General features: G+C 45.6%; 5 protein-coding genes across 5 annotated transcripts; 4 read left to right on the forward strand and 1 right to left on the reverse strand.

The window, feature by feature from the left end:
• Positions 1-21,141: 21,141 nt before the first annotated feature.
• PtA15_14A13 (uncharacterized protein) lies at positions 21,142-23,410 on the forward strand (the record flags this gene model as incomplete). The annotated part of the gene is made up of 10 exons (XM_053162825.1): positions 21,142-21,214; positions 21,284-21,342; positions 21,472-21,512; positions 21,586-21,660; positions 21,753-21,867; positions 21,943-22,561; positions 22,657-22,889; positions 22,979-23,059; positions 23,145-23,266; positions 23,359-23,410. The coding sequence occupies 10 exons, from the start codon at positions 21,142-21,144 to the stop codon at positions 23,408-23,410; spliced, it is 1,470 nt and encodes a 489-aa protein (XP_053026688.1).
• Positions 23,411-23,906: 496 nt separating this feature from the next.
• On the forward strand, positions 23,907-26,076 carry PtA15_14A14 (uncharacterized protein; the record flags this gene model as incomplete). The annotated part of the gene is made up of 5 exons (XM_053162836.1): positions 23,907-24,452; positions 24,554-24,987; positions 25,082-25,372; positions 25,484-25,783; positions 26,049-26,076. 5 exons carry the CDS (start codon positions 23,907-23,909, stop codon positions 26,074-26,076), a joined length of 1,599 nt encoding a protein of 532 aa, XP_053026689.1.
• Positions 26,077-27,120: 1,044 nt separating this feature from the next.
• PtA15_14A15 (uncharacterized protein) lies at positions 27,121-28,481 on the forward strand (the record flags this gene model as incomplete). Its single annotated transcript, XM_053162847.1, has 4 exons — positions 27,121-27,144; positions 27,264-27,892; positions 27,986-28,237; positions 28,355-28,481. 4 exons carry the CDS (start codon positions 27,121-27,123, stop codon positions 28,479-28,481), a joined length of 1,032 nt encoding a protein of 343 aa, XP_053026690.1.
• An 11,714-nt stretch (positions 28,482-40,195) lies between these two features.
• PtA15_14A16 (uncharacterized protein) lies at positions 40,196-43,124 on the reverse strand (the record flags this gene model as incomplete). The annotated part of the gene is made up of 4 exons (XM_053162858.1): positions 40,196-41,735; positions 41,817-42,411; positions 42,488-42,720; positions 42,811-43,124. The coding sequence occupies 4 exons, from the start codon at positions 43,122-43,124 to the stop codon at positions 40,196-40,198; spliced, it is 2,682 nt and encodes an 893-aa protein (XP_053026691.1).
• A 4,693-nt stretch (positions 43,125-47,817) lies between these two features.
• PtA15_14A17 (uncharacterized protein) lies at positions 47,818-48,412 on the forward strand (the record flags this gene model as incomplete). The annotated part of the gene is made up of 2 exons (XM_053162869.1): positions 47,818-47,900; positions 48,001-48,412. The coding sequence occupies 2 exons, from the start codon at positions 47,818-47,820 to the stop codon at positions 48,410-48,412; spliced, it is 495 nt and encodes a 164-aa protein (XP_053026692.1).
• Between the last annotated feature and the right edge of the window lie 7,858 nt (positions 48,413-56,270).

The raw sequence follows: 56,270 nt of genomic DNA on the forward strand, positions 1-56,270 counted from the left end.
CACCAAAGGAGAAGAAGTAGGTGAACAAAGCTGGAAGGCGTGGAAAGAGCTTATCAAAGAGGAATGGGGAACCAGAATCTGGAGAACTGAAAAGCGCCAAGCTTTTGAAACAGACTACTTTGACCCAACTAAAGAAGCTGCCACAGAATGGTGCTTGCGCCAGAAAAAGAGGATAGATTGCATGTACAACAACCCATCTAAAGAAGAAGTTAATGATAGACTCCTTAATCAATGTAGAGGACAAATTGAAAGCTTAATGAGATGCAGACTCAGTGATATGAATGTAGACCTAGCTAAATTTATAGGTATATTGCATGAAACTGTAGTACTGAATGGTCTTAACAAAAGGTACGTGAGAAATGGTGTTCCGGAAAAAAGAGATCTCCCCAAATCTGAAACACCCAAGCCTCCCACAGGAGATCCCCCTGTGAAGAGGACTGCAATCCCTGAATGCTACAATTGCGGGGAAAAGGGCCACAAAAAGCCTGAATGTCCTAATCCACGCAAAAGGATTAACAATGTGGAAGTAGAAGAGGACTGTGACAGTGAAGAAGATACTCAATCTCAATTTGAGGTTGTTACCACTGAACCTGCAGACGGAGACCAGCCTAGGATACACGTAATCCAAGCTGATATTGGTGATGAATTGTCCATTAATTCCATTCATGGAGACTCCAATTTACCTCAAAAATGGGACTCTTCTATGAAAGTTGGCCATGTTTCTGACGCCAAATTACTCACCAACAAACCTGAAGCAGGGATGAGTTATACTATGGGTAAAACCAGCTACACCACGGTCTTGTTCCGTGACTCAGAGTTGAGAGCTCTGCTAGATATAGGCGCCTTCTGCTCCTGTGTCAGTAGTACCTTCTTGGATGATTGTTATCCAGAATGGGGAAATCACTTGCTCCCCATGCCAAAAGCCAAGTTCAGTAGCTGCAATTCTGCTATGAAACCAGTAGGAGTAGTAGTTATGCCACTAATCTTCCCGCACTCCAAGGGCTCCCTTAGACTAAATGTGGAGTTTGTTGTTTTACAAGATGCTGTGTGTAATTACTTGATCTTGGGTAATGATACGTTCTGCATGTATGGAATAGACATATTTCAAAGTAAAGACAGATTCTACACCATAGGTGGAGACTGGAAAAGAAAGTTCCAGATTTGCAATATTAATATTAAGCTCCCGGACCAGCTTAATACTAATAACGTGAAGTATCAAGAGGAACTACACTCTTTTAAAGAAGAGTACTTGTCCCAAGCTGCTGTTAGTGAAATCCTGACGGAAGATCAGAAACTTGATGTTCTGAAATCTTGTTTCAAGCACAAAGAAGCCTTTTGTACTACTGAAGAACCCATTGGTAATATTAAAGGTCATGACATGAAACTAGAACTCACGGTGAGCAAACCTTATCCGCCTCAGCTACGGAGACCCCCCTATCCTTCAAGCCCCAAGTCCAGGGAAGCTCTTGAAACTCACATCAAAGAGCTCCAGGAATTAGGTGTCTTAAGGAAAGTAGGACATAATGAGCAAGTTGAAGTTACAACACCTGTAATAATTGCGTGGCATAATGAGAAATCTAGAATGGTTGGAGACTTCCGTGCTCTTAACAATTACACTAGACCTGACTACTATCCCATTCCCCGCATAGACCACTCCTTGCACAACCTGTCCAAAGCTAAGTACATCACCACTATGGATGTGCTTAAAGGTTTCCACCAGATCCCTATAGACCCAGAAAGCAGAAAATACCTCAGAATTATCTGCCACCTAGGAATCTTTGAATACCTAAGAATGCCCTTTGGTATCAAAAATGCGCCCTCACATTTCCAGAGGATGATGGACTCTGTATTTGGATCCTTCATCAGACAAAGTTGGATGATGGTGTACATAGATGACATTATAATTTACTCTGATGATTGGGAAACTCATTTGGAGAAAATTAACCTAGTTCTGTCCACGGCCATAGAAGCAGGTTTAAAGATGTCCATTAAAAAGTGTAATTTTGGATATGGAGAACTTAAAGCCTTAGGACGTGTAGTTTCTGGACTATCCTTAGCCATTGATCAGAACAGAGTAGCTTCTGTTTTACTTAACTCTATGCCACAGAATAAATTAGAAATGATGTCATTTCTAGGTTTCTGCAGCTATTACCGCCAACATGTACCAAGCTTTGCCCACGTAAGTAAAAGTCTTTATGCACTATGTAATAATGACACCATCTTTGAAATGACATATGACAGAGTGCAAGATTATGAAGAGCTTAAAAGGCTTGTTACATCCGCCCCCGTACTGTCCCAACCAGACTACAATAAACCCTTTATATTGTATATTGATGCTTGCTTGGATGGTCTGGGCGCCGCATTACACCAAGAATTTGTCATAGATGATAAACCTGTTGAGAAACCTGTTCTGTTTATATCAAGACAAATAAAAAACTCAGAAAAGAGATATGGCGCTAGTCAAATGGAATGCCTAGCTCTGGTATGGGCCTTAGAAAAACTTCATTACTACTTGGAGGGCTCTAACTTCGTAGTGGTCACTGATTGTACCGCTGTAAGGACCCTCATGAATATGAAAACTCCTAATAGACATATGCTTAGATGGCAAATTGCAATACAACAGTACAGAGGACATATGACTATCATCCATAAAGCAGGAGCCAAACATAAGAATGCGGACGGTCTAAGTAGATGGGCTTTGCCAAATAACCCAGATAATCCAGCGTATGACCCTGAAGATGAAGACATTTTTCCAATCTTAGGGATACATGCCTGTGACTTAGATAATGCTTTCTATGACTTGGTTCAGAAAAGCTATGACGAGAACAGTGAACTCCTTAAATTGGTTGAAATCTTGAGAAATGACAGTAGCCCACCAGAACTGATTGCTAGCTTACCAGAAAATTTAGCCCAACACTATAAACTGGGAAAATTCACGCTGCTAGATGGACTTCTTTACTTCAGACATAAACACTCTAGCGTTTTGGTACTGAGTAATAAAGATCAGATCAAAGATATCCTCAAGGAATGCCATGATAATGTCAATTCTGGTCACTTCTCTGAAGAGAGAACATTGGAAAGAATCAAACAAACTGCGTGGTGGATTGACTGGAAAGAACAAGTACATGATTACATCCAATCTTGTGATGCGTGCCAAAAAGGGAACAAACAGACTGGTAAAAGATTTGGACTACTCCAGAAAATTGCAGAACCCACGGAGAAATGGGAAATAGTAAACATGGATTTTGTTACAGGACTACCCCCGGGAGGACCCTATTCTTACAATTCAGTCCTTGTTATTGTAGACAGGTTTTCCAAGAGGGCCAGATTCATCCCTAATCATAAGGATGACACAGCTATGGAAGTAGCCATGCTATTTTGGAACAGAATCATGGCTGACGTAGGAATTCCAAAGATTATCATTAGTGACAGAGATCCTAAATTCACTTCAGAATTTTGGAGGAACCTTCACGACATGCTAGGCACTAAATTGGCATTCTCCACCGCTTATCACCCCCAGACGGATGGATTAGCAGAGAGAATGATCCAGACTCTAGAGGATATGTTGCGCAGATTCTGCTCCTTTGGATTTGAATTTAAAAATCACGATGGATATACTCACGATTGGGTAAGCCTATTGCCAGCCCTTGAAATTGCATATAATAGTAGCAAACATTCCTCTACTAAAGTAGCTCCATATGTACTAGAAAGAGGATGGATCCCCCGTATGCCGAAAGACAATCTTAATGACAAATTACCTCATCTACACCCTACCGCTCTTGACTTCAAGAAGATGCTGGACTCAACTCATCAACATGCCAGGAAATGTGTAGATGATGCGGTTGAATATAACAAAGGGAGATGGGATAAAAGTCATAAAGAACCAGAGTTCAAGATTGGACAAAAAGTTCTATTATCCACGGTGAATTTTAATAATCTAGGTGGTAGCAGAAAACTTAAACCTCCATTCATAGGACCATTCACCATTAAGCAATTACATGGTAAAAACGCAGTGGAAGTTATTCTTAGTGAAGAACTATCCAGGAAACATCCTGTCTTCCCTGTTAGCCTGATCAAACCTTACAAAGTTAGGCCAGAAGAAGAATTACCCCCCCCGCAACCTGTCCCCATAGAAGAAACTCCACCCTCAGGACAGTTGAGAGTACATAAAATCTTGAAAGACAAGAAAGAAAGAATACAAGGGAAAGACACCAGACTCTACTTGGTCAGATATAAAAACTTATCTGCAGATAGAGATGAATGGCTACCAGAAAGTAATATACCAGATGGACCCATTCACCTAAGAAACTACAGAGCAAGTAAGAGATCAACCTGAGATGCCCAAATTTTTTTTCAGACCTTTCTTTGTTTTTCTGAGCAGAGACTCATCTTAGGGGTAGGGAATGTCAGCTGGCTACTATGGCAGAGCCACCGTGACATAGAAATAATACAAATAAAAACATAAAAAGTAGTATTACATATGAAAGAGACATTATTACTCTTACATATGTAAAACTACGCAAAAAAAACATTAAATACATATAAATAATTAATTACTCAGCTTTATGTAATTAATATGGGAAATATTATAGAAGATTCTTATTCTACGGGTAAAATAACCTAGGGTACCTCACTTACAAGTACCCTTAATTATTAGCCCTTCCTTGTGTAAACTAACTTCAAAGTTTGCGCAAGTGCATCGCGCCCTGAGCAGATGCACTTGTATGCACATATATATATAAGTACATATATTTACAACCATTTTTAGTGACGTAACTGAGGTGTTGTGTACAGTTCAAAAGATAGCTTTATTTGTTGCGTGGCGCACCCAAGCCCGCGTGCCCTGTTGCCTAGAGCTCAAGCCCGCGCCCATAGTGTACATATATGCATAAGGCATAAACAAGCCCGCAACCAAAGCGCTCAGGCTACCAATAAGTAAGAATGGGCCAGAATACGCCCCAATAACAATATTACATGTGTTATAGGACTTGTACACATGTAATTAATCACCAAATATGTTGTAATTACCACGTCATTCAATATAAAACATTCTAGATGGAAAAAGAGCTCTTGCAGCGTGCACAGGAGACACTAGAAAGCGCCCCAGCTTCTCCCAAGCCTCACTACACGTATATTACAACTGTAGTAAATATGTAGAAGGTGCCAAATGAACTGGAGCAATCAATGAGCGCCTCCAGAACATGTATAAAGCACTGCTTACACGTGTACAAGTACACAGAAGCCAGTTCTAGTACCTTCTGTGGCACATTTCCACGGAAATGAGCGTCACAGAACCCCCAAACCAGCCCCCATGACGTGTAGAGCATGTGTAAAAACACGCAGAACCTCTGTAAATGGTCCTTGGCAACCCTTGTATCCAAGCCCCAAGGTTCCACGACCCACAGCGCCTTCTAGCGCAACCAAATTGCCTCAGAATGCGCCCACAAGTGTCCCCATGTCCCCTGGGCGCCCCTGGAGGCCTGCCTAGGCTATATAAAGGGCCCTTTCTCCGCCCAAAAGGAGATTCCCCAGCTTTACATTACCTATTAGAATTTTACCCGCCTTCAACAGCCTTCTTAGCCTGTGATTTGCCAGGTAAAATACCTACTTTCGTGATTTTTAGCCCCAATTTCCGCCCTGAAGCTGTCCAGTAACCACCCTGCCCTCAAGATTACCTCCTCTGAGCGCTTCCAACTGCCCAACTTCACGCCTGAAGAACCTCAAGTGCCCCTAGGGTCTTATACTAGTAAGTTTAAGCCCCTTCTCTTGAGATTCTCCGCTATTTCTTTCTGGGATTTGAAACACCCCTGTTTACAGGCCCCAGTTCTTCATTCTAGAGGGATTAAACACCCCTGATTTATCAGGCCCCTCTTAAAATTAATTATATTCCTTTTATTGCGCCAAATTGGCCCAAATTGGCCCAAATTGCCTTATTCTTACGCCTTAATTCCCAACAATTACGTTGGAATTAACCCTTATATCTTTGTCTTAGAGTTTTATAACTCTAATATTTTGCTTTGCACCACGTGTAGCTAGAAGGATAATATCCTTGGCATCACGTAGGCTGACATGCAAGGTGTGGGTGGAGCAAGATGTGACATAACAGGAGTAGTGGAAAACTGTTCAATACAAATTGGTCGATTCTCCGGGCCAGCACATCTTTTCATATCGCCAAAGGCTCAAGATTGCATTCTAGGACGACCTTTCCTCTTTGACCATGGATGTACCTTGGAATACCATGAAACAGGAGAAACACTCACTTTCCAGGGAAGCAAAGGAAGACGAATTTCAGTACCATTGGCACGAACTGGGCAAGGAAGAGGCTGGGATAATCGAAAGAACCTTAGTACAAATGTCATCAGGCCTGCTCCTCCATCGGATCCGCTCCAAGAGGAAGGCGAAGAACATCGCATGTTCAAAAAGAAATCAACTCAGCATTTTTTAGAACTTCCGGTGGCCATCTAGGGAGTAGCTCGCTTCAGCTAGTCAAGCGTGTTATGTCTCGGACACCGGTTTTCTTAGACTGGCTCAGATCTGTTTTTGTAAAATACTTTCAAAAGACATCAAGACAAACAGCCGTTTTACTGTTTAAACTCTTTTCAGTCAAAAAGAACATCCTTATTATGTTTTTTAAACTGTTAAAATTCTGCAGTGCCATGAAGAAAGGCTTACCGTTAAAATCCATTCCCAAAGGCACATCTGATTCTAAACCAGGTCTTTCCATCAACACCACAAGGATAAACCAACCGGATAAGGACCGGCAGCAAATAGGAAAGTTACTCTCCAACGGGCTGGGATCACTGTTTCAGGAGAAATTATGTCGAAGCTGGAAGGAGGGGAGTTTATGGTGCATGACAAAGTACAAACCTGTGGCCAAGAAAGTTCGACCTATCAATCAACCTATTCCGCAGGCTTTGAATCCCCCACTGCAAAGACCTCCACTTACTCGAGACCCCTACAAAACACCACTTACTCCAAATCCACCTGATTTCGAGCCTACAGCCAGGATTACTGAAGAGCGCCTGAAGGTAGTTAACTTTGGACCAGAAGGATGGCTTTGGGAGGAAGAACTAAAACTCTTCAAGCACGTGATTGTAATGCGAGAAAAAGCGGTGGCGTTCACTCCAGAGGAAAGAGGACTCCTGAAGCATTCGTACGGACTACCTTATGTCATACCCGTAGTTGACCACGTACCATGGCAAAAGAAGCCTATACCCATCCCAGCAGCAATCAAGGATGAATACGTGGAGCAAGTAAGGGAAAGGATAAGAAATAAACTTTACGAACAATCCACATCCAGTTACTCCAGTCCAGTTTTCTGCGTGCTAAAACATGATGGGAAGCTGAGGATAGTTCATGATCTACAAGAAATGAATAAGGTCACCATCAAGGACGCAGGATTGCCGCCAGCAACGGAAGAATTTGTGGAATCATTTGCTGGACGTGCTTGCTATGGACTAGGCGATATTATGGGGGGTTATGATGAAAGGGAATTAGCTCCAGAATCGAGACCTCTGACCACCTTTGATACTCCCCTGGGGAGATTCCAACTTACCAGACTTCCCCAAGGAGCCACCAATTCTGTAGCAGTATATCAGGCGCAAATGATGTGGATCCTCCAGGATGAAATACCTGATCATGTGGGTGTGTTCATTGACGACGGAGGGATCAAAGGGCCCAAGTCCACATACAACGAGGAGGTACTTGAAGAAAACCCAGGGATTCGACGTTTCATCTGGGAATACGCTCAGATACTGGAAAGGATTTTATTTCGAATTGAAGAAGCTGGACTCACAATATCGGGAAAGAAGTTTGCCTGCTGTGTGCCTGCCTTGGATATTGTTGGACATGTAGTCTGTAAAGAAGGGCGACGGGTTTCTATACAGAAAAAGAATAAGATAATCACTTGGCCAACTCCCAACAATGTCACAGAACTTCGAGGCTTCATGGGAATAGTAACTTACGTCAGGATATTTGTGAAAAATCTGTCAGAAATTGCAGCCCCTCTTCGAAAGCTCACACGGAAGGATGAGGAATGGATCTGGGACAACAATTGTGATTTGGCCTTCAACCAACTGAAGGAAATTATTGGAGAGGATATTACGCTGAAGAGACTGGACTATTCAAAAGAGGCGGGGCTCATTATTTTGGCCGTAGACTCTAGTTTTATTGCAGCAGGGGCGGTACTTTCACAACAGGAATTGGAAACAGGATTAAACCGACCAGTGTTATATGAATCAATTGTGTTTTCACCCGTCGAGTCAAAATACTCTCAACCAAAACTAGAACTTTGCGGGGTTGCAAGAATTCTGAAGAAGCTGCAGACACTTCTGTGGGGCCAACACTTCGAGCTACAGGTGGATGCGCAATCGTTGATACAGATGATTAACTCACCATCTCTCCCAAATGCACCAATGACAAGATGGGTAGCGTTCATTCAGCTGTTTTCATTTGACATGGTACATAAGCCTGGGAAAACCTTCACACTGCCGGATGCTCTGTCCAGGCGGCCCATAAGTGAAGAAGAAGAGGAGTTTTACGAGGACGCAGAGGATTTTGATGAGGAGGCACCATTAATTAAAGCCTGCCTACAATTTAAAATAATGTCAACTTCGACGGAACTACTGGAATGGGAAACACCAGGATTCTGGACAGACCTCAAATATTATCTGCAAACATTGAAGCAACCTTGTTCCATGGACTCGGATGAATTCCAAAAACTGAAAAGGAAGTCTGTCAATTATTTCATCCGAGACGGACGGCTTATGAGAAGGCACTCACCCATGCCACAACTAGTTATCTCCAAAATAGCTTACCAAAGTAAATTATTGCGAATGGTGCATGAAGAGCTTGGACACCGGGGGCTTGAGGAAACATATCAGCGACTAGTGTGCCGGTTCTGGTGGCCTAGTTTGAAGAAAAAGGTCAAATTATGGGTACAAAGCTGTGAGCCTTGTCAAAAGAGGGATCCACTAGTCCCACGAGAAATACGACACCCCACAGGGGAAAGCAGCTTATTTGGACGAGTGGCCCTGGACGTCTGTCATATTAAAGCAGGAAGATACAAATACTTGCTAGTGGCTCGTGACGACTTGTCTGGCTGGGTTGAAGCAGCTCCCTTGGTAAAACTGACAGCAGCAACCATTGGGAAATTTCTCTTGGAAGAATGGGTCTACCGCTACGGTGCAATTAAAACGGTAACTGCAGACAATGGGCCTGAATTCAAGAATGAATTTATCAAAGCAGTGGAAAAAGTGGGAGCAGTATTCAAGCCACCTACCCCTTATTATCCGGAAGCAAATGGAATGATTGAGCGAGGTCACAGACCCATTAAAGACACCTTAATCAAAATGTGCGGCGAATCTGGGGGAAAGTGGAGAGAATATCTACCTTTAGTCCTCTTTGCGGACAGAATTTCAACCAAGCGCACAACTGGATACTCACCTTACGAGCTGGTGTTCGGCCAGAAAGCGGTTCTCCCTGTGGACCTAGAAATGGACACTTATCTGGGAATTGACTGGACGGAAATACACACTACAGAAGAACTTCTGGAAGCTAGGACCATGCAATTGGAGCGCAGAGAGGAAATTCTGGGGATAGCTCATGAGAAATTAATGAAAGCCAGGAATTCTTCGGTCAGATACTGGGACAGAAAAATGGCAGCAAGACTTCGAAACCCTTTGGACCCAGGCGAATTGGTGTTAGTTTATAATAAAAGCTTGGAAGATCAGTGGGGAAAGCTTTTCGCAAATCGTTGGAACGGACCTTTTAGGATTAGGAAGCAGCTACCCAAGGGATCTTACATTCTGGAAGAACTGGATGGGGTTGAATTGAAAAGAGCCTACGCAGCTTCCCATATTAAGCGGTTCTACCCTCGAGGACGCAACCTGACGGATATACAGCTTGAGGAGGATCCTTCCCAACCAGAAAACTCAGAGGAGGTGGAAATATCAAGCAATTCTTCAGAAGACAGCTCATCTAACTGGACTGACTAAATCAACCTCCTGGGCATGAGGTTAAACTGTTCAAAACTTTAAGAGCATAATTTTTTTTAAGTTGGGGGAGGAAAGAACTCACTCCTTTAAACTCTTTCTGAAGCTCACAATTCTGGAAACATCAGACTCTCTGTTGGGAAGACACTCTTTGAAGGATCACACTCTTTTCAACAAGATTCAGTTTCTTGTTTAAACTGGACATAATTTTTACAAAGGCAAAAATGACCACAAAAAGAAAAAATTTCTTTAATAGATTAAATACTTACTTTTTCTCTCACATATATAATTTTTTAATTGGCTCTTCTGTTCTCTCACTATAGGTTGGGGACAACCTCTATAAGTTGGGGGAGGGGGTCTGGGGGGTTTAATTTCACGAAGAAGAGAAGAAAACATTTTTTTGGTTTTTTTTACAAATTATGTCGATTTTTTTTGGTTTTTATGTTTTTACCCCAAACGGACTGTGACAACAGACTCTACAACAAAGAAAGACAAGAAACTTTAGTATAAATAAGTACATAAGAAGAAAAAGAACGAAAGAAGGAATTAGCTTACTGTAGTAGTTTACGCATCCCGAACAACCTGGCGTATGGAAGAGCGGTACTCCTCCGAGACTGCTTGGAACACGTGGATTCGCTGAATACGACCTCCCTCGTTCTCGGTCGGGGTGCGTTGACAGTAGGAAATGAAAACTCGGGCAAAAGTCTGATACAACCGAGTATAAGCTTCCGGGTCGAGGCCGGGAAGCGGAGCAGTTTGAGTCGGAACCGGTTGCTGGCGTGGCTCCAGGAGAACCTGAACCTGGGTGTCACTCAAGAATGGGAGATCGCCATGGGGAAAGAAAGGAGTATGGGCGGGACCGGAAGCCTGAGAGGCGTTTTCGGAATCCGTTATGCCTTCCGCATCGGCATCGGAACCGAGCATGGGCGGGCGATATAAAGCCTCGACCTCTGGCAACGTGGGTCGGAACATCCACCCGGGAAGAGTCGACCAAGTAGAATCCCACTCGGGAGTTGGAGGGACCTGACCATAAGCTTTATTAGCAACAAGAAGAACCTTAATACAAAACAAAGGAAAAGAGACTTACCCCACCCGACCACTCGAAGAGTTGGTCCAACTCGTCTTCGGTCTCACCAACCTGGGATTGATCGGCGTCTGAGCCACCAGAACGATCGGAGCGTCTTTCTGACGCAACAGACCCAACAGATGAGCTACGGCAGCTCGTAGCCGGGGTCGTAAGCGGGGAAGGACGGGGGGCAGGAGGGACAAGCCAGTCGTCACCAATAAGGACCCGATTGGACTGTAACATCTATAGACATTGACTTAGTACAGACCAAAAAGCACAACAACACGATAACAGAAGAAAACTTACCGGGTCCTCGCGAGGCTCAGTACCTGGGGAATAAACCGGGGAGTCGGTTCCAGGTCTCCAGCCCGGGCTGCGACCGCGGTAGGTGGGCGAAGGGAATAGGGCACGCGAACCCGCAGCCGGGGACTGAAGGCGCGGGTGGAGTCCCACCAAACCAGGTGGAACCCGCGACGGGTCAGGCGACGGGGTGCGAGGCACGTCCGGGGTGTTTGGACGACCACCCGGGGAAAGAAGCTAGACAAGATTGGATCGTTAGTAATAGGCACGATACGATACCGATAAATGTTTGTTGTATTGGTTGAAGAACGGTACATACCTCTGCTACTTGAGCGACAGCACGTTCATCAAGAATGAACGGTCGATCGTCTTGGGCCACCCGATCCTCTGCGGCTTGATCAAGGCGGGGTTGAGGTCGGTTGGATCGGCGGTATGCGTCCATCCTTTGTCGGGACCACTGAAACCAGCCCGGTGTTAACGCTTCAGCTCGGTATAACGGCCCATCCATGATCAGGATGGGATTATGTATGGAAGAGCCCGGCTAAGTAACAACAAAAAAGGGAACGTTCGGGTTAGTGGTATCAGGAACAACGAGTGACAGACAGGAAAGAAGACTTACACGAGCTGGAGCCTCTGCGGAAGCTCCTCGGTTCCGTAAAGGATAAGGAGAGGAGGAGAAGTAGGTTCGATAATGAGCACGACGAGGCATAGTCTTTCGTGGTCTAAGTAAAGCAAGCCTTGAAACAAGTCAAAAAAAAAGGGGGAAGCAAAGATAAGTGTACTGGACGAGTAAGAGTGAGGAAGTGGTTGAGGACAGGAAAACCAGGAGAGGGGGAGCTCTTTTATACTCGACCGGGGGGGTTCAGCGGGCACTCACCGGCTTATATGTACTACCCTCTGAGCAACTCCCTGACCTGCCAACAGAACCGGTCTACTAACCATTTCGAGTCGACAGCGTCGTTCGATGCAAACCGTCACGAAGCCAGATAGAACCGAAGCCGAGAAATGGGGCCCACGGCTGGACTCGGCATCAAACACGTACACATACGGGCCCACGAAGAGATGACGACAAAGAAGAGAGAAAATGAGCGGTTCGTCAGTTTCGCCGTCTTAGTACCGGTCAAAGGAAAGAAGAAAGAAACAGGTACGCACCGGTGGGAGGTATGGACTACTGAGTTCGGCGAGTGAGGCTGCTGGCGGCAGTGGTACGAGGAGAGCTGTCAAATAAGATCTGGCTGTCAGCTGTCGGATTTTGGATCCACAAATGAAGCTTTCGGTTTTTTTTTCCTTCTTCTTGACGGAAACCAAGAAGAACGGTCAGAATAAGAAAAGAGAAACACCCACCTCATATGACGAAAGTGGTCCGAGGTCAAGAGAACCAACTTGAGGAAACTGAGTCGGCCAGCGGCGCCGGTGACGTAGTCGAAGGAGCCGGAAGATCGGCGAAGTTGAATCGAGGCTGGTTGCTGGTAGAGGCCGAGATGTAGAGGATATATCGATACCCCCTAAGGGGTAGGGCCGATATACATACACATACCCCGTGGCGGGGTGAGAGTAAACACTCGAGACCCGAACGCGAGGTTGGACGTTCGCAGCACCGCAGTCCTCTTGTCGGATTACGCGTAATCCGACAAGACAACTGCGGCGCATTGGATGAACTCCCGCGGGACCCTAATAACTTCGGGCGGGTACGATCAGCACTGTGTACCCGGGCCCCAAGCCCGACCAACCAATCATCAGGAGGCGGGGTCGAGTCCCCGATCACTACTCGTACACCGAGGCGCGCGGCTTCAATAGCGCGCACCCTAAGGCGCTAGAGCAATAGCTGCGGCCGTCACCACAGCACAAGCATCACCCCTGCGCAGCTGCGCAACTGCGCAACTGCGGACTGCGGACTGCGGACTGCGCGCAGCACTTCGACTCCCAGAACCAACAAAAACTTCGTGTTAAGAAAAACCCCAAAATTGACAAAAATCAAAATTGTGGCCAGTTTTCACCCTGCGCAGCCTCTCAAGCCACGTGGCCCAGAAGACGTAAAAATGGCCAACTCTCCAAGGATCCTGCACATCACCACCTAAATTTACCATGTCACAGGTTCAAAAGTTGACAGAAAGCACTTTTCACGGCAAAATTGTCTGGGGACAGACAATAAGTTGGGGGAGGATGTGGTAGACGGAAAAGTGGAAAAATAAAAAGTTTTTTCTATACCACATAATTACTCATACTAGGCCTCAAGATACCCCCAAATGGACCCCAGAAATGGATTCTACGGCCAATTTCACCCCTAGTCACCACTGGAAGCACCCCTGGACCCCTTCTAGTGTGGAAGTTACACCTCATGGACACATATCACACGGCCAGCCCCAGTAACTCAGCTGTCACCTGCCTCAACCCAAGTTTCACAGTAGTACACTTATAAATATCACAGGATACAAACATACATCTCCCTGTCAGGCTACACTCATTACATATTAACTACATACACTCCTTTATATACATAGTATGACATCATTTACACTGTTTCTGCAGCCTCAGACTTGTGTATACACTAATTCCCCCTGTATGACAGCTCATGCAGTCTACTGTCACCTCAGGCATGCGTTAGAATGTTCTGTTGTATATTCTGACATCATTCATGCGCCCCTGAGGGGTTATGACATCATTTGTATCTACTCCCACCAGCTAAAATCCCTCACCCTGTTGTCTAGTTTAGCTGAAACCCTAACCCACAAGCCCCTTTGGGGCTCCACTTTTGTCTATAAAAGGAGCTCTCTCCACCCCCAGTGGTCTGCTCTCCAGTTTCTCACCCAGAACTCACAAGTCACCCAACACTCATCCACACTCAAATCCTAAAACCCTTATAACAATAAATTAACCCTTATAACAACAATTCAACCCTTATAACAAAGTAATTAAAACACTTACACGTTGCCAGTCAAACAGATTTCATCTGGAACAGACCAGACCTATCACTTAATAAAACTTGCCAAGCTGAGCTTGGTGGGTCTTGTTGACTGATAACAGAAGGGCAGAGCTTGCAACTCCACCATACCCTTCACCATTCAGCAAAAGGGTTTCATTACCACTTTTGAGTCTTACAACGGTGCGGGGGAAGAAGGAAAGAAGGAGCAAGATGGGAGGAGATGCCTTGACCCCCAACGTTGGGGATGGAACAGGTTAGACAGTGGATGCAGAGTGTGTGGAAGAGGATGGAATGTGGCTTGGTTGCATAGCAACACATGACATCATGCAGTGCAGTACATGCATGAAAGTGCTGTGTAGCTTAAGCGCCTCATGCAGCATATATCCCTCATTGTTTGTATGTATAGTACAGCATATGCAGGTAGATAAGCTGTACAGGAAGTGTCTCCTGCAGCATAAATCCCCCATTGTTTGTACATGTAGCACAGCATATGCAGGTAGATAAGCTGTACAGGAAGTGTCTCCTGCAGCATAAATCCCTCATTGTTTGTAAATGTAGCACAGCATATGCAGGTAGATAAGCTGTACAGGAAGTGTCTCCTGCGGCATAAATCCCTCATTGTTTGTACATGTAGCACAGCATATGCAGGTAGATAAGATGTACAGGAGGTGTATCCTGCAGCATAAATCCCTCATTGTTTGTAAGGCAGTGCAGAACATGCATGCAGATGCTGTGTAGCTGAGTGTCTCCTGCAGCATAAACCCCAACCCCTTGTTGTTTGTACATGCAGCATAAACCCCTTGTTGTTTGTACATGCAGCGCAGTACATGCATGAGAGTGCTGTGTAGTTGAGATCCCCTGCAGCAATAATCTCTTGTGAGGAGCTTCCCTGGAGCAAAAATCCCTCACCCTTCAATATGTAAGGAGGCCCTTTCCCCCCTCATCAGACTTTTCCCCCATCAGCCTACAGAGGTTTGGTCACATATGGTACTTTAGTCAGCAGTCCGGTTATTAGCGGTATTAGTGGTTAGTACAAGTAGCGTATAAGAAGTTTAGTAGCAGTATTAGTGTTTTGGCAGTAGTAGAACCAAGCATAACACAACAACAAATTTGAGTTAAACAGCATATTAGTGACGTGTAGTACGAGTATAACAAAGTAAGTATATTGCCTGCATGCAAAGAAGTTATAACAGATTTGCTAGCCTGTTGAATAATGTGATCTAGGTTTGATAGAGATTACTATATGAAAGCAACAGTGGGCCGCTACGCTACACTACGCTACAGGGCCACTTAGCGTTAGCGTAGCGGCAAAAAGCGACCACCCATTTTGAGTAGCGTTAGCGCGCTGTTAGCGCCGCTACGCTGCGCTACGTTTCAGCGGCGCTCACAGCGCGCCAATTGTTTGTTAGTGTTAGCGCGCCGCTACAGCACTTTTAGCGGAAAAAAAGGCCTTTTTTTCAGCTAAAAGCACTGTGGCGCACCGTAGCGCGCGCTCTTTTGCGCCCTGCGTGTGTAGCGTTAGCGCAATTGCGCGCATCTGCTCTAACGCTACGCTAACAGCTAAATTAGCTGCGCACCATTTGCGCGTAGCGTTAGCGCAGAGAAGGCGCAATTCCGCTAACGCTACGCTAAAATTTAGTGGAATTCTGCTACGCTACGCCACGCTAACGCGACAGTTAGCGTAGCTGGCCCACCGTTGATGAAAGTAAGATCTATCTTGGAATCAGCCATATCTTTATAAATATTGATTAAAAGACTTTTAGGTATTTGCATAGTATTATTAGAGGGGCAGGTCTTTCAAACCACCCGTAAGTTGTAATAGCCTTTCAACCTATTAAGCAATTTATTTCCCCCTCAGCGGATATTTCACCAAATTATATTTAGTGTCCCACATGAGTCCTACACCAGTCATCAAGTGCTTGATGGCCCAGTCACCCATTCTTTGGGTTGATACAGACTCCACTCAATGACCGGTGTGGTGAGATCAATCAACCATCAACAGCATTAAAATAGTATAGTTTTAAACATTATAGTACATTACAAATTGCATATTAAATATCTTTAGTACAAATCCTTTACATCAAATCTTTTCTCTCAGATGTCACATCTTTTTTATCACCCAGAAAACCTGTGAAAGTCCATTCAGCAGGAATCAATCACGCCACAAAATAGCATAGTTAATCATTAGTTTCACACGTAGATTCATGCTCATACTAGGCGCACAGCCACTTCAGGCTGTTTTGTTTTCACACATATTTCCCCTCAAAGATTTGCATTCACATGTTATTAAATCTCATCTTAGACGTGATCATCTTTCCCAAAGTAGCCATTTTATTTCACAGTATATTAATTTCTTTTCACACTACATTAATTTCTTTTCACACTATATTAATTTCTTTTTCACACACTGATTTCTTATTTCACACTACATACATTATTGTACATCACCAAAACCACTCTCAGACGAGTTTTCATCTATAAAAGGAGGCCTTCCTTGCCCCTTCCTGTTTCCTTTTTCCCCATGCTTGCACTAAATAGTAATATTAAGAGATTACTTCCGCATTCATCACACCACTATAGTATAGTAACGCCTGCATAAATAGTAATATTAAGAAATTACTTCTGCATCCATTACAATATTATAGTATTATAAAATTAGATCTTAAATTTAGAACTTGATAATTATAAATATAACTTACTTTTGATAACAAACTTGATCATATCAAATTTATAACACCTCTCATCCCAAGCACAAGATTCCTGGTTCTTAGGGTCTGAAGCAGTCTAAATTAAGAATTACTCATCTGATTTAGCCACACTATAAATTTTAGTGTACAATCTTCCAGAGTTTATTTAGGAAGGCAGCCCTTCAAGCACCTGTAGCCTAAACTTACCTAGTTTTTGCTATTTCCCTTCCAAGCTCAGATCACGCGTTGCGCAGAAGTTCCACACCGGTGTGGTAAGCCAATCCTGAATATGGCACCAAAATCAAAGTCTTTTCCCCTCAATATAACCCTCTCTGGAATACTCAAGCACCCACCTCCCTTAAGGATCAAGGCCAGGACAACTCATACCCATCAACAGGCCCCCCATTCTCTCTTCACCCTTTTTCCCCGCCTTCTGGATACCCACCTACACCAACTCAATATTTCTCAGGCACCCAGCTAGGCACAAGTGGGAGAAAGTCACCCATCAGACAGAGCCAGACTATTAGGAAAGACCCTGGATATTCATCATCTTTTTCTCTCTTCCCAATCCAGCATAACAACCCCATCTTGGCATTAGCCACACATGTAATAACCATAGAGATTTCATCTTGGTTAACCCTTTTCCCCTTTGGTTTCAGCCCTTCCCTTTTCAGCCACTCATATGACATGTAATCCCTTTCTTCTGATGTTTCATTGTCTCTCCACGTTTCAGCCTCTTCTCAGAACTTCCCATCTCCATAGTAGTTTCAGCCCCAGCCCCTTGATTGAGAATTTTCACTGTTTCATCTTTTCTTCCAACCACAACTCAGCCCCATAATATTTTGTATATAGTCTGCCCTCTTTGGCCCTACCTTTTGTTCCCTATCAGATCCTGTCCCAGCAATCCAGATCACTGGTCACCATTCACTAGCCTAGCTTATGCCATTAAATCAGAGTGGACAAGCTTGATAAGTCTATGCCAAATATATCAGGTTGGACAGACTTTACATTATAACCTTTAACTTGCTATTAGATTAGTAGAAAGTAAACCCTTACACATACCTCAAGAATCTCCGTAGCCACACCTTTCCTTAAGAGTCCATACTCTTATATTCTTTTTCTTGTTCCCCTGAGAGGCAGCCCTTCAAGCACCAAATCCCTCTCAAGCTCTATTCTTCCCTCAGAGTAGTTCCACACCTGGTTGATCATTGAGTAGAGTGTGTACCATCCACTGGATGGCCCGGTCACCCGGTCATCAAGCAGATACACACCCAACTCAATGGCCCGGTCACCCGGTCATCAAGTGGGTGTGTATCCACTCAATGGCCCGGTCATCCGGTCATTGAGTGGAGTGTGTACCCACTCGATGACCAGACTGGGTCATCAAGTAGATACACACCCACTTGATGATTGACACGGTCATCAAGTGGATACCCACTTCACTTGATGGCCAAGCCTATTGTTGAGTGGAGAGGGTTTCCACTCAATGACCCGACTGTGTCTGGTCATTGAGTGGAGAGTGTATCCACTCGCCAACTGGTTCTGGCCATCAAGTGGAGAGTTTATCCACTCGCTGACCGGGTCTGGCAATTGAGTGGAGAGTAGCAACTCGATGACCCGGTTGGGTCATTGGGTCATTGAGTGGTGGGTATTGGTTAAAGTGAGCTGTGTATCCACTCAATGACCCAACCTGGTCATTGAGTTGGGTGTACATGGGAGTATTCTGTGGACTGCATCCGTTATTGACTTGATGACCAGTCTTGATTGGACATTGGTTGAGGGGTGCAGATGCCATGGATGGCCTGTCTGGACTTTGGACCAGCCATTGGGCCACAATTTGATCTGATGAGGTGTGTCCAAAAGAGGTCTTTCTCTATTGGAGGCCATGGATTCAGGAATTTGGGGTGTTTCCTGATTCAGGAAGGCCCTTTCTGCATCCCCTCCTTGTGAAGGATATTGGGTTTGCAGGAAGGAATTCAGGTCCATTTTTTCCCTGACCTGAAACAGTGCAGGAGTCAACTTTGAACCCCCCCCCCCCCCAGTGCAGGTAAGTGCAACGGTGGGTCACTACTTTACTCTACGATAACCGGGGCTGTAGAGTAAAGTAGCAAGCTGCACCTAACATTTTTACAGTTATTGTTAGCGCTAGCGCGCGGACAGTCGCGTCACGTTGATTGTAACTAGCCTTTTTTTGTACAGCCATTACTAGTAAAGTAACGTGTTATCAAGAAAATTAACATGTTATTAAGCAATTAAGGGTCAAATTGGCCCTTATCAAGTAGATCAACGCTTTCTTGAGCAGTGAAAAGCCAAATCAGCCCTGAAATGGCCTTTTCTTGCTCAATATATTGATAAATACCTCCTGCTCTGCCCATAGATATTGTAGCGGCCTTGAAAAGAAAAACACCCGGTGTGGTGCTCCATTCCAAACCATAAGTAGTATTTTATTGCTTTCCTTTACATATATTCATCATTACATTACCCATTTCCCCATAACCCTTCACAAATACCTCATTATTATTGCATATTCAGATTCTACGCCAAATTTCACCTATAGTCACTCATACATAGTGCCCCCTTATCTTCAATGGTTCAGTAGTTATAGAGGATATAAGACTTACAGAAAACCTACAGTCTTCATTAGTTACAATACTCATTTCATTAGTAACTTACTTGAATCATTACATTACATCCCTTTTACATATATATTCTCACATACTAAATCCTTTACATAATTTTACTCATTATGTACTATGCCTATTGTACACATTACATCATTGGATCTATGCTTACCCTTTTCAGTAGTGCTCATCATAACAAGCTGTTACTATGTTCACATCACTTTCCCCATTTGTACAATCTTTTATTCCCATAGCCAGAACCTTCCCCATTTGTACAACCTTCCTTCCCATAGCCAGAACTTCTCATTGTCTGTGCTCATTCTCCTTTCATATAAGAACTGTCCTTCCCCCCCTCACTTGTACCTCATGCAGAGAACTATATACAGAATTTATACTGAATTTTAGATACAGAAATTATAGTGCCCATTCTCATCAACCCATTGATATCAGTGCAGTTGCTCCTGAACCCATTGCTATTGAACCTTTGCCATTGCATTCCCCTCTCTCTTCACTGCTCCAACCCTCTCACCCTCAGTAGTCAGTAGTCAGCTCATAGTACTAGCTCCTAAGATCAAGTAGAAATCAGCCACACCTTTTCTTCTTTTTCTTAGTGTTACTCTCATCCCCTCAGCATTAGTCAGGAAGGCAGTCTCATCAGCACCCTTGCATAGCTTACATTAGTACTAGTGTTGCTATCCATTTCCCTTCTAAGCTCTATTCTCCCCTTTGAGTAGTTCCACACCGGCCGGTGCAATATTGATATCACACCACATTTCCCCATTGCTACCGGTCCGGTTATTGTAGAGGGACCAAAAATTGCTACAATAACATTATGATATTGATAACCGTAAAGTAGCAACCCACCGTTGGTAAGTGCCATTGAGTCAGTTCAATCTGACATTGCTTCAGAGCATCTCCACCGCGGGTGCTAAACTGCGTTGCCAAATCTTTGAGTTCGGCAACTGGGGTGCAGTTTTAGCAACCTGCAGCAAGGCAGCTTTGCACCGCGAGTTGCCATGATGGGCAGCTTGCGGTTGTGAAATGTGTGGTTTTGTGTTGCTGTCGGGGGAGAAGGTGAGAGTATCACATGAGAGATGCGTGATATTCGCAAGGGTGGCGCGAGGTTGGGGTGCTATCCTGTTTCCAAATTTGCGAACAGGATAGCTCACAAGAGGCGAGTTGGCAGATTTGATGTGTGTTTGGCACCCGCGGTGGCGTTGCTAAAGTGGGTTTGGGGTGCTGTATCTGGTTTAGCAACCCGGTTTAGCACCCGCGGTGGAGATGCTCTCAGCCCCCTGGGACGACGTGAGGGGGCTCGGCGCTGCGGCCAGGGAAGCTACATACACAAAACGGGTTGATGCGCTCACCTGAAGTTAAATATGTACATAAAACAGTATTAGTTGTATGTGTATGTAAACACTTTTGGCAGGCTGTGCTTGACTTAATGTTTGCGTAGACAGATACTTGCCACCAACCACGAAGCGAAGTTAACGAATACCTCAATCGAAGTACATAGTCGTTTGTCCATCCCAACCCTCACTGAAATATCAACATGTCTGTCGACTCGCCCGCAAATGCCAACGACAAACCAAACGATATTGGACCAGATGGCGAAAAGATTAAAGGCTTGCGAACCTCACTTCTGCGGTCGTTTCATCCTGAAGCTAACCTTCTCCTCATTTCGGATTTCAAAGATATGACTTATTACGAACTTCTAGGCGTCAGAGGCGATGCGACCGACATAGATCTCAAGGTTCCTCTTCCTCCTGCTTTTCATAGTAGTCACTGACTATCATGTCTATTCTTTGGCTTTCTGTGACAACTCACTAATATACCCAAGAGTCGCTGGTTTATTTCATCTATCCGTTCTCATCGTTCATAGAAAGCTTACCGGAAAGCTGCTATTCGATGGCACCCAGACAAGTTGAGTTTCATGTTCCAGTCGAATCAATTCTACAGCTGGCACTTATCATAATTTCGGTTTGCCTACTGTTAGGAACCCTGGAGACGAAGAGGCTCAGAAGAAATTTGTCTCGATCGGTGAAGCTTATCAAATCCTTTCGGACCCTCAGTCAGTCGCCGCCCATTCCACACAACCCTTTTTATCAAAAAAAATATTGACCGCTATTATCGGCCCTACTTACAACCCAATCATTGATACAGGGAAAGAGCTTTCTACAACAAGAACGGCAAGCGTGAGCATGGTCAAGCAGGTCAAATGCCCATGGAGGATCCAGGAAAATTGTTCGAGACTATGTTTGGTGGTGAAAAGTTCCGGGTTCGCCAATTTGCATGTATCCCCAACAGATTCCAGATAAGTGGACAATTCGAGCTAAATTTCATTATTTATTAGGATTGGATCGGTGAAATATCCTTAGGTAAAGATATAGGCAAGGCATTTGAAACCCATACTACTGAAGAAGAGCGAGAAACAATGAAAGCCGAATGGGCTGCTAAGCAACAAGCCAATGGCTCGGCTAATCAGCAACAGACAATCAAACATGATTTGGACACATCGGTCGCACCTTCTAGTCCTAAAAACACTACACCGGACCTGCGACGTAGCCCATCTCTAGCACCGGGGTCAGGCATTCAACCCAGTCCAGCTAACGCCACCACTTCTACTACCCTCGCGTCATCCTCAAGTCAACCGCCCGGATCTGCCGCCCCTTCAACTTCGAATGCGACTCCGGCAGCGAAGCCCTCGCTAAAACAAACTCCTGAACAACGAGCTGAAGCTGAGAAATACGAAAAACAGCGAAAAGAAGATACGGTCAATCGAGTAAACGACTTGACCAAAAAATTGTTGGAAAGGATCCGGCCGCTAGTCGAAGCTGCCAAACCAGGAGAACCAGGTGACCCGGAGACTGAGCGGTTCAGGAATGGAATCAAAATGGAAGCCGAAGATTTGAAATTGGAAAGCTTTGGTGTTGAATTATTGCGGTTGATTGGTACCGTCTACTATACCAAGGGTAGGTGATACACTAGCTACAATCAACCGGCCGCGCTCCAATTGCCTGACTGTGATATGTCATATTTTATTTCTATGGCGAATGGTCAAATGCAGCTTCGACGTATATCAAACTCCATCGATCGAAATCTCCCTTCACCAACTTTCTTGGGCTCCCTGGGTTCTATGAGAACACGAAGCAAAAGGGAAAGATGATCAAAGAGGCATGGGGAATGTTGAGCTCAACGTTAGATGTGCAAACGGCGATGATGGACCTCGAAAAGCGACAAGAAAAGGGTGAACTGCCTGAGGAAGAGATGGAGAAATTGAACAAGGACCTGGTTGGAAAGGTTTGTTGGTAGTTTTTTTGTTTTGTTTTGGAAGTAGGCTGAGTGACTATGTACATTTCCAATTGACGCATCACGATTTTCCTGCTCAGCTACTGTTGATTTCTTGGAAGGGAACACGCTTCGAATCGGGTGCGATACTTCGTCAAGTTGCTGACAATGTCCTGTCAAAGGTATGAATGACTCCTTTGATGCCCTGCTGGGGCCTTTTGAGTTTTGAATGACTGTTGATTGAGCTTGGTTGCCGCTCATACTAAGGACTCTCCGAATGTTACCGATGAGACGATCATGAATCGGGCGAGGGCACTGGTACTGATTGGAGAGATTTTCAAGGGTGTCGAACCTGACGAAACAGATGAAGAACGCAGGGAACTCGAGCGGTCAGTGTTTTGTTTTGTTTTGTTTTTTTGGATGTGTGTCTGATTTTTGGGGTTGAGGCTGATTGTGATGGATCGGTTGTTCTGCTGGATAGCCTGGTCGCCGAGGCAGCAGCCAAGAAGAAGGACAAGAAAGTCAAAAAATGAGGCAGCTATCCTTCTTCGGTAGAGAAACTCGTAGCAATGAGCGGAGGCCACCCCTGAGCATCCTCTATTTTACTTTCTGAAATGATGCCATAGGATCGTTCTTTGTTTTCCATGTTCTGCTTGCATCTGTCTCCAGTTTCTCTTTTTCTTTCCTGCAATCTCATGCTTCGCACCAGCCATACCGGATCTGATCTTCATGGTCACCTCACACATCTCGACACATTTAAATACATCAATACATGCTGATAACGATGTGTTGTACTTAGTCTATCTTTCCATCCATCCATCTTTCCCTCTTCCCTCTGCTCACCCTCCGCACCTTTCCCTCCATCGCGGCGGATCGAGACCTGCGTAATGATACCCTTCTTGAGCTGAAACAGCGTTCGAGGGCCTGCCGAACCCTTCGCGCCGATTGCAGAGACCCATGTGATGAGATCGTTGCACAAAATCCTCACTCACACATCCATCCATCCATCCACCCAGATCCCCCCAGCCCATGTCCATCTTCAGCATCGGCAGATTCGGGCTAGGACCCTCGCCGAGGCGCTCCATATGGGTCGGCTCCCATTCGGATACGATCTACGGGCCAGCCACCCCAGTCGGAGTCAAATCGGCATTGGCCATCATCCGTATCGATGGTCCTCAGGCTGTCGACGTCTATCACTCAATCACTCGAGCTCTCAAACCAACCAACGCACCACCAAAGCCTCCTCCTCCCGGCAAGGTCATCCTCCGCAAGGTAATCTGTCCCGTGACCCATCATATCATCGATCCCGAGGCTGCCATCCTGCGATTCGATCATCCGCAACACGCCGCATCGACGGTCGAATTCCACCTGCACGGCTCACCTGCCATCACCAAGGCCCTTCTCGGCACTCTATCCAAGCTCCGCCATCTCCGACTCGCGCAACCTGGTGAATTCACCCGCAGGCGGTTCGTCCGCGCAAATGGCAAAATGGACATCAATAAAATCTTGGGCCTCAAACACTTAATTGAAGCAGAAACTGAAGAACAAAGGAGATGGGCTGTCTCCGAATTCGATGTCAGTTCTTTTTCAATCCAACCCCTTATTATACTGATGATAACGATGCTGATTCTTGAGAATGTTTTTTTTCTTCTTCTTCTTCCTTTCCATGCATGTAGTCACGATTTGACCAAACATACCGCCAGATGCGAGAAAAATTGAAGCAATCGATGGCACTTTGTGAAGCGATTATCGATTTCAGTGAGGATGGATCGATGGATGATGGAGAGATTTGGAATCAGGTTATTGATCATCTCCTTGATCTCAAGTCGACTGTCAATATCCAATTATCTCAATCTCAGCGACGCGAGAAAATCTCGATGGGCATCAAGGTCTCTCTCTACGGCTCCCCGAACGTTGGGAAAAGCACTCTTCTTAACTACCTGATCAATCGAGAGGCTGCTATCGTATCCCCCTATCCTGGAACCACGCGCGACATAATCGAGGTGTCCATTGATTATCATGGATTTCCAGTCATCTTGTCAGATACCGCTGGGCTTCGGTCCAGCAATGACCCAGTCGAAGAAATCGGGATCAACAGAGCTAAGGAAAAGTTGAGCACATCGAAACGTTCTTCAATGCAACTTTGCCTTTTTGCTGTCCAGACCAATTAAACATCAATATCCTCGCATAATTTGTCTTATTAGCATCAGCAAGGCGGACGTTCGGCTATTACTAGTTTCGGCAATTGATGTGGATTCATTCGATGACCAAGATTCCATTCTGGGGCAAGAAGCCCAAGATAATCGACCAACTATGATCTTGGTTACTAAGACTGACCTGCTCACAGATTTGCCTGGCCATATTGATCTAATAGTCAAGAAACTCAACCATCACTTTCCTGGCGTCCCGATCCATCCGATCAGCGTGTCCAATCAAACTCCTCAACGTGGAATGCCCCAGTTCATCAAATCGTTGGAGGATTACTTGAGATCCTTGTCAGTCCTGACTGGCTTTTTTCAGTTGATAGCTTGATGTAAAAAGAACAGAAACCTGAACGTTTTTTCTTCCTGCCAATTTTATTTTTGTTTTTATTGCCCACTGTCTAGGTATGGATCAGAGGGATCCGAAAAACAAAACTCATTTTATTTGACAAATTATCAAAAGATACACCTCGAGAAAATTTTATTACACATAAAAGCATTCATTGATCGTTTGCGGGTTCATCTCTCTGGCCGAAGAGATGATAATCAGCCTCGGGAAGACCTAGATTTAGTGATTCTGATCGAAGAATTGCGACTGGTGTCCGGTCTGCTAGCTAAATTATCCTTCACTAATCTTCCGCCCTCTCAACTTGATCATCATCACCATCCGGACGAAATTTCCACGGATGAAATACTTGGTGAAATGTCGGTGTGAATTTCCTCCTCTCGTGAACTTTGAATCACTTCTTCTCGGGGCCCCCCTCAGAATCGAAGTAGGTCCTCCAAAGCTAGATTTTCCCGCGAAAAATCTAGACTTTGAGGGTCTAATTCAACATCTGCAAGGGCCTCAGATTTAGCGAGAAGTCCTGCAAGGGCCTCAGATTTGACGAGAAGTCTTCTATATCACCTTAGTTTTACGTCCTTCCACTGACAACAACCATTTCCTTCTTTCTTTCACTATTTGGCGTAGTTTTAGTAGCTTTTGCATTGGGAAATGAATCTTTACACCGGCGCGTTCATTCATCGCATTCAACTTCACTTCTGTTTGGCGTGGAGGTGAAGGCATGTACTAAGGATGGCTAATGGGTGGGCTTTCCAATGGGCCACCTGCGGGCTCCAATTGCGCCAATCATTTTTTTTGCTCATGAACCAGACAAGACAGCCTCTGGGGTTCTAGACCATTTACTTAGATTTACTTAGATGAGAGGCCTGTTCACTCAAACCCCTTGTTTGGATGTTGCCGGGCTGCCCATTAGCCATCCTTAGCATGTACCAATGTATCATCCTTCATTCGGTTGGGAATTGATTGAGTAAATTATGAAAAATCTGGATACAATGCAATTATGCATCTGGTTCACCGTGGGCCATGAGGAAGTATGTTTTGTGTTTGATAAATACATAAATTTCAAGAAGGCGAGCTTCCATGAACATCAACCTCCTCCCGACCAACCAACCCTTTTTGTTCAGGCTCCAGAGAGCTGAATCCTGTCAGGATGTTGCTTTCGTGCTGCGCTCCAGAGCGCCAAAAATGGGCATTGCTTGCGTGCTGCTCTTCGGCGAGTCAAAATAGCAATGCCCAGCTGCATCACTTTACTTCCGCTCTCCACAGGGCTAACAAACCGATCCTGGCTAGGTGTTGCTTCCAAGGTAGTTCTGTCAGCTTCTGAGGTATTAAAAACCTTGAGTTGTGAGTTATTCCAAGGCTTTTGGGGGAGCAGTTACTCAGCAGCAGTCATCTGAGCGGGCAGGCCTTAGCCCAATAGGGGGTTTCACAGTTGGGAAACCTGGGAAGGAGTTCAAGCGCTCGCGAGAGCCACGGTAGAGAGAATACATATAGTAGTCCGGTTGTCTGGGGTTATCTACCGAGCTAGGCGGGAACAAGACTGTGGAGTATGTAAGTATATGGGGCCTGTGACAGCCTTGTGAAGTCCGCGGTAAGCGCGGGCTTTCCAAGTACAGGCGCTTGACAAGGAAGAACTGAGGAAAGCAACGCCGAACGGATAGAAAACGAGAACATCCTCAAAGAAGTCATCGTGGGAGAGATGGCTGAAGAAAACTCCGGAACGGTGCGTTGTCAAAATTCTTGTTCCCATCCAGCAGGTTCGCAAGTAGAGTCCTTCGTACATAGACGCGAGAAACAAACTGCTCGAATTCTGATTCTGTTGCACAACTTCGAACGGATTAGCAAGATCAACAGGTCGAAGACGAAGAAGAGGATTCCGTCGCCTTAGGTCCAACGCCTATCAGTGCACTCTCAGAGCATGGTATTAGTGCATCGGATATCAAGAAACTCACCGAAGCCGGAAACGATACCATCGAAGCCATCGCGTACCAGCCCCGTAAAGCGTTATTATCGATCAAAGGCATTTCAGAAGCCAAAGCAGACAAGCTCTTATCGATTTGCCATCAACTCGTCCCACTCGGCTTTACCACAGCAGCCGAAATCCATAATCGTAGATCGGTGATGATCCATATCACAACAGGTTCTAAGAACTTAGATACTATGCTTGGCGGCGGAATAGATACCCAGTCCATCACTGAATTTTATGGCGAATTTCGTACTGGTAAAAGTCAACTTTGCCATCATCTAGCCGTCAGCTGTCAATTACCTGCAAATATGGGTGGGGGTGAAGGAAAATGTATGTTTATTGATACTGAGGGCACTTTTCGTCCCGAGAGGATCCTTGCAATCGCCGAACGATACGGCATGGATGGTGAAGAGGTACTCAATAATATTGCTGTCGCCAGGGCTTACAATTCCGATCATCAGTCTCAACTCTTACGTGAGGCCTCAAGACTGATGACCCTCTCTCGGTAGGAGAAATTCATCAATTTTGTGGAATCTCGTTTCTGGTGTGATGTGCACCTGCATTAAGATTTAACTCATTTTGACCCTCAAAAATGCAGATTTGCCATTCTTATCGTTGACTCCGCCACAGCCCTCTATAGAACTGATTACAGTGGTAGAGGAGAACTAGCGGACCGACAGGCTCATTTGGCGAAGTTCCTACGAGGTTGTCTTGGCTTGGCGGAGCAGTTTGGGGTCGCAGTCGTCGTTACCAACCAAGTCATGTCCAGTCCCGATTCAGGACCTGGTGGTGGTGGATTGGGCAAAGCTCCTATCGGTGGTAACATTATGGCACATAGCTCTACAACCCGGTAATTTCTCAGTCTTATTATCCGAACGAGATCACTCCTCTGGCCAAATTGGTTATAACTCGGCTAATTTTTACAATTTCTGTTTCTCATCATTGTTTTCGCGTGTGTACTTAAAAGCCTGCAATTTAGGAAAGGCAGGGAAACTACGAGAATAGTGAAATTGATCGACTCGCCTTGCCTGCCTGAGGGCGAAACAAAAATGGCCATCTATCAAAATGGAATCGGGGACCCAGAAGAAGAATAAAATGAGCACAACCCTCTAGTATTCGTCCTTCGGAAATTTCCTTCGCATCTTCTCCCTCATTTTTTCCTCCTATTTGGTGCTCGATTTTTGCATTTATCATTGCATTTAGCGGTGTATGTTTGTATGTTTATCCACATGTATTTTGATCCCTCTCGGAGAAAAAAATACAATCCTTATCTAGTCGTTTGAAGTTATGAATTGCCTTTTTTTGCAGTGATACATGTGAAGGAGACACAAGAATAGTGGAGTGTACGTTGTCCATCGTTTTTAAGGGGCAACATGGCCCTGCAGGAAAGGGGATCACAATAAAAACAGTTCAAATCAAGTGGTGTCAATAAGTTACAACTGCGGTCACTCTCTCCAGGACTGCAACCATCTAAAAATGCCAGTTCATGTGGTCCTGTTAATAAGAGAGATGGAAACAGTGTGGCATACCGAATCAGGAGGTCAGTTTTGACTTTCTTCATTCCAACATCAGAGCAATCTGTGCTCAAACTTGAAGTTGTGCCATTATACTTCCCACGTAACTCTTCAATGTCATCAGAGGCATAAACCTTTTGGGATATTTTGCCGATCGATCCCCCCCGGCGTTTGGATCCCTGGAATGATAACCTTGTGCCACGACTGTGTAGATGGGTCTCAATGAATCAACAACCCACTTCAGGTTCTTAACTACCTCCTCCTCTTCCTTTTCAACCAAAGTGGCCAGTTCATCCCAACTAGTTTTTTGGCAGGCGGGCTGCCTGGTTGTACGGGTACTTGTTTCTGAATTGATATTATTAGTTAGACCCTAACTTAACTAAGTCTCTCTTGATGTGGAGGGGTCGTGTTGGAATTTGGTCTCCACTTATCCCTAAAATCCATTCCATTTCTCAATTCACCATCTCCACCTACTTTATCCTCCTCTATAGACTAGTCTTCAGATCAAAGATATCCAACACTTATGTGGCCCCCTTTCTATGTGGTCTGTGGTTATCCATGGTCATGTTGCTTTCTTACTATCTTGTAGACATTGTTCCCTGATTAGAATAGATTTTTAGCTTTCCAGTTTACTGCTTATCCTCTACATTGTAAAGATGGCAATTGGTACCCGGTACCACCTGGTTTATGGACTCAGATGAACAGCAGGTACCACACCTGGTGTGGTAGACGGAAAAGTGAAAAATCAAAAGTTTTTTCTCATACATATATTTACTAACCCTAGGCCTCAAGATACCACCAAATGGACCTCAGAAATGGGTTCTACGGCCAATGTTACCCCTAGTCACCACTGGAAGTGTCACTGGAACCCCGCTGTAAAGCTCAAAAGTGTTCCTGAGAACCTTTTGCTGAGTGCGGAAAGGGATGTATGAGGAAACCTCTGCCTTTCCTGGTTCACTAGACACTAAAACAAGCCCACCAATCTCAGATTGGCAGGTTTAATGTAGTGATAGTGGAGTGTTATCAAAAGATAACTGTTGTTATAAAGTGGGTGCAATGAAGTTGCTAAAATGTGTTATGAGTGAGGAGTCTGGACTTCAACCAGGTGATAGTTGGTCAAAGAGGACCCCTCAGAGGTTTGTGTTATGTAATGTAAGTGTTGTGTAGAGTTGTTATTTTGTGTGTAAGCGTTTTTAATGTGTGTAAAACCAAAATATAGGGTGACTGATATATTGTGGAGTGAGCAGTTGTGTACTTTGTTATAGGGGAAACTGAGTGCAGGTAGTCTGCTAGTAGTCAGCCGGGGGAAATTTACAACAGGGGAGGAGAGCCTCCTTTTATAGACAACAGTGAGGGATTTTAGCTCCAGAGGAGCTCCACATGAGATATTTTAGCTAGGTACATGAGGGTTTTTGGCTAGTACATATACGGAATGGGTGAATGTGATTGGTCAGGACTGTGCAGGTGATTATGGGTTATGACATGCAGGCTGAATCAGGAGGTGCGATTGGTCAGGACTGGATGTTAGTGTAGTCATCCTGTAACCAGGTCACCTGCTGTTGTTATGCAACAAAAATCCACTAGCGCATGCAGCTAGTGCATGCAGCTATCACATGCAGCTAGCACCTGCATGTGGGCCTGCATGTGTACACTGTATGTATGTAAGTGATGATGCAGCTATGTGTAAATATGTATGTAGCTATCTATGTAACCGTGTGTGTAACTAAGTGTTGTAAATGTGGATTGTGTAACTGTTTGTTATGGTTCGGCTTGGAGGGAGGGGACGGATGTCAGGTCTTCTAGCTCTTTAGGTTGATTGCTAGGTGGGGAAGAAGTGAGGATCTTCCCCCGGCTCCCATCTAAGGCAGAGAGCCGTGACATGTATGTACAGGTGTGACATGTCCCTGGCGCAGGCCATGGCGCGCACTGGAGCGGCTCATAACACTACTCCCCCCTTAACGCCCAAGCCCCCGGCTCTGCGCTCTCTCCCTCGGCGGCAATAAAAAACCCTGTGGGCAAAAAAGCCTACCCTCTCTATTCACCGAAACCTTTTTGTCCTTTTGTGCGTTGAAGCCGCGTTGGGGAATTTTCCGTCGAACTTGGCGTGTAGATCTTCACAATTTTTCAGGTTGTTGAGTGGTTCCCACGAGTTGTGTTCCGGCCCGTAACCCTTCCACTCAATGAGGTACTCCACGCGCTTCCCTCGCCTCCTGCAATCCAGAATTTCCCCTACTTCCCACTCGTCGGATCCCTCGACCTCCACTGGTCCCGGTTGCCCCACCGCGCGACCCGCGATAGTGTCCGTCGTATGTTTCCTGAGTACAGACACGTGAAAGACAGGGTGCACCCCTTTCATCGAAAGAGGTAAAGTCAGCTTGTATACCAAATCAGAAATCTTAGATAAGATTGGGAATGGCCCGAGCCATTGGTGGCTTAGTTTGGGACATGGCCGGGTTGAGGAGATTTTCTTGCTGTCAAGCCATACCGCGTCGCCAACATCCCATTTTGGGGTCTCCCTCACCCCCCGGTCAAACTGAGTCTTCATAGTTGATTGGGCTAGCTCCAGCCCTGCCGCCAGCTCCTGCTGCACCTCCGCTATCTGCCGGATCCGCGCCTCCACCGCGGGGATGCACTGTCCGCTTGACGGGATCCCCCCATACGTCGGGTCGAAGCCGTAATTGGCCTTGAACGGCGACATCCCGGTTGACTTGTGGTGGTTATTGTTATGTGCGAATTCGGCCATGGCAAGTAGCGGCTCCCAGTTGTTCTGATGATATCCCACGAAGTGCCTAAGATATTGCTCAACTGCTTTATTGGCGGTCTCCGATTGTCCGTCCGTCCTAGGGTGATAGGCTGTTGACGGCTGCAGGCGGATCCCCAGGCGTTGGCTGAGCTCCTTAGTGACTTGAGATATAAAAATGCTTCCCCTATCCAACACTATTGTCTTTGGGGTTCCGTGGAGTCGCCATACGTGTCGCAGCATCAACTCCGCTAATCCCTCCGCGTCCATGGTCTTCTTACAAGGGATGAAATGGGCCATCTTGGTGAGACGGTCCACCACTGTCAGAATGCTGTCGCTGTTGTTGGACTCCGGAAAATCTGTGATCAGATCATATGATATGTCCATCCACGGGCTGGCTGGGACCGGCAATGGCTCTAGCGTGCCAAACGGTTTCTGGGTTACCACTTTGGTTCGCTGGCAGGAGTCGCAGCCGTTGACGTAGCAGTTCACGAATCGCTTTTGCGAGGGCCAGTTGAAGCACCGTTGTACTAGCGCTAGCGTCTTTGCCCTACCCGGATGTCCGGCCAATTTGCAGTCGTGCCTGCTGCGAAGAATGGCCGCTTTGATCATGTCGTTGTTAGGCATCTCGATCACTCCTTGTCTGTACACCACTCCATCGTACACTGTGTACTCTGACGCGTCGCCACTCCGCGCTGAGCCCCCGTTAACCCGGCTGTCAGCTAAAATTTCCAGCAGACGACTGTCAGATTGCGTAGCAACTCGAATACGACTTATCAATTCCGCATCCGACGGGTTTTTGTCGTCCTGCGTGTCTTCCGGGGTTTGTCCCTCTTCATCGTCTATTCCCAGCACATCCACCTCAAACCAGTGTGCCGCGTCGTCAAGGTCAACCGACTCGTCCAAAAACCAGCTATTGACTTCCTCCAGCGCCGATATCTCCGCAAATGTACGCGCCGTGATGTTAGATGGCCATAGGATTTGACCAAACGTCAGTTTGGTCTCAGTCGTGGGGGCTAAGTCTGGTCGTTGCAATAGCGCATCTGGTTTGGCGGCCTGGCGGCCGGGTTGGAAAATAATTTTGAAGTCAAAACATCCAAGGGTCTCTGCCCAGCGGGCCTGTCTGCGGGGAGAGACTTCGTAGTCATGGAACTTTCTAGATTGCGGTGGTCGGTGTACACTATTGCTGTGAGCCTGTTGGGTTTTCCTTCCAAATAGTGCCACCATTCCTTAAACGCCGCTACAATAGCCAAGAGTTCCTTGTCGAAGATTTCATAATTACGTTTGGCTTGGATGAGTGACCGGGAGAGATACGCTACCGGGTGTAGCTCCCCGTCCTTAGCGCATATCTGAGACAGGACCGCTCCTAAAGCAAAGTCCGAACAGTCGCATTTGAGTATGAATGCCCTGTACGGATCCGCTATCTTGAGGACTGGCGCTGTAGTGAACGCTGTCTTGAGTGACTCAAACACGGCCTGACATCGATCGTCCCAGGCGAACCTAGCATGACCTTTAGTAAGGTTGTGTAGTGGTCGTGTCGTGCGGGAAAACTGGGGGATGAACCTCCGGTAGAAATTTGCAAAGCCAATAAACCTTTGCAGCTCCGTCAGATTTCTTGGAGCCAGCCAGTCAGTGACGGCCGTTACCTTGGCGGGGTCCATTCGCACTCGATTACAAGAGATTAGCAGGCCAAGGTATTCGACTTCTGACCGGGAGAATTCGCACTTTTCCGGCTTGAGCCATAACTGGTGTTTGCTGAGCGTTTCCAGGATGCTACTGACGGCCTCTTCGTGGTCGGATCCTTCTTGAGTGCAAACCATAATGTCGTCGAGGTAAGCGGCGGCGTCCTTCCCTATCCTCCCCAGAAGTATATCCTGCATGAAATACTGGAAAAAGCCGGGCGCCCCCGTTGGTCCGAACGGCATCGTCAACGGCGCAAACTGGGATAGGCTGGTTGTGGCACACCTTGATGAGCATGGGCTGGGCCCAACTGCTGGCTTTTCCGGAGAGGTACAACAGGGCGAACACGACCTTTGACTTGTTGTCTGGGAAGGCCGTCGGGTTGGCGACAATATACAGGCTGACCTGATTTGCGTAGACTTCGGCCTTTGACCCTTGGGCTCCGTTGTACTTGTCCGGCACCCCAATCTTGGGGCCTCTGCCGGGGGGTGGGGCTGCAGGTTGGGCTTGAGGGGCGTTCGGGTCGTTTGGTTGAGCCGCTGCTTGTTGGAGTGCGGCCTCTGCTTGCTGTCGACCGTCCTCGGCCGCCAAGCGCACCGCCTCCGCCTGTCTTCGTAATTCGCGCTCTTTGTTCACGACCGCCATGAGGTCGGCCAGTTGCTGTTGGAGGGCCGCGGCATCCATTGTGGTCGTCTATCTTTTGATTTGGTTTCTCAGTTCCCGAAGGTGCTTTTCCGGGTTCGTGTTCAGTTTTGTTCTGTTGGTTCTGTTTTCTTCTTTTGTTTGTTCTAGTGGTTTGGCTGTCCTTGTCCCCGTATATAGACCTAGCAATATGTTATGGTTTGGCTCGGAGGGAGGGGACGGATGTCAGGTCTTCTAGCTCTTTAGGTTGATTGCTAGGTGGGGAAGAAGTGAGGATCTTCCCCCGGCTCCCATCTAAGGCAGAGAGCCGTGACATGTATGTACAGGTGTGACATGTCCCTGGCGCAGGCCATGGTGCGCACTGGAGTGGCTCATAACACTGTTTGAGGTTGTAAGGGGTATTGTGAGTGTGTAAGAGTATGTAACTTCTGGGTGAGTGCCCTTATGAGTGTTCTGTAACTTTAAGGCAAGACTAGGGGTGAATTTGTCCCTAGAAGCTAAATCTTGAGGAATATTAAGTGATTGATAAGAGGAAAAGGGAGATTAAGAGTAAAACTAATAGAAATAAGAAAGAAAAGCAGAAAATTTTGATTTTGATATATGGGATACCATAAAGCATACCACACCGCTGGACTGGAAGTTACACCCTCTTGGACCCTCATGGACACGGTCAGCCCCAGTCATCAACCTATCAAACCCCTCAAGTCACCTTTCCCAGGTATACACATACTCAGCCCCATACAAACACATACTCTTTTTTATCCTCTTATCTCCACTGCATATGCAGGGGACTAAACCCATTTCTTCTGTATTTGACATGTCCCCGCTTCATTTATGCACCCCTTGCAGCTGCATGCAGTCTTCTGTTTCTGCACTTCTTGCATTAGTCTGACACCACTCATGCACCCCTTGCATGAGGTATCCCTGTATTTGACATTTTCCTGCTTGTTTTTGCACTCCTTGCATAGTATGACATCATCTTTCATTTTCTCACCCCACTTTTTGCCTGTATTTAGTATCTTCTGACACCACTTGTACGCAGCCCCCCAGCTAAAATCCCTCATCCAGGGTCCCCCTTGTAGCAAGGGTGGGCAGTTACGTTACGGTACGTTACGGAGGGCTGATTGGATACCGTAACTTTTTTTTAGTTATCCAAATTAGCCATTTGGGTAACGTGACATTTTTTTTGAGTAACGTAACGCAAAGTAACTTTTTTTATTTTTGAGTTTTGGAGGTTTTGGATAACGTAACTTTTTTGGGGTGGACATTTTTTGCTCAATATTTTCAAAAAATCGGTCTTTTGAATAATAAATTTAGCATAATGGTTAGTGCTTGCCTCTTGTATGTTTTGCACCATGCAGGTTGCGGGTTCAATCCTCACTGTGCACCTATTTTGACCTGACACCCTGGGCAGAAACTGGCATCAGTGGCTGTTTTACATCAACTTGAGCCCAATACGTACTCATATTGAACAAAAAAACCCACAAATAGTCATTTCTCTTGGGAAGTTACGGCAAAGTTACCCAAATTTGGGCAAACCTGTAACGTAACCCATTGTGTTGAAAGCTTCTGGGTAAGGTAACTAGAAAATAAACAGCCCTTTTTCTGCGGCAGATATCGTAACTAAAATCAAGGTATCTGTAACTACTGGGTAACGTAACTTTAAAAGTTAGGTTACAGTTACGTTCCCAATTACGGGTAACGTAACGGCCCACCCTTGCTTGTAGCTAAAATCCCTCACATTTTTCTATATAAGGAGCTCTCTCCCCCCCAGTTGTTTTTCCCTCAGTTCAGTACCCACCAGTTATACAGATATCACCCATTAGCCTTTATCATCACCCTTGCACTTTATAACATTACCATATCATCCCTCTCATCTGCAATAAACACTGAGCTCACTCTCATATCTCTTGGTTAACATATCACATACCTGTTACGAGTTACCCAGTTCCTGGTTCAACTCCCAACTGAGACATATACCCTTCTCAGCCTAGGCACTCTTCTCAACTCTATATATCACGGTCACCCTCTCAAGGACCTGTGTTCAATCCCCACGGGAAACATCAAGTCAATTTTCACCCTTTCCATCATCATAAACCCTCTCAAATCTCACATACCTTTCATCGAACAACTTCATCTGGAACTAGACCAGACCTATCACTTGATTAAAACTTGCCAAGCTTAGCTCGGTGGGTCTTGTTATCTGATAGTATAGAAGGGCAGAGTTTGCACCTCCATCATCCCCTTCACCCTTCAGCAAAAGGGTTTCACAACCGCTTTTGAGTCTTACAAGGGAGTCCCAAACGTGATAGGATAATCTTGTTTGATCAACAATGGATAATTGATTTCAACCATAATTTTCTACAGATATCAACTTCAAGTGGCAAAAGGAATTAAGTTCATCAACAAAACCTTACACTCAACGGCATATTCAGCTATTCTGTTGAACAACTAGTCAAGTTTTAGAACCATCCAACAAAACAATTATGAACCTCTGAAAAAGGAACAAACTTCCTACCATTCTGAGGCAAGACTCTTGAAGAAGCAGGCCAACTTATTTTCAAGAAGACGGGAACAAGGACCTAAGTAGCTGGATAAGTTAGGACACTGTTGAAAAGAACTTTGGAACTGCTCAAGGTACAGACAGATTTATTCTTGAGAAGACGGGAAAGAAACCCTAAGTAGCTGGATAAATCAGTGGACTGTTCTACAGTACTTCCCAGATTGATAAGTAATTTTATTTTAGAAAGAACCCCCCAATTTGCCCTGGTAAAGAAACCAGAGACCAGAAATTATTGTTTCTTTTTCAGAGCACAGTAACAGATAGCAGTGGATAGTCACATTATGAAACTACGAGATCAACAACAATCAACATGAATATGATGTTTGGCGTACCAGATTTTGAAGATGCAATCAATTCAAGAACCACTTGAAGGACAAGACCATTTACGAGAACTCCAGCTATGATTAGGAATACAAAAACTACAATGCTGACTCAAACAAGGAAAGACAAAGCAACAAGATTAGATAATCACTTCAGAGATCTGGCTGAAGAACGCTCACCCAATTCAGATGAAACTCAACCAAAACAAAACACTTCACAAGAAACAATGACACAACAACAACAACACTATCAGTCCACCTATCAACAATCAAATTACCCACCAGGATTTATTGATGATGATGAACTATTCTATGATGGAAATCAATTCTTCACTTTCTTACGGAAATATGAACAGGCAGCAGATTGGTTTGGTTCAACAAAATTTCAAAGAGCCCTTCAGATTGGACAATTCATACGGTCAGAAAAACTACATTGTGAATTTGAGGATATGGACGGATATGAATATGGTGTTCAAAATTGCATAAGTCAAAGAATTACATAAAATCATAACAACATAAACCCGCTTATGCAATAGTGAGAACCCACTTTAACAGCCCCCCAACCCATCTCCACTCACCGGCCAAGCAACTCCTCCAACCGGACCTCCTCCCAATGGACCTCCTTGCACCAGCCGACCGCCGACCAGCATGCCACGCCACTTGGAACGCAAAGCATTGATCCGAGACCTCCAGTTTCTCCTTGTCACCTGCTTTGCAAGACTCCAGATCAATGAACAGCAATACCAAACAATCATAACCGGCCGCCGCTTTCCCTTCTTCTGCATCATGATCCTGGCACTCCTTGAACACCAACAGATTGAAGATCCAAGGAGATCATTGGTTGCTTCCTTTGCTTGCGCATAGGATAATCCAGACTTCAAGAAGTCCTGCATCATCCGAGCTGGCTGAAATGCAGCTGCATTGCTTTTTATTGCGCCGACATGTGAAGTGTGATTGGGTGCTGGTTTATGTGCGGCTGCCGGCCGGTGTCTTAAGTGGCTGCCGGCCTGTCTTAAGATCTTATGCATCGATATGCTGGGGGAGTCGGGGGAATCATAAAAATTTGTTTGGGTATGCTGTTATGATTTTATGTAAAAAATTGCTTATGCAATTTTGAACACCATAGAACAATGCAACTGGGATACCCTGCAAACTGAAATGATTGAAACCTGGGGTGATGAAATGATGTACACCATTGATTATCTTTTTGAGCTGGCAGAACAAAAAGCTCGACAAAGAATTATAAACTATCAGCCTTACAGAAGATATCTTGAAAAATTCACCACAATCCTCAAGTATTTGGTCAAGAACAAACACATCAACAAAGAAGACAACCCCGGATTATTATTCTTAAGCGCCTTCTCAACTGGCATTCAACAAAGCATCAAGCGTACTCTAGTCAGCAAAGATCAGCTTCCAAAAGCTTGGGGGTGAAATTGATTGGTGGAGGTGTTGTCAATTGATATTGGATGTGGGATGAATGATGGGTGCCGGCTCCTGACCACACAGCTGCCTTCAGCCGGTCATCCAATCACAGCTGAGACTGACACCCACGGCGCTGTGTATGGCAGAAACCCCAAGATTAAACAGGTGCTGTGCCCCTGCAAAGTCCATAACCTTAAAAATTCTTGGAAAGTCTATTACAGCCATTCTCAAAAAGCTTGCGGGCTCGAGGCCCAATTTTTTTTTTTTTTATTGCAGTCAAAATCCCTGGGGGCGGCTGCTTGGCTCAATGAGGGTACCGCGCTGGCCACAGGGCAGGGGACGATGGGCCTATCAGTGTAAAATTGCTCCATGACTCCGATGGGGCAACCCTCGAGGTCCCAAAGTTAAAAACAAAGAAAGTAGTGATTTTCTTACAATCACATTACTGTATGCAGCCTGAAAATAGCAGTCCAAAATTTGGGCCTACCCAACCGCAAGCTTTTCGAGAATGGCTGTATAAAACACAATTTGAGCTGTGTTCTATTTTCATCGCCGCGACTCGGCCAGATTCCAATCGGTCAAACACGTTGGAGTCGTGTTCTTGGCTGGCTCGAGTTACCCTTGGGGCCTTGGCCGTTGGCAAGCACTCGAGCTGGTTGCCCAACGCTTGGTTTCATCGGATCTGATTGTCTACAGAAAAATATCATATGTACAACAAGGGCGTATGTACAGAGCCAGGAGGAGCCAGGCATGCTTGGAAGTACCAAGAACCGCTGACCCCCCCACGGGGGCAGTGCATACATACTGAGCACGTCATCCGGATCGTCAGCTGACTCGCCCCGGCCACGTCATTCTCATTCTTGCGCACTCCGATCGCCATCGGGCATAAATACTCAGCCCCATCTCCCCTAGCAACCATCCGAACCCACGCGGCAACCCATTGGGCCTCCCTCACCGTCCTTGTTTGTGTCTTCATTCACAAATAGATAACACCCCAATAGCCCATCATCCGGACAAACCAGACTCTGGCAACGAACGAGCCGGAATACAGCAAACAAGCATGGTAAGAGTCTCCTAATTCTGTCCAGTCGCAAGCCTCGTTAGCAATCATGCTCCTCAGAGAGAGAGAGAGTCTTCAGACGGCTGATCCCAACTTCCTCGACAGTCTCAATCAAACTCTTTCAAATCACCCGCATCCTCCGCATCGTCGTCGTCCTCATCGTCGTCGTCAGCTAAGGGTTCCTCAGAGGGCATGTGTGAAGACAGGTGAGGGCAATTCCTCCAAGCACCAGCCAAGGTTGCTAATCGGCCGTGTGCGCTGTCTTGTACCAAGCTCACTCGAGCAGCAGCCGCAGGCGCACTTCTTCTACACCCGCGAGGCCCTCCTTCAGCTACGGCCCAGCCACAGTTTCATCGAGGGCCAGCACCCGTTTGGCGGGAATCTCCACTCAAGCATCCCTGCCGGCCTTATCGTCCGTCACACCTAATCGGAAGGCTTCGCCGGTACCCCTGGGAAGCATTAACACCACTTCCATACTTTGCCTACAAATCGGATCTCATTCCCATAGCATACACTTGTACTATCTTCTCTTTTCCTTATGTATACATCACTGCTCAATAAGTATTAGCCCTCCTCCGTTCCAAAAATCATTGTTGCTACCCTTGAGGGTGTATTTGTAAACTTGTCCATGCCCTAAGGAAAATGTCAATGTCAATTGTGAATGTTTTCCTTTGGAGGCTCATGAAGCTCATGGATGAATTTTCTGCAATAAACACATTAATAAAATGTATGAAAAACGCAAAGTGACCATGATCTATGTATGTTGTATTCCCACTTTGTGCAATGAAGTCCAAGAAGAGAAAAAACATAAAAGAAAACAATTGTTATATTTGTGACAGGTGTTGCACGAAGAAGATATCAGCCTTATGATTGGATTAAATTGCGAACCGAAATTTGGACCCGATGGTCCCAATGATTTCGGAGCAGGAAGAGTTCCCAGCCGAGCTGGTCGATGGAAGATTCAAGCTCTTCCTCCTCGAGAGGGTCACGCCGGGCGTGGTCGGTGGCAGGGCAGATCTTGAAGAGGTTCTTGATCACTGGCTGACGGGTTGTGAGTTTGGAGAGGAACTTAAGCAACTTGAGAGTCAGCTGGGGATCCGAGCAGGTCAGGCTAATCGTCAGCAGTCGCTTCGTGAAGAGGATCGCTCGGTTTGGCGTCGGCGGGTCCGAGCGGTTGAAGAAGATCAAGTCGAGAACCTTAATCACCATCTCACTCGTCGAACTCCTCAGGTTTCGATCGCTCGACTTGGCTTCGTGATTTGTGTCCTTTGTCTTTCTTTCTCTGTTTTCTTTTCGATCCCTCCCTTCATCGTCTTCCTCGAGCTTGATGAGAGTGCTGATATCCAGGAGTAAACCGTAGAAACTGTTGATGATGTCGGTTAGATCTAGATTAAGCGCCTCTCCCTGACCAGAGAGCAATTCGAAAGCCGTGACAATACATAGCAGTTTATCCCTGTATTCGTTTCGATTGTATTTCTTCTGATGGACGGGCTGCTCATCGTTTTTTAGATCGGCCGGATCTGGCTCCGATTCGTCAAAAGCGGTCCCATTAATGTGCTTCCGCAAGACTTCAAGCAGATCTCTAAAGAAATCGATATTGACAAGATGAGCAAAACGGGAAAAACCCTCCAACGCAACAGGTAGAAGAGCGGATCGGTAGGGTAGTTTGATGATTCTGAAGTAGCATCCAAACATCATCTTGAGAGTCTCGGTTTGGTTTCTTTCTTTCTCTTCAACCTTCACCGTCTCTTCGGCCTCAGCGATCTCTTCCTCGATCCCTGCTCGAGCTTTCATAATCTTCCTCGCTTTTTTGGATATGATTGCTGGTTGTTGAGTCCCGGATGATTTGGATTTCTGATGAGCCGCCCTATCTTTCCAAGGTAACTTGCCACTTCGTTGGTTTGTCGATAACTGGTCTTTCGTAGAGTAAACACGGTCATTACTCGCCCGTATGTGCGACGACAATTCGTTCTTAAGTCTCAAGGAAAGTATGACTTGTAATAATTCGGGGTGGACCGAATAATTCCGCGACTTGATTGTCCTAACAATTAGTTTTACGAGCTGCAAACTGTCATCACCCTTGACGTCCTTCTTGAAAACCGCGGTGATAGTCTCAGCACATTCCAGCGAGAGCTCATCCCACTCCCTCTGTCCAAGCTTGCGCACGATGATATGCATGATGTTGTGGCTGAAGTTGAAATGAGTCTTGGATTGTAGAAGGGTGCAGAGTGATTTGAGGCAGCAAGCTGACAAGGGTGTATTCTTGGTGACTTCCTTTTCACAGATTTCCAGGTAGCGTCGATAGATACTGACCAGTCCTTCTTCCCATTCTCGTTGTCGGGCGACCATTTGACTGACCTTGGCCTGTTTCTCGGCTTCAGTGATTGGCCGTATTCGATAACCTCTGGATTGATTTGAAGTGGCAACGTCAGCGATCAACCCACTTTTACTAACGGTAAAAAAAGATGGCCTTGGGGAGACCTACGGAATAATGTCTAGGAAAATCGCGAGGAGGCTTAAAATAGACATCATTCGTATCGGACTGTCGATCTTCAAATTTCGATTTTCAGGATTTTCGTGGGGCTGGTTAAGCGTAGGGCAAGACATGGCCAAGATACGCTTAAGGGATCCCAAGCTCATCTCGGGATCCGATATTGCCTCTTGAGCAAGTCCAGCGATCTCAAGCTTGGCGCATTGGATTCGATTTTGGAAACTTAGATCAGATGACAAGATCTCTGACAATGGTTTGCGGCCGAAGCGAGCGCCGAGAGACGGATCCGAAGGTTTTGTTCGTTTCGACTTGGTAGGCTGTTCTTCTGATTGTTGATCCGCTTGCGAATGGCCTGATGACTTGCTTTTGACCACCCGGCTACTGTCTGCTGGTAGAGGTTTGGGGAACCGTTGGATTTTACCATCGGGATGTAGAATCGGAAGTTTTGATTCAGTTGGTTCAAGGACGGAGGATCCCTCTGATGATGCTCGCTTATTACGTTTGGCATAGTAAGCTTCTTCAAGTAGTGAGTTATCTGTTGAGTAGTATCCATCCTCACTATCGAAGTCTGTCGAATCATCATCAAAATCTAAAAAGAGAAAACAGGCACATTAGACTTAGCCCAGCTGAGGCTGAAATGTGACCAAAACCGAGTGAAACCTGACCAGAAAAAGATTTCCCGGAACCAGAGCTTGGCATATCACTCAACAAATCGATATCATCGTCGTCCCCGCTACCGAGCGCAAGATCATCATCATCTAAATCGTCCAAATTCTCATCTTCCTCGTCTAGGTTTTGGTTTGAGATCTTTGGTAGAAGCTTGTATGATTTCGAGGTGGAAGATGATGGATCTTTGGGTCGATTTTTCCGATTCTCAAGCTTTTGCTCTTTACTTGATCTTTGAACAGTCGAATCGGATCAAATCAATGTGTTTGCATCTTCGGTATGATGGATATTTATGGCAAGGCGTTGAGAGCGAAGCACTAACCGAGTTATACCCTTTTGATCCAATCCTTTCAAGAAGATCATCGCTTCTTCGCCCAGATCGACTTCTTCGTCCATCAAGTCCTGGTCATCGGATGAGCTTTCAATATCTAAGGCTGAGATTGCCCTGGTATCATCACCAGTCTCTTCGCAATCTGTCGATCGACTGGAGCTTAAGCCTGGGATCTCAATGAATTGTTTCGTTTTCCCTTTCGTCTTTTTCGGTTTAGCTTGGCTAGCATCGGCTGATTTGGGTTTTTTGTTCTTTGAGCTTGGTTTGACTTGGTTCGTCTTCGTCTTTCTCTTTCCTAGCACCATTCTTGATGTCTTTCTTGCTTTGTAGTCGACCACTTCCCTTCGTTCGGCTGGTGATTCTCCGAACTGGGGCTATGCATAATGCCCATCTTGCATATCCACCCCTCGCGCAACTGCGGCCCATCTGGACGCTCCAAAAGCCCGAGCTTAACTAAGTCTCTCCGAGCTCCTGAAGGAGAGGCTTACCTCTAAAGTCACACCATTGGCCCTACAGACTCGAGAATTTCTGGCAAAAAAACACCTATTTTCTTTTCAAAATGTTTTTAAAAATGTAGTTTTTAGTTTAAAAAAAATCTGAGTAGACAGTAGCCTGCAATCTCAGCTTCCATTTCACCATTTTTTACCCAACTGGCCCCCATGATTACTTGCCCACTCCTCCTGCCCTGAAGTGGTTCTGGAGTGGTGATCCAGCCGTTTTTGGGCTCAAAATTTGAAATTCCCTGAGCCCACGTGGTCTCAAAGGGGGGGATTGGTCACATAAATCTGCCATGTAAAAAAATTTACAGGACATTTCTTGCCAGGGGGGATGGATATGGGGGAGTTTGAAGTGGCAAAAATAAGCTAAGAAGCTTGCCATATTTCCAATGGTGCAAAGGGTGTGGGATGAATCAAGAGGAAACAGGGAGGTATTGGGGAAAATGGGGGAGCGTAGGGTCCTCCCTGCCATTTGTCTCGATCCTGTAGGGCAAGACATGCAACTTTAGAGGCAAGTTCCTCCTTCAGAGGTCGCTACGCTCCCCCAAGGAGGGTACACTTGTGTTAAGTTTGCCAAAAGCCAGGGTCCAACCCAAAGAAATTTGCGATCTGGAGAACCTTCCATAGTGCCAAGCTTAACTAAGCTTCTTGATTGGAGCGTCAGGGGGGGGGGGGGGGGGGGGAGGGGCAACCCCGCGTCCCGAAGGAGAGGCTTACTTGTAAAGTTGGACCCGCGGCCTGAGGACAGTCAAATTTTGGCAGGAAAATGATAAAAAATAAACTCAGCACAAAGTTAAAAATAAATAAATGAACTCTCTTCAATGCCTTTTGGCACAGTTGTAGCTGCCCATCTTGGGCATCTGCTGGATTTTTTTGGGGGAAATTTGGCCATAAATGGCCTGCTCAGCAGCTATTTTTGCAAGGGCACTTACACATTTGGGAAATTAGATTTTCATGACCCGCCGGATTCTGCTGTTGTTGGATTGGGGAGATTCCCACGGCTCTTGAAGTATTAAATTGTATTTCTAATGAAATATGTACATATTTGCAATTGGTGGCGCTTAATGCATTTTGCTATTTATGCCATAAGGAGCGGATCGATCCAAGAGTTTATCTGGGCCTGCATTGGGCAGATCACTCCAATGCCCAATAATTATCCATCCCCACAGCTTCCTAATGCTATGGAAATGTGGAGCTTTGAGGGCCGTACATATACCAAAAGGGGGTTGAGGAATTGACTCCCACAAATTAAAAAATCAACTCCCAAATGCAATTTATGTTGCGCGGACCGCCTTGAGACGTCTTTCCCGGGTCCTCGCGAACACATCTTGACCCGAGGGCGTTTTGGGAGTCGGAATTGTAATTCTGCGATCCCAAACGGGAGTCGGGATTTCAAATTACAAAAAATCCCAGAAAATAGAGAAATATTTATATCTCCTCACTGGAGCACCCAAACGCTCCCATAATTTTACAGCAATCTATATACACTGTCTAAGAAATATTTTGAGATTTACAGCAGTAGAAACCATCAGGAAGGCCTTGTGGAACAGGGGGGTTAATTTGGCAGATTTCCTACTAAGGGAAACCCCCGAAACCTTATCTATGGTTCTCCAAATGGCCCCAATTTTTTTATGCCACAAGAATACACTCTTTAAAACATATGCTGAGCTTCACGGCATTAGCACACCTCAGGGAAACCTTGTGTAGCCGGGGACTGATTTGGCGGATTTCCTACTAAGGCAAACCCCCAAAACCTTATCTATGGTGCTCCAAATGGTCCCAATTTTTTTCTGCCACAAGAATACACTCTTCAAAACATATGCTGAGCTTCACAGCATTAGCACACCTCAGGGACACCTTGTGTAGCCGGGGGGTGATTTGGCGGATTTCCTACTAAGGCAAACCCCTGAAACCTTTTCTACGGTGCTCCAAACAGCCACAAATTTTTTCTGCAAGAAAAATACACTCTTTGAGAAATATATTAAGCTTCACGGCATTAGAACTCCTCAGGGAGACCCTGTGTAGCCGGGGGACGGATTTGACAGATTTCCTACTAAGGCAAACCCCTGAAACCTTATCTACGGTGCTCCAAACGGCCCCAAATTTTTTCTGCCAGAAGAATACACTCTTTGAAACATATTTTAAGCTTCACGGCATTAGCACTCCTCAGGAAGACCCTGTGTAGCCAGGGGGCGGATTTGGCGGATTTCCAACTAAGGCAAACCCCCAAAACCTTATCTACGGTGCTCCAAACGGCCCCAAATTTTTTCTGCAATAAGAATTCACTCTCTAGAAAATATTTAAAGCTCCAAGGAGGTATTACACATCAGGAACACCTTCTATTGACCATGGTGTAGTGTAGCGCAGCGCAAATGCACTATTTTTTAGTGTAGTGGTAGTGCAATTGCGCGTATCTGCGCTAACGCTACGCTAAAAGCTGAAATGGCTTTTCACCCTGTGCGCGTACCTTTAGCGCAGATGCGCGCAATTGCGCTAACGCTACGCTAAAAAATAGCGCATCTGCGCTGCGCTATGCTACACCACGGTCAATAGAAGGTGTTCCTGATGTGTAATACCTCCTTGGAGCGTGAAATATTTTATAGAGAGTGTATTCTTATGGCAGAAAAAAAATGGGGCCGTTTGGAGCACCGTAGATAAGGTTTCAGGGGTTTGCCTTGGTAGGAAATCCGCCAAATCACCCGGCTACACAAGGTGTCCCTGAGGTGTGCTAGTGTTGTGAAGCTCAGCATATGTTTTAAAGAGTGTATTCTTGTGGCAGAAAAAAATTGGGACCATTTGGAGCACCATAGATAAGGTTTTGGGGGTTTGCCTTAGTAGGAAATCCGCCAAATCAGCCCCCGGCTACACAAGGTTTCCCTGAGGTGTGCTAATGCCGTGAATCTCAGCATATGTTTTAAAGAGTGTATTCTTGTGGCATAAAAAAATTGGGGCCATTTGGAGAACCATAGATAAGTTTTTAGGGGTTTGCCTTAGTAGGAAATCCGCCAAATTAACCCCCCTGTTCCACAAGGCCTTCCTGATGGTTTCTACTGCTGTAAATCTCAAAATATTTTCTGGACAGTGTATCTAGATTTCTGTAAAATTTTGGGAGCGTTTGGGTGCTCCAGTGAGGAGATATAAATATTTATCTTTTTTGTAAAATTAAAATCCCGACTCCCGTTTGGGATCACAGAGTTACAAGTCCAACTCCCAAAACGCCCACGGGTCAAAATGTGGTCGCAAGGACCCGGGAAAGACGTCCCAAGGCGGTCCGCGCAACGTAAATTGCATTTGGGAGTTGATTTTTTAATTTGTGGGAGTTGATTTCTCCACCCCCTACCAAAAAATCACAAGCTTTTCAATGGTCTGAGAGGCGTGACCAGAATCAGAGCGCTTGTGGGTGATTTGGCGGTTGTAATGCCCCCCCTAGTGCGTGATAAATATGGGGGTTCACAATACAATAAAAATAAAACTTTAGAGCCAATTTTAAGGCCTTTACAGACAATTTTTTAAAAAATGAAGAACACCCTGTGATTGCCAGGGGACACCTAATCCTGTACATCTTGCCATATTTTTAAAAAGTTGTTGATAAAGGCCTTAAAATTGACTCTAAAGTTTTATTTTTATCCTATTGTGAACCCCCCTAATGTGCAAATTTATCACGCGTTACCCAAAGTTTGCCCCCCGTCTCCACCAAAAACTTTGACCCCCCGGGGGTCGCGCGTGATAAATAAGCCCATTTATCACGTATACGCGGCAGCCAAACGGGGCCTTATCCTAGCTTACATAACCCTGGCTTATCTGCATCAGCCAAGAAGCGGCTGCCAAGCCACGAAACACAAGCTAACACAAGTACATATTTATTTCCGTACATACATACAACATACATGCTCGAAGAACATTCCGAGTCCCGAGTCCCGGCCGGTATGTATGTATTCATCCCCAAAAACAAGAAACGCCAGCTACGTAATACCACGCCATAGCCGGATATATGGGTGATCTCCTCAAGCTTTAAAGAGAAGGGTTTATTCAACTTTACGGTGATACCATTATTGTAATGATCCAGCATCAGCCAGTATCCATGTCCAACGGGATTAAGGATCCCGAACGGAATGTTCAATAGTTCACGAGGTGCCGACGCGTGGAACATGCAACCAGGCGTGTAACTTTCAAATCCCTAGGTCTCCCCGCGCCAGCCGCCGGTTCACTTTAGACCAAGCCATCAAATTTTCCCTCCTTCCCGTCATCCAGCCTGACACCTTTCATTCTTCAAGGGCTCGTTTGTTAGTAGTTATAAATATATTTTGTCCAACCTAAACACACTCTCCCTCTCCCGTCCGCTTCGTCGTTTATTTCTTGTGATCTCCAACCTGAGATCATTTTCCAGTTTTTCAACAACCTAATATTTCATCAATTCCGGAAAGATTGTCTGCCTTGTTTCTTGGCTTGAGAATTTTACGTTGGTAGGCACTCAGCTTGAACTGGCTTCTAATAAAACCTCATGTCGCCGATTGTCCACGTTGCAAGAGTTACTGGAGGCGCTAATTTGCATCAAGTGGAATCGCGCTGGATCAACCAACCATCGTGAGCAGCTATTCTTCTTCCTCTTTGATGCCAAGGCTTCTTTAATTCCTTGAAATCCGTCATTCTGACCCTTATACGTCCGCGCGGGCATTCTCTTCAGCTCATCTGTCACTTCTTCCGATGGAAAATCGGACAAACCATCCACGTTAGTTCGGGCAAGCACGCCTTCAAAATATCTGAGGCGAAGGGGATTGGTGCCGAACGGAGCGAACCTCCAAATTAATGTTCCGTACAAGAACAGTACGGTGTCGTCCTCTTCCTCAACAATTACATCACCCACGTCGGTAGCAACTAGCTCGACCATCTTTTCAAATTCTTCAACCGTTCATCAAGATACGCCATGCTTACCGAATCTCACGGAATGCAATCTAGCCAAATTGATGAAGCAACTCAACCTTTTGGGGCGTTCACATCATATCGATCGCTCTCTTGACCTTACCCCCCAAACTGCGATAGAAGTCTCGTATTTTTCTGATGGATCCAGTACCCATTGCGACTCGGACTTTGAATGAAACTCGTCCCTCGTCGCGTGCTATTAATCGTCCACCAACCATCGCTCAATTGGTTGACCAACCTCTAGTTTTTTTCAAAACATGCGTACATATAATATCAGGCTGTTAATACATTTCTTGTCACTGTGCGCATCGTGTCAACGCAGGTAGTCTTGCAAATCTGCACTATCAAATCTCAGCAAACTTCACATCCGTTCAATTCTCTTTGGCAGCATGTACTTCCATTACTCTTTAGTTTTCATTTTGGATTCATTTTTCTCATTTTTCTTAATCAACAGATTAACTAGCTTATAATGATTCATGGCAACGAACTTGTGTATTAAGGTTGATTCTTTATGTACATACTGACGTGCTTTCACCTTTTTTTATTTCAATATTAGCCGAGTGCACAAGCAGGCTATCCTGTTATATACAAATAGGTTACACTCAAATGAAACTGTCTCCTGTGGATTTGTCCCTCAAGTTTGATTTGTGATATAAGTGCTCTTGGAAGTCTCAATTTCCATCATAAACATATTATGTTTTCCAAGAAGCTGGGTCACTTTCAATTTTTTTGGCAGATCCTTGCAGATCCCATATCCTTCATGTTTACTCGACACTTAGTCTTGACAGGTGTCAGATGAGACCCAACACTAAATCTAATCCCTGAGCCATCATCCTCTAGATGATGGTTAGGGAGTAGACTTAAGCAAAAACAAAGCTCATATTTGGAACCAGAGAGGCTTTTTTACCCTCCCTGGAGACTTGAGTATTTATGTAGAGTTGATTGCTCTTGATTGGTCACACTGGTCATTGAGGGGCTGTATGTCCTTCTTGGGTTGCGGTTGGAGAGATGCGGAGCTGGCTGAGAGAGCGATGAACAGCTATAGCTTTGTTGACAAGTGTTGCCAGATTTGGCAACCTTTATCAACAAAAGCCAAATTTTGAATGATACCAGGTGATTTAACGACACCGGTGCGGAGTTTCTGTTGCCAAATTCGGCTTAACGCGTGGTTTAACGCAAACAATGCGGATGCTCTTAGTTCACTATTTCCCTTCCTATTCAACAACTCTCTGACCTAGCACTTAGTTCACTATTCCCTTCCATTCACCACTTCGCCAACCATTCCTAGAGCTCAGTTTGCTACTCAATTCCTTCAACATCTCAACGACTTGTGTCTTCCAATTGATAGGCATCTCACTCCAGTAGGTTCAATATTGAAAACATCTCATTTATCTTTTTGACGTAGTAACTGACTCCTTGTCTTAGTCCTGATTTATCTTCATTGTCTCTTTGTGTATCCTTGTGCCCCTCCTGCAGCATTGTCTTTGCCTTCAGGTACATTGTTTTCTTTTTTTCATTATTTTATCTTGTGTATTTCTTGACTTTATTACTTATCAGAAATATCACCGTTAGTTTGTCAATTAACAAGCATGACCAAATTGTTGTGACATAGGTTTCACATACATGTCCTAGACATGCGGCATTTGTCCATGTAGTACCCATCCCATGATCTGTCCGGGAGGATGATTCTCATTGCAATCTACATATATTCTTGGCCAAGCCTCAAGAGTTCATGAGCCCTTTCTTTGCTTAAAAGTTCAAATCCCAACTTTATATAATCTTGACATAACCTCTAAAACTTACAATCTGTGATAATTCAAGACAAGTTGAACAGTATCAATCTCATAAATTGAGAGAGTTACCAGCTTAATTAGAGATGGCATCAGGTACCTGTTCGCGGGTACCTGCTACCTGTTTGCGCGTACCTGCTTTCAGGAGCAGGTCCCGGAAACGGGTGCCAGGTGCGGGTGCGGGTGTCTAATATCAGTGAAATTTCAGGCAGGTACCCGCACCCGCCACAGGTACCTACGCGCAAAGTGCCATCCTACAGGGTAGGGATGGCGCTGGGTACCATTTGGTAGGTAACTGTCGCCTGTAGGCGGGTACCTGTCTGGCGTGGCAGGTACCCGCCAGCGGGTGCGGGTGCGGGTGCGGGTGCCCAAATTTTGTGAAAATTTGGGCAGGTACCCGCACCCGCCACGGGTACAGCCTCCGCTATTTTTAAGCTCAGACCAGAGGTGAATCCAGGTCCCCAGTATCTCAGAGAAAAATCACCGCCAGTATCAAAGGTGAGCAGAGTTTCTTATCCTATGAATATTAGATGATTGCTAACTACGTGACTCCCCTTCCTTAGACAAATTTGCAATTTATAAGACCACCAGCAATTTTATTGGGCATTTATGGAAAAGGCGCTTTGTGGAATCAACAAAAGGGGGAAGAAGGTAAAGGTGCGGACAGGAGGTCCAAAGTTACTACCCACTATAAAAACTCTATGATTGGCAATCCAAGGGGAGCTCAGGGTCTTGGAAATCATGGAAAAAAGTCAAGGAGATGCAAGTGCCAGGCTAGCAGGGACTCCACAAGCACCTGTGACAGTCAATGTCAGCCTTTAGGTAACTAAATGTGTATGAGAGGGTTGCTAGTAGCAAGATGATGGTGTAAAATGCCAAGGATGGGCCAATGGTTTTGTGGTAAGACCTGTAAAAGGTTTCAATCTATCAGTAATCTTGACTGAGAGGATTGCTCAATAAAGGCACATCCAGATCAACACAGGGTGTTAATAGGCATCCAAGGAATAACTCACCAGGGAGGAAAGTGTTTCACTCTCTAGAGAGTGCCAGGACATAATTTTTTATGTAATGGGGTCTGATGTGAGTGCAATGTTAACTTTAACTCTTTGTACACTTTCTATGCAATTCAACATTAACTGTAGGTCAATTTCTTGTGGAGTGATCTATCACTTGATGCTAACGCAGTCACAATTGCAGAAGTGAGCTTCATTGCACAGAAATTATTCAAAGAATTTATCTATCTTTATGCTCCAATATATCCTTAGCCAAGTGCAAGGGAATATTTTGAATTGCAGAGTTTTTTTATTCAAAAAACACAAAACATCACTTTATGAAACATAATTGTAAGATATATCATCTTCAGAGGATCAGGAAGCTGGTGGATGAACCCTTTTGGAACATTTTTTCCATGCCAATTCCCATGTTAAATTGGGAGGAAAGTGGTTTGACATCAAATTTATATTCTTCAAGTATCAAACAGGGCTCACTGTCAAAGCCTGAAAAACCCGTGCAATGTGAAATTTTACAACCAGCAATACGAAATGTGAAATTAATGGAGTTTTCCCTACCATATTTACCAAGGGATGAACAATAAAGCAATGTTAATGTCTGAAGTGTGAATAGCTGTTCATGTCAGCCTTAGAGTCAACACAGCTGACCTAAAGTCTGCCTTTTCTACCTTTTTACATATGAATTACTTCATATCTTTTTCATCTTAAGAGATAACATTGTTTTTACTTCATATTCTGTTTCCTCATGCAATTTTAACCCTAGTTAAAACTTACCCTTTCTTTGTAATTCTACTCCTCCCCTGAGTTCTTGAGTTGTGGCGCGCATGCGCAGTTGTGACGTATAAGCGCTACCAGGCGCGCCAAACCACATGTACATATGTAATTACATAAGCAAACTGTGACAATTTTTGAATTCAGGATCACCCTTGCCTGAGGAGGATCTACAGAATTCAGACAAGGGTGAAACCGCTGCGCTGCGCTGACATCAGCGGCACTTTTAGCGCAGCGCAGCGGTCCACCGCTGATTCTCCAGCCCAATCAGCGTTAGCGCAGCGGTCTGGCCGCTGCGCTGACGCTGATTTCAGCGTTTCTACCGCTGACAATTTCAGGTGATCAGCGTTAGCGCAGCGGATAAATGAGCGCTAAAGCTGACAAAAAGCGCAGCGCAGCGGAAATTGCGCTGAATTGCCGCTGACCGCTATTTCAGCTGTCAGCGCGCTGTTTCCGCTGTGAGTGCTGACGGCTGCCGCAGCGGAAGCGCAGCGCATTTTTTCCGCAGTGACACGCACGTGGCCCAAGTGCTATCCCGCTTGGCTTCCACATATTCAACCCCTAGCCGACCTGCCTTCCTCTGATTCTCCCAACAATGGGAAGTTACGTTATCCGTAACGAAAAGTAACGGATAACGTAACTAAATTGGTGCTGTTATCCTTGCGCTAACGGCAGCATTGTTTTAGTTACACTAGAGTTCAAAGCGGCTACGCTGCTGCACCTTTGGGGGAAGAGGGTAACATACCCTAAACCACAACCCCCCCCCCCCCCCCCCCACCTCTTTTGTGTAAAGAAATGGATACTGAAGGAGGAATTATTGTCAAAAACATGTACATATCTGAATAGCAGCAAGATCAAAATTTCACTTCAAAAAACATGATGGATGATAGCCAACAAATGGAGAACCAAATTATCCCACCACCCCAAAAGTTTTTGAAAAATATTCACAGCATAATCAATTTTCAAGTAGTGTTATTTTCTCATACAAAAAATCTCTTATCCTAATCAGGTAATATGCCAGTGGAAACATCAAGCTGGATTAGTGTACTCTTGAGACCAAGAATGACCATAATGACAACATATGGTAAAAAAAGTCTGGGGTCTCTTCAAAGAGGGGGTGTAGTCATGACAATGGTGAAAGGTTTTGCTATGTGCAGTGAAGCACATCTGGAATTCTGAGTGTGCAACCCACTTGGTACTACAAGAACTTCTCTTTGGATCCCTGGGTTTCCAATGGTATATCCTGCCCCAATTGAATTGTCATAATGCTGTAGGGAAATATACAAGACACTATAAGGTTGCCTCACATCACCTGCCAACAATTTGCATACACTGGCTGACTCTCACCTTCTTTGCTTCAGGGTTGCGAATTTACATGTTTTTATTGTGGAAGGAAAAATAAAAAAAACTATTAATCCACACAGAGTTGTAAAAATGCCATCAATCTGTGGTTATATGTTGAAATTTGGAACCATGTCAGTATAGAGATTATGGAGAATTGATGTGTAGAAGAATGCCTTGCTGAGAGATGCAACAAACAATAAATATCCAACCCCATCCTGGTATGTTACAGACACCATTGCTAGGAATGGACAGAAAGCCTGATGAGCCTCAGTCATACCCGCACTGTTCCTGGACACAATTTCTGAGAAAGAGAAGGTTTCACTACAGCTGTATGAACCAGTAATCAAATAACACGGACAAGGCCCCTGACAGTTCTGAGGCTGAAGAAAACAGAGGAATCTGGCATTGAACTTCATTCCTTTGTGAATGTGATTCAGAGAGTAGTTCAGTTACATGTGTTCCTACAGGACAAATGACGCGCACTCTAAAAGAAATATGGATGTACTTTGTGCACAAAAAACTCTTTGCGCACTGCAGGGGGCGTCCACGCAACATCCCGGCCACAGTGCGCGGAAGCTCAAAAACGCTTTGTGCACTGCAGATGAAAAACCATCAAATTCTCATTTTTTTTCTGCCATGCGGCAGAGGAGATTTGCCCCCCCCCCTCCAACAATTCTTTTGGAAATTTTGGGACACTCACTTTCACACAAGACAAGGGTGAAAAATAAATACCCATTAATGAGCTGGATCCCCCGGTGACTCTCCCCCGGGGATATCTAACCTGCCACGAATGACCTGGGGACACAGCCCCTCAAAAACATAGTTCGAGGGGCAGAAGTCAGCCGCTGTGCCGTGCCGACGGCCGGCGCAGGCCCACAGTGCGGAGGATACACACTCCCCCGACGACCGGCCAGCACACATGTGGAGTGCAAATCACCGGTCATCTAAGGGATTAAGCACTCCTCTTGATGACCGGGTCCGTTGCGGTCATTGAGAGGGGTAAACGCACCTCTTGATGACTGGAACGGAATCCGTCAATGAGAGGAGAAGCACACCTCTCGATGACCAGAACAAAACCGGCCATCGAGAGGAGAAACACACCTCTCGGTGACCGGGAGCAGACCGGTCATCGAGGCAATTAAGTACTCCGCTCGATGACCGGGTCCGTTGCGGTCATCAAGAGGAGTACTTAATCCACTCGATGACCAAGCAGATCCGGTCATCAAGAGGATTACTTAATCTCCTTGATGACCGGAACAGACCCGGTCATTGAGAGGAGAAACACTCCCCCAATGACCGGAGCGAACCATTCAACGAGATGAGTGATGAACAGTTCGCTCCGGTCATTGAGGGGAGTCTTGACTCCTCTCGATGACTGGCAAACGGACCCATCGAGAGGAGCACTTGATCCCCTCAATGTATGAACGGTCTGGTCCCGGTCACCGAGAGGTGTGTTTCTCCTCTCGATGACCGGGTTCTGGTCATCGCTCCTCTCGATGACCGGCCTACTTCTCCTCCCCCTCCTGGGGGTCAGGCTTAGTTCAAGGAGGAAGGGGGGGGGGCTATTCTCAATGATGGTGGGCGAGTGGTTTTAGACCTTGGCGAAGTGTGTGAGATACATGATTGCAGCCACAGGGCCCTCTACCTTGTCAGGTAGTATTCAACAGCTGGGTTCTAGAGCCTTCACTCCATTGTGAAAAGCCGTGGCCGGAGGCGAAGCAAACAGCATTGGGCAAGTATGAGCAGGCCGAGGAGGTTTTGGTGGCCTGTGTAGCGGGCGGGCGGGATCGGCAGGACTCCTGGGGATGCACAAGAAGCAGCTCGGCCTTCGTGATGAGGGATCACTACCAGCAACAATACCCTCATGACCTGGGAAGCGGTATTTCCCTGTACAAAGCTGGAGAAAAAAAAATCCGCCACGCGTGACAGTCAAAGCCTCTCGTGGTTTAGGAAGGTACAGCAAAGGCGCAGCATCTTCGAGAGGGAGAACCGTCAAAAAAGACCCGCCCTGGCCAAAAGCGGTTCTGGCCCGGGTGTGAACATATACATCCATAGCAACAAAAAAGTGTGCAGGTCATCTAAAGGCGAAGTTCTGATTTGTTTTGTTTTGTTTGAAGGGTCCCAGTCGCTTGTCTCGGACAGCGCCACGCGACTGTAAAGATTTGCAGTGTTGGAGTACCCCAAAATGGGGAGGACTCCTGGACTTATTGAAACATGTGTGCGCTGTTGATCTAGAGAAAAAAAGAGGAGCGAGGGGAGGTAGACAATAAATAAAGGCGCCTCGACGGGGGCTGGACCTTCACGGGTCGAGTTCCCCTCTCGCAGTTGTGGAGGTTGAGCACAATCCGTCGGTTAACACTCTCCGCTTTTGCATTTGCAAAGGTTTGAGGGCTTTAATCTTTTATCTCAATCCCCTGTTGCGCTTGCGCAGGCTGATTATGTCTTATCTTTTCCCCCTGCTGCGCTTGCAAAGGTGGGTCAAAACATTCATCACACAAAGAAGGAAAAAACCTCCCCTGTTGCACTTGCACAGGTTGAGGTAAATTTTACTCCCCTGTTGCACTTGCTCAGGCTGGGCAATTTATTTAACCAACCATTTGCCCACCTCTCTCCCCTTGCATTTGCAACAGGCAGAGGTGGGAGAATCCGGTCCCTTTTCATTCATGGTTCATGAATTGGGGGATCAGTCCGAGGCATTAATGTTTGGGGACTTAAAATTTAATTCACACGGCAGCAAAGTCAAACATACTTCTGCCTGGGAAGAAGGGAACTGTGGGAAATATTGCCAAGTTGGCCACTGTGCCACTGGCAGGCCCCTTTTGGGGCCTTTTGGGAAAGGGGGAGGGTGAACCCATGAACCCAATTTCCATGAAACTGTGGATTTAACATACTTAGATTATTTTTTGATTTTTTTTCTGTTTTATTAGACCCTTTACGTTATCCCCCGCAATCTGAGGAGGATAACGTGCGGATAACGCGGGTTTTTTGCCTATTTTACAGTGCTTTTACGCCAGATAACGCGGTTAGCGCGTTATTGGCGTTATTTTTTGCGGCATCAAGGCGGAAATTTGCCTCTGTTACGTTATCCAAAATAGCGCAGGAATATTTCACCAGATAAC

Source organism: Puccinia triticina, chromosome 14A, assembly GCF_026914185.1.
Source record: "Puccinia triticina chromosome 14A, complete sequence".
Taxonomy (NCBI): Eukaryota; Fungi; Basidiomycota; class Pucciniomycetes; order Pucciniales; family Pucciniaceae; genus Puccinia; species Puccinia triticina.